Source organism: Pinus tabuliformis, chromosome Q (assembly GCF_031772625.1).
Source record: "Pinus tabuliformis cultivar Carrire ecotype Pingquan chromosome Q, CPIR1, whole genome shotgun sequence".
In the NCBI taxonomy this organism is placed as follows: domain Eukaryota; kingdom Viridiplantae; phylum Streptophyta; class Pinopsida; order Pinales; family Pinaceae; genus Pinus; species Pinus tabuliformis.
Window position 1 is genome coordinate 756,562,528 of NC_142296.1, and position 72,089 is coordinate 756,634,616.

Genomic DNA, 72,089 nt, shown 5'->3' on the forward strand with positions numbered 1-72,089 from the left:
AAATTCAAGCACTACTGGTGAAAATTGCGCAAAATTCACTGGGAGACCAAGATGGAGAATCCAGATCAACAGTGACTATTTGCAAGATCTAGCTCGGCTGGAGGGAAGATCTATGCAATTTATGGAGGGAAGCAGTGCGGGTAGTAGAGGGGCTTAGTAGTAGAAACTACGCAATTCCTATATGGAGCTGGCAGTGGGCTACGAGAGGCTTCCCAAGAAAAACTGTGCATTTTTTTCACGGAGCTAGATGCGTGCTCTGGGAGTGCTGGTGACAAAAGCTACACAATTGCTGGGAGGTTGACCGAATGAACACATATGCGTAGTTTATGACCTGAGCGGGATGCTGGGAAGCTGAGGGGCTTACTCATGAAATCTGCGTAGTTTTCTAGGTGAGCAACTGGCTGGCTGACTGGGTGGCTAGCCAGAAAAACTGTGCAATTTTTTTAGGGATATAAGGACAAGCACTGGATGTCTATTCGGCCTGTCTGCATAGTTTCCTCAGTCAGTGGAGCAAGGAATTTCTGCAACTTTTGCGCAATTTTTGAGGGGAGTGAGTCTCGGGGTCATTGCCCAGTAAAAATCTCTGGTTGACCCACAGGAGTTTTGGTTGATTATCTTGTGGGCAACACAGATTGAAATGGCTTATTGGACACTTCTGCATTGTTCTGGGTGACAGTTGGTTCGGTCAATTCCAGGATTGCGCAGTGCAGGATAACTAGGAGAGAACCTCAAGCTCTACACAATTCTAGGCAACCGTAAATGTTCAATGAGTGCTAACACTGTGCAATGCATCTCAGCGAAGGTTCGGTTGTTCGAGGTTGATATGGTAATCAAAATTTTAGCAAAATGACTAAGTGTGTGAGCAATTGAACTTGTGCATACATGACCTTGCGAACACACACTCAACATGACTTGATGACAAGATACCTCAAACCATCAAGACAACATATACTCAGTGTGACCAACCGACGGTGCAAGTGAAAAGCACGACACTTATGATAGATCATTGAACGGCCACAACAATGCTTGCCTGACAGTGCATACAACATCGTGTGTGAGTATGATAGGTGTTTACATAGCGAACACAACTCAAACACAACCTTCAACATCACCAGAACAAGGTCGCAAGCATGACATAGCAATCAACATGTGGAAGATGATAGTTGGTCGAACAAGTGAAAAAGAAGCAAGACATGTAGAAGAAACACATAAGATGACTTTTCATGTTTGCACACATGCATGTTACTGAGGACAGGGTGATATGACAATGAAAAGAAATCCTGCAAACTCAACTAAGAAGTGTACTTCAAAATATGTTCCGTACTTACCATAATTACCCTCAAGATGATCATGCATCTCAAAAAGTTTGCATGTGGTCATGATCTTTTCCATTACTCGGTTCCTTGGTCCTTCTCCTCAGCTCATTGGAAGCAATTTCAGCATGTCACTTTTTCCTGTAGTCACTGAGAGGTAGCTCTATGCAATTTTGACGAACAATGACTATTGCTAAAATGAGGCATTGGGCGGCCCGTCTGTGTAGTTTTTGCATGCAAGACAGATAAGACAACTTAAACAACACTGCACAGTTTTGAGGCTCAAAGAACTTCTGCGGGACAGGGGTCCTCAGAGGACACCTCTGTGCAATTTCTGAGTGAAAGCAATTGGAATGCTCTGCGCATTTCTTGAGAGTAGTTCTGGCTGGGGCCTCTCCAGGGTTTCAGCAGGCAAGGGAGGTTGGTGTCTCTATGCACTGCAGGGTTTCAGTAGGCAAGGGAGGTTGGTGTCCCTATGCATTGCAAGGTTTCAGCAGGCAAGGGAGGAAGCTTGATGGTTGCAGAAACAAAGCGCATCATTCCAAGAAGCTAGATAAGTTAGGTTGCTTGGGAAAATGGTTAAGTGTGTGATGAGTGAATCATATGTAAACATTGATGGGACTCAACTGTGATCACACATGGACACTTAGTGACACAACATAAACCATCCAGAATACATAAGACATATTTTTCTTGTTGCAACAACCTTCGTGACGTGAGTGCTTGTGGTGAGTGTGAAACATGTCTATGTGATGACAACCACTAATACACACACAATTACCTTGAAGCAAGCAACATTCCCTTTGCATGAAAAACAACAACCTCTATGCCAAAATATGACACACGCTGCAAGAAGATGAGAACACAGACAACTCTTAAGATCAAGTAGGGGAGCTTGAAATCATCAGCTTAGCAACAAGCAACCAAGGATAATCAATCACATGATCTAAGGTAGGCTGCGAAATTTTCATGCGAGCCAAAATTTTGGAGGGTGGTTGTTGACGCTACAAAAGTACACTACCAAAGGAATTGGTACCGTAACCTTTAAGAGGAAGTTGGGTTCCCATCTTCATCTAAAAGATGTCATGTATGTACCTGAGCTAAAGAAGAAACTGATCTCTGTAGTTATATTGGAGAAGCGTGGCTATGATGTTTTTATTAAGGGGAAAGCCTTTCTGAGACATGTAGAGACTAGGCAAGTGAAACAAATTAGATTTTTTTTGAAGAACCTACACAAAATTGAGGTGGATTATTGTGTTTCACTGAGTAGCAAGGCAGGATCAGTGCAGAGTCGAGATGTTGGATAACTCTAGCACAGGTGCATGGGACACTTACACCATGTCGCCTTAAAGATCATGTATCATATTACCATCGGTCTCCCAAAATGTACCCTTCATGAGCATGATGTCTAAAAGGAATGCACATTATGGAAATATGTCAAATCCACCTTCTAGGGCTGAGATAGCAAAGTTGGAGCAATCTTGGAGGGACTCCACTATGATGCATGTGGACCATTTTCTACAACCTCTATAGCAAAACACAAGTATTATGTGATTTTTCTTGATGACTTTTCTAGAAAATTTTGGATCTTCTTCATGTGGAAGAAAGATGAAGTTTTCTCAAAATTTGTTGAATTCAAAGCATTGGTTGAAAAGGAGACTGGTAAGAAATTGAAATCCCTGAGAAGTAATAATGGAGGAGAATATGTATCTAACACCATTAAGGATTTTTGTGCCAAAGAGGGTATTAGAAGAGAATTAATAGCACCCCATAACCCACAACAAAATCTGGTGGCTAAGAGGAAGAACATAAGAATAGTGGGAGCAACAAGAGTCATGTTGGATAATCATGGGTTTCTGTTGCATCTATAGGAAAAAGCTTGGAACACCGCAGTCTATTTGCAGAACAAGAGCCCTCATAGAATACTTGAAATGATCACAGCCAAAGAAGCCTTATCTAGGAGGAAGCTAGATGTATATCATTTTCAAATTTTTGGAGCTAATATGGATTTTCATGTCTCCAAGTATATCAAGAAGAAACTTGAGCCTACAACTGATATGGGAATATTTGTAGGATACATAGAGACACCACATAATTACCGAGTGTATTTTCCCTCACTAAGGGTGAAAATAGTGAGGAGAGATGTCAAATTCATTAGTACAAGGCTATGAGGGTATATCTAGTGCGAGAGATGAGTATCCCATAGGAGGAGAAACTTTTAGTTCCAAAGGAGGAGCCTCGGATAGAGCATCAAGAGTTTGTGGAGTGGCCACATGCAAAGGAGAAAACATGAGGCTGAGTGGAGGTACCCACTCAACCACTATCTTCCAGAGAGGGGAGGAAGAGAACCATAGAAGTTGAAATATTGGTATAGGATACATGGAAGCATCTACGAGCTCCTTCATCTTAGTGCAAGCAGAGGAGGTCACCAAATAGGTACACTAGGTATATGGCTCTCATGATATAGATCATTTAGTCAGATCCTTATTCATTTGAGGAAGCAATTTCTCAACTAGTGTGGGTTGATGCCATATTGGAGGAGTATAACTCCATCATGAATAGTGGATAACAATCCAGTGGTTGGTTCCAGATGAATTTACAAAGTGAAGGATGCAGGTGATGGGGGCATAGAGAAGTACAAGGTCAAATTTGTGGCCAAAGGTTTGTCTTATGTAGAGGGAGTGGACTATGAGGAAACATGTGCACCAATGAAAAATATTCCTTAGTCAGATCCATTCTAGCATTGCTTGGACAGATGGGGTTAAATATACATCAAATGGATGTGAATACCACCTTCCTCAATGGTGTTGTTGAGGAAGAAATTTACATAGAGAATCCAGAGGGATTTGAGACATATAATATGGATACACATGTGTAGACTCAGAAGAGCCTTGTATGGTCTCAAACAGGTGCCTCGACCATGGTACACTTGGATTGATACATATCTCACTGGATTAGGCGTCACCAAAATTGAAGAAGATTCCAACCTTTATCACAATGCGGTAGATGGAAAGTTTCTTATCTTAGTTTTTTATGTTGATGACTTGATACTTATAGGAGATAACAAGTTGATCCACTCTTACAAAGAGGACCTTGTGATAGAATTTGAGATGAAAAACATGGGATTGATTCATTACTTCCTTGGGTTAGAATTATGTCAGGGTGATGGTGGTTTTTTTGTGAGTCGGGGGAAGTATGCATCTGAAATACTTTAGAGATTTTACATGGAGAACTTCAAGCCTATGGACACCCCTATAACGAGAAACTCAAGGAAGAAGATTGTTTCTTCGAGAGAGGCAATAGATGCCACCATTTACAGACAACTTGTGGGATCCTTGATGTATCTAGTGAACACAAGGCCCAACATATGCTATGTAGTTAATCAGTTGATTCAAACCATGGTGAATCCTACCAAGCTATATTGGAAGGCAACAAGGCATGTGTTGAGGTACCTTAGAGGCACAATTGAGTATAGGTTATGATACAAGAGGACAGACAAAGTGAATCTCCAAGGCTTCATTGGTGCATATTGGGCAAGGAGTTCGTCAAATAGGAAAATTACTTAAGATAATATCTTCAGTGTTGGGTCTCCAACTATTTCCTAGTATAGTAGGAAGCAGGGGTTTGTGGCACTCAACTAAGTAGAGGTCAAATACATGGTTGCAATTCAAGCAGAATGTGAGGCCATATGGATGAGGAAAATAATTTTGTGTCTTTTCAGTCAAGAGATGGATCCGATAGTGATTTATTTTGATAATCAAAGATGTATGAAGCTCTCTGAGAATCTAGTATTTCATGACATGTCCAAGCACATTGATATCAGTTACCATCACTTGCAGGGTTGTGTGCAAAGGAGAATTATGATGCCAATACATTCCAAATGAGGAGTAGGATGCAGATATATTAACAAAGGCATTATCAAGAGGAAAATTTAAATTCCACAATTGCAGGATAGGGGTGGTGCAAAATCCCTTTCTTGCTAAGAGGGAGTGTTAGAAAGTGTAAGAAGAAAGGCTAAATTTGACTGGTGCCTTAGTCAAATTTCATAATTCGATTTTCCACATTAGCAAGATGACTCAAATGGTAGTTAAATTGCGTGACATGGCCCTTTGTCTACTAGATTACTCAATATTTTCTATTTATAAGCTAGAAGCAAAGTTGTGCATGTAGTGATTGCTAAAATTTAGCAATATAGTTCAGTTATTTTTAGTTTCACTCAGTTAATAGAGCTCAAGTACCTAGTTCAGTCAGTTGAGTAGTAGAACTTTTGTTAACTCAATGATCTCTTATTTAAACTAGTCAATCAGATAAAAATAACCTAGACATGCATGGAATTTGAATTGCCTAGGTGGAGTGGAGGAAAAGGCACATTGTAATTATCAATTATATACTAGTTGAGTGTAAATAGATTGGCATTGATAAGGTGAATTATTCCTTGGGAATTGTGCAAGTAATAGGAGAAAATCCTATAGATTATGAGCTAATTTCCTCCATGATTGCACATGGAAATAGGATTAATTTAGGGCCTTGAATTGGCTAAGTTTTGGCCAAAGAAAGACAGTCAGTAGGAGAACAGGTTTATAGTGCAAGGTGTGCTTCATATTCAAAACAAGACATTGTAATAGTTTCCCATTCTCATATGATTAATGAAAAGAAACAGGGGGGGTTTTCCCAGTTGGTTTTCCTTGTCGATCATTGTGCTCTTGTTTTGTTTTAATGGTTGCATGTCATGCATGTGTTTCTAAATTGTGATTTCCATTCAGCAGAATAGTAGAGGAAATTTGTAATCTCTTGTTTTCAATTAGAATACATTAGTAGTAGAAAATTTCTATTAATTTCTACATTGTATCATAGTAGAAATAAAACTAGAAACCAGTTTATAGAGCCTCTCCTTCAAAGATTTTGATTTGCAGATTCAATGAAGCAGTTTTTCTTATATGTGGGGAAATTTCTTTCAATGGAATGAGATTGGAGTATGCCCTTGAGGGAACCTCGAATTTCATAGCTTGGAAGGATATGATGGAAGTAGTGCTCGATGATAATGGCATGTTGGAGTACACCAAAACTAACATTCCAAATCCATTAGTATCGGATGCACAGCAGTTAGCCCAATGGAAGAAGGATATCGCAAAAGCCAATAGGATCATACTGGAGGGTGTGAGAGACCACATAGTCTCGAATTTACATGGAAAAGAGACTCCCTTTTCTATGTGCAAGATCCTCACTGAGTTATTAGAAAATGGTAGTGATGATAGGAAATTAGCATTGAGGGACAATCTCGAAAACATTTGCATGCACAAAGGAAAAACCATTCCACATTACCTCTCCAGGTTCACTCAGTGTTGAGAGGAGCTTGGAGGAGTTGGAAAAAATATTCCCTCTTTGGAACTAGTGAGCCTAGCTCTCCTAGGCCTCCCAAAATCCTAGCACAACTACCAAGACTTTGTAAATGGAAGGGACAAATTTCCAAGTTGGGAGAAACTATGTTACGATATAGTGCACAAAGAAATTTGACGGAACACTAAAGATGGAGTAATATCCACATATGAGGAGGAAGATAATTTTTCCTTGGTTGGGAAGGGCAAGAAAGTCAAGGGAAATAAGGCCCAAAGAAAACCAGAGACCAGCCATAACAATGGAAAGAAGAAGGACTTAAGCAAGATAAAATGTTTTCACTGTCATGAATTTGGGCACTATGCAACAAAGTGCCTGCATGTTATCACTCAGGTTGTCCCTTAGCTCCTTGAGGGATACGGCCAAGGTAACCACAAACCAATCTTTGGATTGCAGGTGCTAGTCCACCAACAGTCAGAGAGGGCTCTCTCTTTAGGATTTAGCTTTTGTTGATGATGATTTTAGGCTAGTTATTGAGTACAAGGGGTTTTGTTTTAGTTTTGGTGGGATGCATGATGCTTTCAAGTAAAGAGGCAGGGATAGCCTGAAATTTTTAGAACCATTGGGCATGGAGTGAAGGAGTAGGACTGCTGGTGCGTTTGCTTGGTAACAAGAGGGATGTGGAGCAAGCTAGCTGCACATGAAACAATCATTCAAGCTAAAGGATGGAGTGAAGGCTAAGAATGAGAGGCAGTTAAGAATCTCTCGTTCAGCTTAGCAGAGGGAAGGTGAATGAGCTCTATCTAGGAGCAGTAAAGAATCCCTAGATAAATATCAAACATGAGTGAATTAGGGGAAATATGAGCCACAGGGAATTCAAATTCATTTCTAATTCAGATGAAAACATATAGAAACAACAGAAATTGAGCATAGAGGGCAATTAAACCAATTCTAAACTATTCATTCTTTCTACTATTTTGGATGGTATATCAATGGAAAAACAAAGGTAAGAAACACTTATTGAGTCATGTTGCAGCACAAGAATTCCACATTTAATTCTTCAAAACATTCATACACAGCACACAGTCATTCCTCCAAGCTTTCAGCGGTCTTTGATTAAGTAAAACATCAGGTATATAGAGCGAGTCTCTCTTGGAGCTATACAACCAACCAACCCTTTAAACAGTGAATTAGGGTGGTTTTTATAAGTAAAATATCTATAAAGATCAGATCTCAGATAGATCTGCTGTAATAAGTATCTTTAACCTAATACATTTATGAAATAAATGCGGGAAAATATCCTTGAGCTGCGCTGGGGCAGCTGTACCAAAAGGAGTTTAATGTGTTGTCTTTATGGCTCTGTGCTGATCACTTAGCCATAACTGTGCTTTGGGTTTTGATCCATGCTCTTGAGTGGTTCTGAGGAGCATTAACTGTGATGGGAGAGCCTTGATTGGCCTTTACTGCTTTCTTTGACTTTGTTGGAGGTCATTCAATGTCCACCTGCATTGGGAATAAAGGTTTTCATTTAAAACATTCGACTGATACTCTTTGCCGCTTCCTTGATAGGCTTTGGCACTGAATGTGCGCCTTTCTCACTTCTGATACTCTTTAAATTGTTGCATCGACCTTTCATGGCTACTGTTCGGCCCTCTGTTTGCTTTTAAAACTGTGTTTGCCCCTTTCTGAATGCTGCGCAAAGAAATTCATGTCATTCTGCGCCTTTCGGGCCTGCTGAAGCCGAGCCATGAAAAGGATTTCCATTTTGGCCTATTTCCCATAGCATGAAAAACTACCTCAGATTTTGATTCCGGGCTTCCTAGGCTGCGACTTGCGCCTTTCGCGCTTTTTGACGGTGACGTCAAAATGATGTCAGCAGTGGGTCCCAGTACGGCGGTGACGTGGCAAGGTGATGTCAGCAGTACGGCAGGTGACGTGGCAGTACGGTGGAGGAGGTGACATGGCAGTGATATGGAAAGGACACAGCGGCAGGAGGCCGATGCGGCATGGTGACGTCAGCATGACGTGACGCTAATGCAAGAGGGGGGGAAGGCGGTATCCGGTTTCGGGCGCATCGCTTTTGTGCGCAGGTGGTTTCGGAGGAGGGGGCTCTGCCACAGCCGAGAGGGTGACGCGTGGCGAGAGTACGATGGGAAAACCGCCCATATCCCGGGCGTTAACCCTCGGCACATCAGCGTATGGGAAGACCCGCCCACCGTTGGTCTGTGGCGCGCCAGATTTGACGGCCGACGGGAGAGACAAGTCGACGGAGGGTTAAAAACAGGGCCCGCACATATTTTATTATGTGTTTTATTCATACGGGGGGGGGGGGAAACTTTAGGAGAATGGGTTTTTGGGTTAATGCGGCATGGGTGTGATTTGAACCAACTTTATCACAAAATATGAATGCGGATGGGTTAAATATAGGTCCCAGATGGACTTAATATTTCCCCAGACTTGATAAATGTGGCTAAAAAATGCCAAGGGGTGGGAATATGTAAGTAGGGGAGTTATTAGCACATTTTTAGTAGGGGAAGGGGAGATAGATAGGGAGCTACATAGTAAAATTAGCAGTTAATATGACAAGTGATCAAAAAGCGCTAAGTATGTGAATATTAGGCTATTTATGGGGAAAAATGATTCATAGAGGAAGTATGAACATTCCTTGAGCAAAACAGATCTTTACCAAGGCAAATGATATGGAAAATTATGAAAGTAAGAGGTATCAAGTAGATCTTGACCCCTTCAGGGAAGTTAGTGAGTGATTTGGGAAATGAGAAGAAGGGGGAGTTAGACATGCCTCACTTGAGCTCCTCTGAATGGAAAACTACATCATAACTATGATTTGTGAAGATATAACACCTGCAAACATGAAATGGATTACAGAGCATGATTCTGCAACCACAAAAGTACCTACCCAGCCTACTTACCTAGCATTTTATCTTCTTTTTGCATAGGTACACTTGGACTTGCAGACCCAGACTATCCTTTTCTCTTTTTGTTGTCCCTCTATCTAAGTCTACACTTATTTCTTCCAAGGGCCCAGATTAAGCAGTTAGGCTCCTTTGTTTCTCTACCTATATATAAATCTGCCAAGATTGAACTGTTTGGACAGATAATGACTCTCTATATTCTAAAACAAGAAATTGAAACCTAGGGAAGCCAAGATTAGGCTGTTTGGACTTCCTTTAACAGAAACTTCTTCGAAAATGGATAACTCATCAAAATTGGGATACAGTAGTGGCATTTAGACTGGCACACTTTCATGGCCTCTTCTTTGGCCTCTTTTCAGGAAATACGGAGCATTGCAGCATGCAAAGTATGACATATTTGGCATGTAAAAATGTCAATCATGAAAGATGAACAACTGTTGCAACAGGAGGCTAACAGTGGCTCCACTTGGGGATGGCTTGTCCTTGTGAAAAGCCAAGAACAACAGGTCAGATTGCCTTGATCTTCTATTGTTGATGTGGACTGAAGAATTTCCTTGTGCCGGCTGCTAAAAATGTGAAACTCTGAAATAGGAGCAGCCATCTCCTTCATTAAAATATTGTGAAATACATAGCATTGCCTACTTTCTTCTGCGTGCTTGCTATTATATACCATATTTCTTGAGAAATGCCTTTGAAATAGAACCAAACATGGATCCAAACTGATGTATTTGCCTTAGCTTCTGGTCTAGAAACAGTTGGTGATGTGAAACTAAACAATGCTCCTCTCTTATTGATACTTTTTTATTGGATACTGCAAACTGCAACCAGTTTCCTTTTATCATGAATTGCTGTGATATGACAGTGCTACTCCTGTTGTTTTGCTGAGACTAATGCAGAGATAGAGCCTTAAGAATGGAGTACTTGCACTGGCTGTGTCTTAGCAAACTTTGTTGCTGCTCCCTTAACACTCAGACAGCTAAAAAAAATAAAACAAAGTGCTAATATATACAAATATTAATGTACAAAGAGATATGTACAGAGCTGCATTGTACCCCTTAATAGGGATCATGGTAATGTTTTAGCATTCAACCGTTAACAGGGCCTTCTTCAACAGTGCTGCCCTCTACAGACTTGAGGAAATATGTGTTATTTCCTTGAACAACAGAAATAACAAATGGTCCTTTCCATAAAAAATCAAATTTTGCATGTTTGCCCTTGTCTTCTCTTTGTGAGTCCCACCTTAGAACTTTGTTTCCAATGTAGAAATCCTCAGCCTTAGCTCTTTTATCAAACATATTTCTGAGTTTCTCTTGCAAAATTTGAGCTCTGTTATAAACTTGCTCTCTGGTTTGCTGAAGATGAATGGTCTGATTGATTCTTCTTTGAATATCATTTGGTTCTGCTTGGATCTCTTGCAACATTTTCATGATAGGAGTGCCCAAGGAGGATGGAAACGTGGCCTCCATGCCATACACCAGCTCATAAGGGCTCATCCCAATGGATTTTTTTGTTGAAAGTATGTCTGCCCATAGGGCATTTGTGAGCTTTTTATGCCAGTTCTTCTTGTTTTCTTCTAAGACCTTCTTGATAATATTAATCAGGCTCTTGTTAGATGACTCGGCCAAGCCATTACCTTGGGGGTAATAGGCTGTGGAGTGGCCCAAGGTAATGTGAAATTTATGGCAAAAACTGATCATCTTTTTGGATTTGAAAGCAGCGGCGTTGTTAGTGATGATCTTCTCAGGGCAACCAAATCTAGAAAGGATATTGCACTCAAGGAACTGGATAATGATGGAGTCATTGGCCTGTCTGCATGGGATGGCTTCAATCCATTTAGTGAAATAGTCGGTGGCTGTTAAAATCCACTTGTTCTGGCCTGAGGAAGAGGGGTGGATCTTTCCAATGAAATCAATACCCCATTGTTGAAAAGGTTTCTCGGTTGAGATGGGCTTAAGGGGCAAGGGTAACAGCTTTCTTTTGCCCTCAAATATTTGGCATTTATGACATGAGATAGCAAACTTCTTTATATCTACAAATAGAGAGGGCCAATAGAAACCAGCCCTTAAAATTTTATCGGCAGTGGACTTCCAATATAGATGTCCTCCACAATCCCCTGCATGGAATTCTTTCATGACATTGTTAGTTTCATTCATGGTTAAACAATTAAGCAATATACCTTCATGATTTTTCCAAAATAAAGCACCATCTATGACACAAAACTTTGAAGCCTTCATTTTTAAAAAAAATTTCTTGGTTCTGGACAATCCTGGGGGAGCAAATAGGTTTAACAATACAAAGCATATATCAGCATACCATGGGGGATGCAAAAAGGTTTCACTGATCTGTGGAGTCGCCAGCTCCTGTTCATTATCCAGTTGGTTGATTTCTAAGGCTTGAAAGTTTGTTTCAGACATCAGTTTGGCTAAACCTTGTCCCTTCATGAGCTTGGTTGGTTTAATTTCTATGTCATACTCAAGGATGTTAGCAATCCATTTGCCTCTTTTGCCTTCTAGCCCCTCTTGGGTTAATATTTCTTTTACAACAGCATTTGGGGCATAGGCAATCACATGTGAATACAAAATGTAAATTCGGAAATCTTTGATTGCTTTAACAAGGGCATAGGCCTGCTTCTCCATGACTTGGTATTTCAAAGGTGCATCTCTTAAGGCTCGGCTGAAAAATGCAATTGGCTTTCCAGCTCCCTGATCATCCTTTTGCAAAAGGACAGCAGCTATGGTGTGCTCAGATGCAAATGAAAATATGATGAAATCTTTGTCAAATTGCGTACTAGTGAGGACAGGGGCTTGGGTTAAGGCAGTTTTGATACTCTCGAAGGCTTGCTTGGTCTCAAGAGACCAATTTACCTTAGCATCCTTTTTTAACATGTTGCTTAACAGTCTTATGAGCTCGGCTAGGTTTGGAATAAATCTTCTTAAGAAGTTGATTTTTCCAAGGAATGCTTGCAATTCTTTTATGCTTCTTGGATATGGGATTTGGAGGATGGCTTGGATCCTTTCCGGATCTATTCTAATATCGTCTTTTGAGATGATATGGCCAAGGAGTTTGCTTTCTTCAAGGCCAAAGAGGGATTTCTTGGGGTTCAAGGAAATGCCATATTTCCTACATGTCATGAATATTTGCCTCAAATGTTTTAGGTGCTCTTGATCGGATTTGGAGAAAGGGGTTAAGTCATCAAGGTAGACAACTAGGAAATCATGTATTTCCTTGGCAAATGCAATATCCATTGCCCTTTGAAAGGTAGCACCAGCATTTTTAAGTCCAAAAGGCATCTTCACATACTTAAATGTTCCCCACGGTGTGGTAAAGGCTATCTTGTCTTGGTCATCCGGGTGAACCAGTATTTGATTAAAACCTGAAAAGCCATATAGCAAAGAGATTCTAGATGACCCCACTACTCTTTGTAGGATGTGGTCCATTTTTGGCAAGGAGTAGTGGTCTTTTAGGGAGACTTGGTTTAGATTTCTTAGGTCTACACATAGCCTAATCTCACCTGTCTTTTTTCTTGTGGGAACAAGATTGGATACCCATTCAAAGAATCTGATGGGTGCTATGATACTTGCTTCAAACATCCTTTTCACTTCCTTTTCAATTAAGGGAAGGAGTACGGGATTGATTCTTCTAAGTTTCTGTTTGAAGGGATTTTGGTTTGGTTTTAAGGGAATGGTGTGTTGGATCATTGAGGTGTCATAGGACTTCAAGTCCTCATAACTCCAAGCAAATACATCTTGGAATTCTTTGAACAAATCAATATATTTGGGTTTTTGATCAGGTGGTAAAGTTTGAGATATTTTGATCATTTTGGGCTTGTCTGCTATCCCAATGTTGTGTTCTTCTACAACAGTGTTTAGGGGCTGTATTTTTGGCTTTTTGGGAACATCATTTGCATCAAACATATCTTCTAATGGAGTGAGGCCAGCAAGGAGGAAGTTATCTTTCAAATCAACGATCTCGGCCTCCGTTTCTACTATATCCTCCAAATGCATCTGTTTCAGCTCTTCTATGTTTGCATTGTCAAAAATAGTTGGGTTTAGGATTTGCTTGGCTGTTACAGTGGTTACAGCCTGCTGATTTTCATTTGTTTGCTGTTGTTCATCCATCATAGCATCCATGTCAATGTTAATATTTGAAATCTCATGCTCAAGAGTGAGGAAGTTGTTAATCTGGGCATCACTTTCAAACACTTGCCAATCTTTAACATTATTTGGGATAGCAGGCCTATGTTTTATCTCAGCAATAAAATGGTGATTTGGCTCAAAGGGAAGCTTGCATGTACTAGCAAAAGTGGCTAGGCTGTGTGCATGAATGTTATGATCTCTTGAAATCTTGGCAAGCTTGGATTCAGTGAATGCATTGAGTATACTAATAGCAGCAGTCCTATAGGCCCTCATTCTATTGTCATTGGTAACAAAGTTGTCTTTCATTTGTTGTATGATTAAATCAGAGTCACCTAGAATAGACACTTTTGCAGCTCCTAGAGCTTTGAGCAGTTTAAGGCCTAAAAGGAGAGCCTCATACTCTGCCATGTTATTGGTGCATTTGAAATTTAATCTGTAGGCATGACCTTCTGCATTATTGTTATGTGTATTGTGAATCCAAACACCTGCCCCTGCTCCTAACTTGTTAACAGAGCCATCAAACTCTAAGTACCATGTGATTTCTTGCTTGTGGTTAGTATCAAGAATTTCAGTCACTTTAGGATTGGGCAGATTTGAAATTTTTGTTTGGGGAGGTTTTTCTTGTATGCTGGTTGCCTTGATTGTTTTGACAGTTTCATCAGTATGGGAAACCAATTCTTCATCGGTGTGTGTGTTCAGTTCTAAAGCCAAGGGCTTGTCATCAGTGAGAGTATTTGTTTCATCATTAAGTAGAATTAAAGAACCCATATCAGAATGGATTGAGTGTATAGGAAAATTTTGGGGCTTATCCTCACTAGTTACCACATACTTCATCAGTGTTTCTCTATATAGCATCTTTGGTTGCCCAAAGACAGATATAGTGGCATAAGAGAGGTCTAATTGGAGGGATCCTTGGAGTTTTTCTCCCCAAGATCTTGATAATAGCATGCCATACTTTGGTGGAATGTCAGCAACCACCACATCCATGAGGATAGTCTTGTTGGGATATTGGACTAAGGAGACACACAAGTCTTTGATAAGGCCTAAACACTTGACTTGACTTGAGTCAAAGGAGAATAGATCTTTGTAGGGTCTTGTGACGTCAAGGTTGAGTTTTTCCATTACAGCTTTGGGCATAAGGTTGTGTGAGGCACCTGAGTCAAACATAGCATTGTGCAAGACTTTGTCATGTATGTGTAAACTGACATAAAAAGGTAGAACAGATCCATAAGTTGATTTTCCATTAACTTCAGGACCGAACAGTAGTTCAGGCTGATCATCAAGAACATTCACATCATCCTTAACCTCTGGCATTTGAAGTGATCTTTGAATTTGTTGCCTATACACTTCATGTTTGGCAAGTTCAGATAAGGGGATGGAAATCTTTAGTTTACCTATTTCTGACTCTAAGTCAAACGATTTTTTAGATTTGGTTTTAGTATTTTGGGAGGAAGGCTTCCCTTTTTCTATTGGAGTATCAGCAGTTTGGTCTTGTTTTTCAGCATTAAGGGAAGTAATTGCTTGCAGTTTTTCAGTTTTAGGAGGGCTTTTTGGAACGCTGTTCAAATTCTCTTTGGAGGAAGAAGGTGGCAGAGGCTGATCATTAGAAGATTGCATTTCTGTTATGTCCTCTATGGTGACATCCTTTGGATTAGGGACTTTTTTACCAGCAGTTTCCATGAAGGCAACCTTTTCTTTAATCTTCTTCGGCTGCTTGGTATCATTTGCCTTAACCTTTTCAGGCACATCTATGGTTCTTGTCCTCAGCTTATATTGTTTGTGGACATCATACACAGCAGTATCATAGCCTTGTTTAAAATCAAAAGATTCACCAGACTTAGTCTGAAATTGACTAAGGTCATGTTCATCTTGGTCTTGTTGAGTTAGGAAAAATTTTTGCTCGGTCTTCAAATCCACCAAGTTCATGTGACTATCTTCCATCTGTTCACTAGATGTAGATGCTTCAGCGTAATTTTCGTGAAAAGGAGGCCTTACATCATGGTCTAGGCTAGACCTACCAGCATTTGTATTCTGAGTTTTTCGGAAATTTGGGTTCCTTATGGTATTGGGTTGTTGTCCTTCCCATGATGATTTCCTCTCAACACTCTCTACTCTGTCTCCTAGCCTATGCATGCCAGTGACAATAGCATCCAACTTTTGGTCTAAGGCTGAGGGTTCCTCTTTAAAGGTGGTTCTTCTCTCAGTTCTAGCTCTGTTTCTTTTATCAATTAGATTTGCCTCTACGCTAACAGCAACAATTTGCATGTCTGCAAGGGTTTGAGGGGCTCTTTCCCTTAACTGATAAGCCATGTCAGTGTCAAAACCATTAGGGAATTTATACAAAGCAAGATCAGGTGGAGGTCTCAAGTTCTGTGGTATTGCATTATAAATATTATTAAATCTTGCACAATAGTCCAAGACAGATTCTTGTGGGCCTCTTTTGATGGTGTCATATTCAGATAATATGTGCAAGGGGTCTTTCTTTTTCTGTTGATAAATGACTGGTATAAGGCTTCTGGGTCTGCTATGGAATTGGCTGTGAGTGCTCTAAACCAATTTCTAACATCACCTGTCAAACTTTGGACGAAAATATTCATTCTGACACTATCGTCATCTATCTCGTAGTTCTCAAAATAGTCTTGCATCTTCTTTGTATGCTGAAGGGCTGTGCAAGAACCAGTTCCATCAAAGTATGTGATTTTAGTTTGATAATCCTGAGGCATAGCCCCTAGATTAGCAGGTAACTGCAGGGGTGCATATCTATTAGCCATGTTTACGGGGATAAGTGGAACAATAAGAACAACTGGAACAGTTGTAACAACAGCGGTCAAGGGAGTATGTGCAGTAAATGGAGGTGTGGGAGGAGTTCTTTGAGAGGTGGATGATGAACAAGGGGAAGTGGGGGTTGAACGAAATAAAACCTTGACAGGGGTTGGAACACAGCTTCGCTGAACTGTTTCAGGGCTAAAGTCAACAAAATCTTCTCTTTGCTCTAGCTTCCTGAGGTTCCTTGGGATTAAATTGGGATTTTCAAGAATAGCTGGGGGGTTTGGGTCTGGATTTGACCTTGTATACCGTGAATTCATTTTGGGAGCCGGATTCTGAACTTGTTTTAGTATTTTCTGTGAATGCTTTTTTAGAATTAGCAAGGAACTGATCAAATTTTGGAATAGCTATCTATAACTTAAAACTAGCACGAAGTTTGACTAAAGAAAAATTTGCTTACTCCTATAAATGCAAAGCAAGAACAGTTTCAAAGGCTTCCTGGCTGACATTCAGGCTTCATCTGTAGTTTTAAGGAATATGCAGCAATTGGAAAATTCATTTTTTTTCCCCAGTGGAGCTTTCCAACTTGATTTGTGAGATTTAACCGAGGATGGTCCCCAGTGGAGTCGCCATTATGTTATCACTCAGGTTGTCCCTTAGCTCCTTGAGGGATACAGCCGAGGTAACCTCAAACCAATCTTTGGACTGCAGGTGCTAGCCCACCAATAGTCAGAGAGGGCTCTCTCTTTAGGATTTAGCTTTTGTTGATGATGATTTTAGGCTAGTTATTGAGTACAAGGGGTTTTGTTTTAGTTTTGGTGGGATGGATGATGCTTTCAAGTAAAGAGGTAGGGATAGCCTGAAATTTTTAGAACCATTGGGTGTGGAGTCAAGGAGTATCACTGCTGGTGCGTTTTCTTGGTCACAAGAGGGAATGTGGAGCAAGCTAGCTGCACATGAAACAATCATTCAAGCTAAAGAATGGAGTGAAGGCTAGGAATGAGAGGCAGTTAAGAATCTCTCGTTCAGCTTAGCAGAGGGAAGGTGAATGAGCTCTATCTAGGAGTACTAAAGAATCCATAGATAACTGTCAAACATGAGTGAATTAGGGGAAATATGAGCCACAGGGAATTCATATTCATTTCTAATTCAGATGAAAACATATAGAAACAGCAGAAATTGAGCATAGAGGGCAACTAAACCAATTCTAAACTATTCATTCTTTCTGCTATTTTGGATGGTATATAAATGGAAAAACAAAGGTAAGAAACACTTATTGAGTCATGTTGCAGCACAAGAATTCCACATTTAATTCTTCAAAACATTCATACACAGTACACAGTCATTCCTCCAAGCTTTTCAGCAGTCTTTGATTAAGTAAAACATCAAGTATACAGAGCAAATCTCTCTTGGAGCTATACAACCAACCAACCCTTTAAACAGTGAATTAGGGTGGTTTTTATAAGTAAAATATCTATAAAGATCAGATCTCAGACAGATCTACTGTAATAAGTATCTTTAACTTAATACGTGTCTGAAATAAATGCGGGAAAATATCCTCGAGCTGTGTTGGGTCAGTTGTACCAAAAGGAGTTTAATGTGTTGTCTTTATGGCTCTGTGCTGATCACATAGCCATAACTATGCTTTGGGTTTTGATCCATGCTCTTGAGTGATTCTGAGGAGCATTAACTGTGATGGGAGAGCCTTGATTGGCCTTTACTGCTTTCTTTGACTTTGTTGGAGGTCATTCAATGTCCACCTGCATTGGGAATAAAGGTTTTCATTTAAAACATTCGACTGATACTCTTTGCCGCTTCCTTGATAGGCTTTGGCACTGAATGTGCGCCTTTCTCACTTATGATACTCTTTAAATTGTTGCATCGACCTTTCATGGCTACTGTTCGGCCCTCTGTTTGCTTTTAAAATTGTGTTTGCCCCTTTCTAAATGTTGCGCAAAGAAATTCATGTCATTTTGCGCCTTTCGGGCCTGCTGAAGCCGAGCCACGAAAGGGATTTCCATTTTGGCCTATTTCCTGTAGCCATGCGCGATTAGCGCTAGGCGCTAATCGCGCATGAAAAACTGCGTCAGATTTTGATTCCGGGCTTCCTAGACTGCGATTTGCACCTTTCATGCTTTTTGACGGTGACGTCAGCATGACATCAGTGGTGGGTCCCAGTACGGCGGTGACGTGGCAGGGTGACGTCAGCAGTACGGCGGGTGACGTGGCAGTACGGTGGAGGAGGTGACATGGCAGTGATATGGCAAAGACACGGCGGCAGGAGGCTGACGCGGCATGGTGACGTCAGCATGACGTGGTGCTGATGCAGGAGGGGGGAAGGCGGTATCCGGTTTCGGGTGCACCGCTTTTGTGCGCAGGTGGTTTCGGAGGAGGGGGATCCGCCACAGCCGAGAGGGTGACGCGTGGCGGGAGTACGATGGGAAAACCGCCCATCTCCCGGGCGTTAACCCTCATCACATCGGCGTATGGGAAGACCCGCCCACCGTTGATCTGTGGCGCACCAGATCTGACGGCCGACGGGAGAGACAAGGCTACGGAGGTTTAAAAACGGGGCCCGTGCATATTTTATTATGTGTTTTATTCATACGGCGGGGGGGGAACTTTAGGAGAGTGGGTTTTTGGGTTAATGCGGCATGGGTGTGATTTGAACCAACTTTATCACAAAATATGAACGCGGATGGGTTAAATATAGGTCCCAGATGGACTTAATATTTCCCCAGACTTGATAAATGTGGCTAAAAAATGCCAAGGGGTGGGAATATGTACGTAGGGGAGTTATTAACACATTTTTAGTAGGGGAAGGGGAGATAGATAGGGAGCTACATAGTAAAATTAGTAGTTAATATGACAAGTGATCAGAAAGCGCTAAGTATGTGAATATTAGGCTATTTATGGGGAAAAATGATTCATAGAGGAAGTATGAACATGCCTTGAGCAAAGCAGATCTTTACCAAGGCAAATGATATGGAAAATGATGAAAGTAAGAGGTATCAAGCAGATCTTGACCCCTTCAAGGAAGTTAGTGAGTGATTTGGGAAATGAGAAGAAGGGGGAGTTAGACATGCCTCACTTGAGCTCCTCCGAATGGAAAACTGCATCATAACTGTGATCTGTGAAGATATAACACCTGAAAACATGAAATGGATTACAGAGCATGATTTTGCAACCACAAAAGTACCTACCCAGCCTACTTACCTAGAATTTTTCTTCTTTTTGCATAGGTGCACTTGGACTTGCAGACCCAGACTATCCTTTTCTCTTTTTGTTGTCCCTCTATCTAAGTCTACACTTATTTCTTCCAAGGGCCCAGATTAAGCAGTTGGGCTCCTTTGTTTCTCTATCTATATATAAATCTACCAAGATTGAACTGTTTGGACAGATAATGACTCTCTATATTCTAAAACAAGAAATTGAAACCTAGGGAAGCCAAGATTAGGCTGTTTGGACTTCCTTTAACAAAAATTTCTTCAAAAATGGATAACTCATCAAAATTGGGATACAGTAGTGGCATTTAGACTAGCACACTTTCATGGCCTCTTCTTTGGCCTCTTTTCAGGAAATATGGAGCATTGTAGCATGCAAAGTATGACATATTTGGCATGTAAAAATATCAATCATGAAAGATGAACACCTGTTGCAACAGGAGGCTAACACTGCACAAGAAGTCTAACAAGAAGCCTCCATGAGGAGCAAGTAGTTAAGCACTTTGCTCACAATCTCAATTAGATTTAGATGCCTCATTCCATATGACGGGACGCAAAGAATTCTTCAATAGCCAGAGGACAAGGATCTCTAGATGCATATAGAACTTGGGAGTTATGGGTGGTAAAGTACAAAAGAAATTGGTACCGTAACCTTTAAGAGGGAGTCAAGCTCCCATATTCATCTCAAATATGTCATGTATGTACCTGAGTTGAAGAAGAGCCTAATCTTTGTAGTTGTATTGGAAGATCATGGCTATGATGTTGTTTTCAATAAGGGGAAATCCTTTCTGAGACATGTAGCTACCGAGCAAGTGAAATAGATTAGAGTTTGTGTGAAGAACATATACAAACTTGAGGTGTAAGCTTGTGTTAAACTAAGTAGAAAGGCGAGAGAATTACAAAGTCGAGATGTTGGATAACTCTATCATAGGTGCATGGGACACTTCCACCATGGGGCCTTAAAGATCATGTAGCAGATTACCACCGGACTCCAAAAATGTACTCTTGACTAGCATGACGTATGCAAGGGATGCACTTTGTGGAAAAATGTCAAATCAACCTTCCATGGCCAAGATATCAAAGCTGGGGAAATATTGGAGCGAAGCCACTTTGATGTATGTGGACCATTTTCTACAGCCTCTACAACAAATCATGGGTATTATGTGATTTTTGGTCATGACTTTTCTAGAAAATGTTGGATCTTCTTCATGTGGAATAAGGATGAAATTTTCTCAAAAATGTTTGAATTCAAAACGTTGGTTGAGAAGGAGACTTGTAAGAAACTGAAATCCCTGAGAAGTGATAATGGAGGAGAATATATATCTAAAACCTTCAACGAATTTTGTGCCAAAGAGGGTATTAGAAGAGAACTGATAGCACCCCATAACCCACAACAAAATGGGGTGGTTGAGAGGAAGAACAAAAGTATAGTGGGAGTAGCAAGATCCATGTTGCATGATCAGGGGCCATCATTGCATCTACGGGTAGAAGCATGCAACACCACAGTTTATTTGTAGAACATGATCCCTCACAAAATACTTGGCATGATCACACTAGAAGAAGCCTTCTCTGGGAGGAAGTTCGATGTATTTCATTTTTGTATTTTTGGAGCAACTGTGTATTGTCATGTCTCCAAGGATAACAGGAAGAAACATGAACCTACAACTAAGAAGGGAATATTTGCAGGATACACAGAGACACCACATAATTACTAGGCATATTTTACACTCACTCATGGTGACAGTAGTTAGGAGAGATGTCAAATTTGATAATGAGAAGGATATGAGATGCTCTCTAAATATAGAGATGAGTATACCATAGGAGGAGGAAATTTTAGTTCCAAACAAGGAGCCTCATACAAAGCTTCAAGAGGCTGTGGAGAATCCACATGCAGAGGAGAAGACAAGAGGCTGAATGGAGGCTCCCACTCAACCAAAATATTCTAGAGAGGGGAGGAAGAGGACCAGATAACTCGATAGATTGGTACAAGATGCACATGGCATGTGGGAGCTCCTTCATCTCAGCTTAGGAAGATGAGGTCGGTAGACATGTACATTGGGTATATGGATATCATGACAAATCTCATTGAGTCATAGCCTTCTTCATTTGAGGAAGCATTTTCTCAACCAGTGTGAGTTGATGCCATGGTGGAGGAGTATGACTCCATCATGAAGAATAGTGTATGGGAGGTGGTGCCAAGACCAAGTAACAAGTCAGTGGTTGGTTCCAGATGGATTTACAAGTGAAGCATGTAGTTGATGGGATCATAAAGAGGTACAAGGCCAGATTTGTGGCCAAAGGTTTCTCTAAGGTAGAGGGAGTGGACTATGAGCAAAGATTTGCACCAATGGAAAATATTCCTCAATCAGTTCCATTCTAGCATTAGTTGTGCAGATCGGGTGGAAGATAGATCAAATGGATGTGAAGACCACCTTCCCTAATGGTGTTGTTAAGGAAGAAATTTACATAAAGCAACTAGAGGAATTTGAGACGTATGAGAGGGAGACACATGTGTGTGGACTCAGAAGAGCCCTGTATGGTCTCAAACAAGCGCCCAAAGCATGGTTCGCTCACATTGATACATACCCCAGTGGATTGGGCTTTACCAAAAGTGAAGCAGATGCCAACCTTTATCACAATGTGGTAGATGGCAAGTTGCTTATCTTGGTTTTGTATGTTGATGACTTGATACTTACAGGAGATGAACAGTTAATCCTATCTTGCAAATATAACCTTGGGATACAATTTGAGATGAAATACATGGGCTTAATGCATTACTTCCTTGGGTTAGAAGTATCATAGGTTGATGGTGAGTTTTTTGTGATTCGTGGGAAGTATGCCTCTAAAATACTTCAGATATTTTGCATGGAGAACTTCAAGCCTATGGACACACCTCTAGCTGCAAACTCGAGGAAAGAGAGTGCTTCTTCAGGAAAGGCAGTAGATGCATCTATAGACATATTGTGGGATCGTTTCATGTTTGGTGAACATAATACCCAACATATGCTATGTAGTTAATCAATTGAGTCAAGACATGGTGAAGCCTACCAAGCTATATTGGAATGAAGAAAATCATTTCTTGAGGTACCTCAGAGGCACAATCAAGTATGAGTATTTGAATAGGAGGATAGAGGGAGTGAAGCTCCAAGGCTTCACTTATGCATATTAAGAAGAGATTCCATCATACAAGAAAATTACTTTAGGTACTATCTTCACTGTTGGGTATGCAGTTATTTACTAGTATAGCAAGAAACAGAGGTTTGCAGCACTCAGCTCAGCAGAGGCTAAATACATGGTTGCAAGTCAAGCAGCATGTGACGTCATATGGATGAGGAAAATACTTGCTGGTATTTTTAATTAGCAGATGGATCCAACAATGATTTATTGTGATAATAAGAGTTGTATCAAACTCTGTGAGAATCCAGTATTTCTTGACAGGTCCAAGCACATTAATAGCAGGTACCATCACTTGTGGGATTGTGTGCAGTGGATAATTATAATGCTAGAGTACATTCCAACTAAGGAATAGGTCTCATATATCTTGACAAAGGCATTGTCAAGAGGCAAATTTTAATTCCACAGGTGCAGGATAGGGGTGGTGCAAAATCCATTTCTTGCTAAGAGGGAGTGTTAGAAAGTGTAGCAAGAAAGGTTAAATTTGACTTGTGCCTTAGTAAAATTTAGAAATTTGATTTTCCACCTCAGCAAGATGACTTGGATTATGACACTAGTGTATTGCCCCATTATTATTTTCATTATAGCCCCTTATTGTTATTGTTGTTCCCATGTTGTCCCCATATTTTTATTATTGTGCCCCATAGAAGCCCACTATTCTTATTGTTGTTCCCTTACAATATTATTGTTATGTTGGATCCAATTATATTGTGACCCCTTAGACTCCTATATACAGAAAGGAGGTTTTTTCATATGTATCATCCAAGAATTGTTCATTTGTGTAACTTAAATGAGGTTTTCCCTTCGAAGAGGCTAATTTTGAATTCGTTGACCTATCTCTTATTATATTTTGTGAGCTGGTTGCATAACATTTGGTATCAGAGCTTTGGATTCTAGGGTTTCTCTGCTTCAAATAAGCCATCATGGAATTTTCACTATAAATTTTTTTATATGAATTTTTAAAAGCTGAGATTAAACCCCATTTTAGCCTACATCGTGATTACCCTCATGTACGAATTTGAGATCTTTTCTCACTGAATTTTCAGATATATGATCCGAGGAAGTTAGGGTTTTTGTAGGCTCCATAATTCGATCTCAAATATGTGTCCTTGGGAAACTCATTATAACTTTCTCTCTGAGCATCAGATTCACATTTCGTAAACAGTGACAAAAATAGGTTGGACTATAGATTGGTGGGTATCATTTTCAGGGCCGAAGGTTGAAACAGTGACACGTGGCACTTCGTACAAGTTCGTTCTAATTAACTAGTCTATAATCAGGTCATCATTTGATATTGGGAATAAATATTTCTTTGAGAATCCAATATCAATCTGACTAGTGGGGTTGGAAAGAGGACACTGAGGGATACCACAGGATGAAATTTCAGGCCTTGGAGATCTGAAATTGTAGAGATACATCACATTCAATATCGATCTCCTACAAAGAGAAAAAAAAAAGTGTGTAGTTTGTTTCTAAATTTTCATAAGTTTTGTTTGAGAAAGGAGTTTGAAGTGATTCAAAGGTCATTATGAAGCATAATTATCATTAATTGATGACCCAAAGAAAGAAAATGGAAACACCTAGTATGCAAACCGAATTCTCTACTATGAAGAAGAGGAAGAAATGCAACATGATATATCAATATTACAAGACCAAGTGCAACAAATTTCGTGCTCGCAGAAAGTAACTTAAGCTAAAATGGATGGTTTAAAGAAGGGAATGGAAGCTAAGATGGATGGTATAGAATCAAAACTTAAAGGCAACGTGGAATATTTGAAGATAGATTTGAGAAAGTTGCTACAAGAAATGCTTCCTATTGACGAAAGGGTAGTAAAGGAAACTCATGATGAGAACAAAAGAAATGTTAATCATGATTTCATAGACTCTAACGATGGATTGATGACCCACCACGTTTTGTCAATAGATATGAGGAAGTTTTATGGCAAGGATCTCATAACATGGATACTACAGATGGAGCAATATTTCGATCTCCATAACGTGAAAAACACACAAGAGGTATGCATTGCAGCTTTATATTTGGAACCTAATTAGTTTGTATGATATCGATGGCTTTGCTCTCGTAAAAAATTTGTCACTTGGTCAATTTTTGCAAAGGAAATGATAGCACATTATGAGGATACAAAGAGGAACACCTTCTTTAGCCAATTGATAAACCCCAAACAAAAGGGTTCAATGGTGGAGCACATTGAGGACTTCCAAAAATTGAATATAAGGGTAAATGATATTCCGGAGGAACATAGACTTAATGTGTTCTTAGGGACTTTAAAGGATAACATCCAACATGATGTTCGCCTTTGGGAACCTGATTCATTGGAGAAGGCATTAAGTTTGGTAAGAAAAATTGAAAGCAAAATTATGGCAACAAGGAAGCCTACCACTTACAACTATAAAGATGGAAGTGTTGTTTCCCCCTAGCCTTCCACAACCTAAAAGGTTGACACGACAAAAATTGGAAGAAAAAAGAGCAAAAGGGCTTTGTTACAGTTGTGATATAAAATACACTAAAGGTCATAAGTGTGCTGAGAAGAAATTATTTTAGATAGATTGTGAAGAGGAGGAAGAAAATGAACAAGAAACATCAAAAGAAGAGGATATACACTAGGAACCAACCCTAGAGAAAGAATAAATGAATCTGGCCATATCTTGTAATGCATTGGTAGGAATTACCACTCCTCAAACTCTCGAGATAGAAGGACATATCAAGAAGAAAAAGGTAATAGAGTTGATTGATTCGGGTAGTGCCCATAATTTTAATCATTGTAAGATAGCCAAGGAATTGAATTGTGTCTTATATCCAACACCCGAGTGTCAAGTGATGGTTGCAAATGGAGGAGCCATAAATTTCTCTAGAAAATGCCATAATATCAAGCTATCCATGGGAGAATATGTATTGAATATTCCAATGCTTTCCATTCCAATTGGTGGTGTTGATGTTGTACTAGGAGTCCAATGGCTAAAATCTTTGGGTACGATAGCTTTTAATTTTCAAGAACTTCTCTTGAAAGTTTTTTGGGAAGGAAAGGAAGTTGAATTAAGGAGTATCGCAATGAAATCGGGAAAGATAATCATCTCTAATGACATGATAAATCTTCTAAAGAAATAATAGTGTGTCGTAATTACACAATTATGTTCACTAGAGGTTCCCACATCAAAATCATCTATTTCTCCAAATCTCCAAAAAGCCTTGTACAATCATTTCAAGGTATATGAGACTCCCAAATTCCTCCCACCTATTCTTGATCATGATCATGCTATTCATTTGATTCCAGGAAGTGTTCCTCCAAACATCAGGCCCTACAGATATTCTTATGCCCAAAATAGTGAAATTGAACGTATGGTTGCAGAAATGCTAGAGGCTTGTATAATTCAACCTAGTCAAAGTTCTTTCTCCACTCTAGTAGTATTGGTGCACAAGAAGGATGGATCATGGTGCATGTGTTTGGATTATAAGGAGCTCAACAAGCTCATTATTAAAGATAAATTTCCCATTCCTATCATTGATGAATTATTGGATGAATTACATGGAGCAATTTACTTCACCAAGTTGGAATTCGTTCAGGATATCATCAAATCAGAATGAAGATTGAAGACATTCTGAAAACAACATTTAGAACTCATGAGGGTCATTATGAATTTTTGCTCATGCCTTTTTGCCTTACCAATGCACTTTCTACATTTCAAGGTTTGATGAATTCCATTTCCAAACCCTTCCTTAGAAAATTTGTGTCAGTATTTTTTGATTATATACTAATCTACAACAAATCTTGGAAGGATCTTGTTCAACATGTTGACAGGGTGCTCAAACTATTGGAGGAGAAAAATTATATGCAAAAACCTCCAAATGTTTCTTTGGAGTACAGGAGGTGGAATATCTAGGTCATATTGTATCTCATGAAGGTGTTAAGGTAGAACCTAGCAAAATTAAATCCATTAAGGAATGGAAAATCCCCACATCCATAAAGCATCTGCGAGGATTTCTCGTGTTGATAGGGTATTATCGCAAGTTTGTTAAGAATTATGGGAGAATAGTAGCACCTCTAACAAGATTACTGAAGAAAGATGCATTTTCTTGGACTCCAAAAGCAACGAAGGCCTTTGAACATCTTAAAGGGGCAATGTGCCAAGCACCGGTCTTAGCTACACCAGATTTCACAAAAACCTTTATTGTGGAATGTGATGCCTCGGGAAATGGAATTGGTGTTGTTTTAATGCAAGAAGGAAGACTCATTGCTTTTGAAATTTGTCCAATCAAAGGAAAGTATTTACACAAAGCTATTTATGAGAAGGAAATGTTGGAAATAATACATGCACTTAAGAAATTGTGGCCTTACCTAATGGGAAGACACATCAAGGTGAAAACAGATCATGATAGTCTTAAATACATTTTAGAACAAAGATTATCTTTAGAAGAGCAGCAACAATGGGTCACAAAGATGTTGGGTTATGACTTTGAAATCATCTACAAAATGGGGAATGTTGTTGCAGATGCACTCTCAAGAAAGGATGAGGTTGTGAAATCATTTCTTTGTGCCATTTCTATCATCCAACCAGATTGGATAAATGAAGCAAGGGATGAATTGAAGAATGACGAAGAAATGTGGGCACTCATTCAAAATTTGTAGCAAGATCCCAGTACAGCTGATACATTTAGCTGGAAAAATGACTCATTATGGTAAAAAGATCGCTTATACCTCTGTAAGAATTCCCAACTCAAACAAAAGTTTCTTCTGGAATTGCACACCTCTCCATTAGGAGGGCACTCAGGAATTTTAAAAACTTACCACGGTGTTAAGAAGGAATTTTTTTGGGATGACCTTAAATTTGATATTCAAAAGTTTGTGGCAGAATTTTTAGTTTGCCAACAAAATAAAATTGAGACAATTAAGACCCTTGTTCTATTACAACCTTTATCCATTCCAAGTCAACATTGGGAGGAGGTTTTAATGGATTTATCACATGCTTACCCAAGTTCGAAGGAAAGAGTGTCATCATGGTGGTAGTGGATAGACTTACCAAGTATGCATAATTTTGTACATTATCTCATCCATTTAAATCTAGTACAGTTGCTACTGCATTTATGCAAGCAATTCAAAAGCTACATGGAAAACCAAATATTATTGTAACCGATAGAGATCCCATGTTCGATGGAATTTTTTGGACGAAATTATTTTCTTGTCTGGGTACTCAGTTAGCTCATAGCTCATCTTATCATCCTCAATCTAATGGGAAAACTGAGATAGTGAACAAATGTTTGAAAGGATATCTTCGTTTCTTTGTATCTAATAAACAGACACAATGGGTCAAGTGGTTTCCTCTGGCTAACTAGTGGTATAACACTTCCTTCCATGCTACAACAAAAATGACCCATTTATGGCACTTTATGGATATCATCCACCGTCCATCACATCATATTTAAGAGAAAATTCTAAGGTTCAAGCAGTGTAAGATCACATCGAGCATCAACAACAAGTTCTCCAACTCTTAAATGATAACCTCACTTTGGTGCAAAATAGAATGAAACAATAATTAGATCAACATTGCAGTGAAAGAAGTTTTGATGTAGGTGACTGGGTATTTCTACGACTACAATCGTACAAACAAGTGTCCCTCAAAAAAGCTGAGAAGGATAATAAATTATCACCAAATTATTATGATCCATACAAGGTGTTGTAAAAGATTAGTACTATGGCACACAAATTGAAGCTTCCTACATCTTCCCGAGTGCACCTAGTTTTCCATGTTTCATGCTTAAATAAGATTATAGATGACAAGCTCCCAGTTCAAACAATATTGCCAGAACTTGACAAGGAAGGAAAATCATATTGGAACCTAAAGCAGCCATAGAAACAAGAACTCGACAGCTACGAAATCGATCAATTTCAGAGTATCTCATCAAGTGGAAGAACTTACTCGTTGAAGATTCCACATGGGAGGATGAGAATTTTATACAAAAGCATATAGAACTACTCAAGCGTTGAGGACAACACTTTTTTGGAGGAAAGGGGCATGTTAGGTCCCTATAATACTAGTGTAATCCCCCATTATTATTATCATTTTTGCCTCTTATTGTAATTTTTGTGCCCATGTTGTCCCCATATTGTTATTATTATGCCCCATAGAAGCCCACTATTCTTATTGTTGTGCCCTTATAATATTATTGTTATGTCGGCTCCAATTATATTGTGAACCCTTAGACTCCTATTTATAGAAAGGATGTTTAATCATTTGTATCATCCAAGAATTGTTCATTTGTGTAATGTAAAGGAGGTTTCCCCCTCGAAGAGGCTAATTTTGAAGTCGCTAATGTATCTCTTATTCTATTTTGTGAGATGGTTGCATAACATGGATGGTAGTTAAATTGTGTGACATGGCCCTTTGTCTACTATTTTACTCCATAAATTCGATTTATAGGCTAGAAACGGAGTTGTGCATATAGTGACTGCTAAAATTTAGAAATCTAGTTCAATTATTTTCAGTTTGACTCAATTAACTAAGCTCAAGTCCCTAGTTGAGTCAATTAAAGGTCAGTTGAATAGTAGAATTGGTTTTAACTCAGTGATCTCTCAGTTAAACTAGTCAATCAGCTAAAAATATCCCGTACATGCATGGAATTCTAATTTCCTAGCTAGAGTGGAGGAAAAGGCACATTGTAATTATCAATTGTATACTAGTTAAATGTACAAAGCTTGCCATTGAGAAGGTTAATAGTTCTTTAGGAATTGTTCAAGAAAATAGGGGAAAATTCCTATCTTTTAGGAGCTAATTTTCTCCACAATTGCACAAGGAAATAGGATCAAGTTGGGGCCTTGAATTGGCTAATTGTTGGCCAGAGCAGGACAATCAGTAGGAGAACAAGTTTAAAGTGTAGGGTGTGCTTCAGACTCGAAGAAAGACATTGTAATAGTTTCTCATTCTCATGTGATTAATGAAAAGAAGCAGAGGGGTTTTTCCCAGTTGGGTTCCCCTGTAAATAATTGTGCTCTTTTGGTGTTTTAATGGTTGCACATCATTTCATGTGTTTCTATAATATGATTTCCATTCTGCAGAATAGTAGAGGAAATTTGTAATCTCTTGCTTTCAATTTGAACACATTAGTAGTAGAAAATTTCTATTAATTTCTATGTGGTATCAGAGCAGAAATCACCTAGAAACTAGTGTATAAAGCATCTCCTTCAGAGATTTAGATTTGTAGTTTTAGTGAAGTAGTTTTTCTTCCGTGCAAGAAAACATCTTTCAATAGATTGAGATTGGAGTATGCCCTTGAGAGAACATAAAATTTCAAAGCTTGGAAGGACAAGATGGAAGCAATGATTAATGGTAATGGTGTGTTGTAGTACACCAAAACAGACATTCCAAAGACAGGAGTGTCAGATGAAAAATCATTATCCTAGTGGAATAAGGATACTGTAAAAGCTAGGAGGATAATCCTGGAAGGTGTGAGAGACCTCATAGTCTTGAATTTACATGGCAAAGAGACTCCCTTTTCTATATGGAAGTCCCTCACTGAGCTATTCACAAATGGTAGTGATGCTATGAAATTGGCATTAAGGGACAAGCTCACAAACATCTTCATGCATAAAGGAGAAACCATTCCACTTTACCTCTCCAAGTTCACTCAGTTTCAAGATGAGTTTGGAGGAGTTGGAGAAAATATTCCCTCTTCAAAACTAGCGAGACTAGATCTCCCAAGCCTTCCAGAATCCTAACACAGCTATAAGGACTCTGTAAATTGAAGTGACAAATTACCAAATTGAGAGAGACTCTGGTTCGATCTAGTGCAAGAAGAAATTTGGCTTAACACTAGAGATCGAGTAACATCCAAATCTGAGGAGGAAGAGTATTTCACCTTAATTGAGAAGGTAAAGAAAGGAAAGGGAAAGAAGGCCCAAAGCAAACCAAAAAATAGCTAGAACGATGGCAAGGAGAAGTACTTAAGCAAAACAAAATGTTTTCATTCCCATGAATTCATACACTATACAAAAAAGTGTTCTCACAAGAATCCTCCAGGAGGAGCAGGAGGTGAAGCACTTCCCTCACAATTTGAATTAGAATTTGCCTTGATTGCATGCATGGGGAGAACTATAATGGGGATTTTTTGGTATCTGGATTCAGGTGCATCGTTCCATATGACGGGATGCAAAGAATTCTCCAGTAGCCTGGAGGATAAGGAACTCAAGATGCACATAGAACTTGGGGATAATGGGTGGTACAGTACCAAAGGAATTGGTACCATAACCTTAAAGAGGGAGTCAAACTCCCATATTCATGTAAAATATGTCATATATGTACCTGGGTTGAAGAAGAACATGATCTTTGTAACTGTATTGGAGGATCGTGGCTATGATGTTGTCTTCAGTAAGGGGAAAGCCTTTTTGTGACACATAGATACCAAGTAAGTGAACAGATTGGATTTTGTGTGAAGAACCTATACAAACATGAGGTGGAAGCTTGCATTACATTGAATATCAAGGTAGGAGAAGTGCATATTCGAGATGTTGGAGAACTTTGGCACAAGCGCATGGGACACTTACACCATGGGGCCTTAAAGATCATGCATCAGTACCACGGGTCTCTCGAAATGTACCTTTCACCAATATGATGTATTCACGAGATGAACATTGGGGAAATATGTCAAATCCACCTTCCAAGGCCGAGATAACAAAGCTAGAGAAATCTTAAAGTGAGTCTACTTTGATGTATGTGGACCATTTTCTACATCCTCTACAGCAAAACACAAGTATTATGTGATTTTTTTTATGACTTTTCTAGAAAATGTTGGATCTTGTTCATGCGGAAGAAGGATGAAGTTTTCTCGAAATTTGTTGAATTCAAAGCATTGGTTGAAAAAGGGACTGGTAAGAAACTGAAAGCCCTAAGAAGTGATAATGGACGAGAATATGTATCTAACACCTTCAAGGACTTTTGTGCCAAAGCGAGTGCTAGAAGAGAAATGATAACACCCCATAACCCACAGAAAAATGGGGTGGCTGGGAGGAAGAACAAAATCATAGTGGGAGCCGCAAGAGCCATGTTGCATGTAACAACCTTGGGTTAAAAATCCATGTAATAAAGTTAATAAAGGAAAAAATAATACCAAGGCCATGGGACACGTATTCGAAGCTGAATGTTGCAAAAAATATATAGTGATGGGACTCACTTGTGATTAATTAATGGTTATTGAAATTGGAAAAGGCAATGGAAAAGGTTTTCGAAAGGCATGAGGAATTTATTAGAATTTTATTTATGAAAATAATGGAAATTAGGAGAAAATGGAGGTGAAAGGTCACAGGTTTCATGTGAGGATGAAAATGAAGGAAAATGAAGGAAATAGAGGCCTCAATGATGTTAGCACTTCGTAATTCCTCTAGGTTGAGGAGAGGAACCCAAAGGTAACCACAAACCACTTAAAAGCTGGAATCTAGCCCTTATAGCTTTAGAGAAGGCTCTCCCTGTCCAAATGTTTAGTCTCTTAGATCTTCAGCTAGTATGATGCTCAGAGGAAAATAGGTTTTAACAATTTGTTGGTAGGGTAGAGGAAAAATCGATTAAGCAATACGGTCATATAAAGTTGATTCTTTTCCAGTGAGAGGATGAAGGTATGAGGGATCTTTTGACAGGGGAAAGATAGGTAGTCCTACTAGTGTTTTCAATTTAATTATTTGTAGAAGGGTGAATAGAAGAATGGTGGAAATGACATATAGAGCATCAAACTATGCAATGAATTCTAAATTCCATTTAAGAAGGAAACATAAAATGTTTAGCAATCTATATGAGAGCACTTTTAAAGCGAATTCTAAGATAAATCCTTGTTTAGCCAAACATGAAGACATACATTCAAAGAATGGAAGTGACAAAAGATAAAATTACAACATAATAAAAACACATCACCATCAAGAGATGACATAGGAATCCCTGTAAAGTCACACCTATGTCTTTTCATTCACTGGAAAATATTGGAAATACAATGCACACAGTGTTTCTTCTTCAAAACCCTGAACAACCAACCTTTTGAAAATTGAAATAAATGAAATATATGCAATTAGATCATCCCTAGAATTAGGGGGTCCAATTCAACCATTTTCCCAAAGTTAGAATCAATTACATTAAATTTGGAACTGCCTGTTAGGAATAGGGACCAAATTTCTAGAAAATAGGGGTCAAAGATTAGATCACATCTCTTTCTTCATGATATTTGTTAAAAAAACGAAAGGAGGTTTTTGTTGATGAAATATTTCTTAAGATAAAAATCTCTCAGTTTTCGAAAATCCTTCTCCAACTCCTTGTTATAAGCACACAAAGATCATGACTAAAAAAGGAAATGACGAAATATGAAAAATAGGTTGTAAAGATTCATTTGAATCTTCCAATCTATGAAACCTATTACAAAAACTAAAGGAGGTTATTATAATTTATCTCGTGTTTGAAAAAAATGTGTTTCACTTTTTCAAAATTCAGATTGATTAGTTCAAAAACTGATTTTGAAGTGAAACTGTCCAAAAATGCAGTTATTGTCCAAAAGTGCAACAACTCCCTGTGGTAAAAGCACAATGCCAAAGTGCAATGACTGATATTTTTTGAATATCTCCTAAACGGTGAACCATATTGAGCTTAATTTTTTTCAGCAAGTTAATATCATCATAATTCTATTAATCAAGGTCATCATTGATGTCAATATGGCATGGGCCGAGATGGAAAATATTCTTGAGATTCCTAATGAACATCATGAAACCCTAGAATGTGATGATAAGTTTGAAGACCATAGATGCCTATTCCAGATGATGATGGCATAAGGTATATCTTGAACAAACTCCTGTTTGATAAGGATGTCATCAATGAAGATGTCAAGCTATTAATATGTCAAGCCACTAATGAAGTCTTTGAACCAACTGTGATGTTGCCAAGTATCAATCATGTGCCTTGATTGATGATCGAGACCTTAAGTTCCAATGATGTATCTAATATACAAGCCCTTCATGACATATGGAGGACTAGACTTGATAAAGTCTTGATAGCATCGTTGGAAGAGTGTTTTTGAGCTCTCCTAATGGGAAATTGATGCTACACCATGAAAAGTGGATAACGTTGCTGGATACACTCATGATGACATTATTGGATACATTCATGCTTGATACACTCATGATGACATTATTGGATACGCTCATGATGAAACTCATACTAACAATAGAGAATCCATGTTGTCCCAAACAATTTATGCACAAAAATTAAGGACATTCACAAAAAAAAATAGTTTTCACCACCTTAGAGGCATCCTTCCAAAATGATTCCTATACCATCTTTTAGAGTATATTTTTTCCTTTCCAATGAGCCCTTACTTGCCCCAAAACCCCAAATAGTTTATGAGATATTAAATTTTTAAGTCAAGAAAATTATATTTAGTTGCAAGCTGACCTACACTTGGTCCTACAAGTCGGCCTCACTCGAAGTAGATGTGTCCCTTCATTTCAAAGTTGAATTCATATAAATAGAAGCTCGGACTATCATTTTTACTCATTGACTTTCGATGAATATTTCAGAGATAAGGCATAGAGAGGCAAAGAAGTAAACAAAAATTCTAGGAGGAAAAAAGGCATAACAAGTTGGACAATTTCTTAAGGTATTTATTATAGAATCTCAAATCACTAGTTGGAAAGGTCAAATTGTAGACCAAGGAACCTGTGACAAACCTCAAACCTGTGGGAGACCAGAACAATGGACAGTTGCCGTTGTTGAAGCTCAGAAAACCACCTATGGAGCTCATTTAACGCTCGGATACGTGGTAAATTAATTTGTGTGAAGGCTCGGTGTGGGAAGATTGAAGCTCAGACTTGAAGGTTATTGACTAGTGAAGAGAAAAGTCACATGTATACTTCGATCTAAACTTGTTTATGGGCTCAATGCAGTAATTATAACCTCATACTAGTTATAAACCATGTGGACATTCATCTAATAACCTCAGTACCTCGAACTATATCCCTGTGTTTTATTGAACAATGATCAGACTCGGAATTACAGATTTGAAAAGGCATCAAAACCATCATTTAAAGCAATTCTTTGAAGCATTTGATTAAACGTTATTGAAGCATTATTTTTTAAAGCAGCTTAATGAAGAAAATGTTGTGAAGAAATTTTTAGATTCTAGAAAGTACCTTAGGGTAGCATATTGAAGACACTTTGAGAGATTTTGAAGACATTTGGAAGACCTTGTGCAGAACTTGAGAAATTAATTGAAGACACCTTGATACATCACCAAGCATTGATTAAAGTCTTGGAGACACCCTTGGAGACATGATGATTTGTTGAAGCTCTCATGGAGTGACTTTGGAGATCTTTGTTCTGGGTAATATGAAGAGCAGTGGTGACACCTTCAAATAAGACAAGGTTGTCATTGATGATGTGACATGGAGACTAAGTGAAGTAATTGTTGAAGATTGACAAGGCTCGTTGAAGAAGACATTAGGAGCCATGAAGTATAACCAAACATATCTTGATGAAGTAAATCTAAGGGTTGGAGCCCAAGAGGCTAGAGCCTCGTAGAAGATAAGGTTGGTGCCTTGGAAGATAGGGTTGGAGCCCTAAAGGATAGGAGTCCTCAAGAAACCAAGTCGGAGCCTAAACCAGAAATAAGGTTGGAGCACTAGATTTTGGTGCCTTGAAAAGGTTGGAGCCTTGGAAAGTCCACATTGGTGCTTGTCATATTACATGTTGGAGTTTAGGAGATTGAATATTGGTGTCTTCATCTATGGTTGGAGCCCTACACATATATTATGCTTGATTATTGTAAAGAAGAAATTAATAAAAGTATTTATTCTATAATTTCTCTTTTTGTGTTCTAAATATAATTGATCTAACAGGTAAAAATAAAAATTGAAAAGAAATATTGATTCACCCCCCCCCCCAAGTATTTCCAACAATTGGTATCAGAGCCAGTACCTTCACTCAAAGCCTATCATCTTGAAGGTTGATCCTTAGAACACAAATGGCAGAGCCAAGGAAGAAAGCCTCCAATCCTCCTAAAGATATTTATTCCTCAACCATGAAAACTGAAGACAATCAAATTGAGAAAGTTCAAGTGCTCAATGGAAACTTTGACATATGGAAGGTAAGAATGAGAAAATTCTTAATGGCTCAAGGTGTTTGAGTATGGAAATTAGTGATTATTGATAGCATGATGGACAATGAATCCAAGGAGTACAATACAAGAGCAATGAAGAGAATTTTGAATGGGCTACCAAATTCTATAAAGGCCAATTTGGAAAAATGTTCGCCAGTGAAAGATATATGGGACAAACTTCATGACCTTCACTCAAAAGGAGCATTGACCATGAGCTCTAGTCAAGAAAATTATGGAAAGCAAGAAGGAAATCTAGAACCCATTAAGGAAGATGAAAATAAGAGTGATGACATCAAGGCCATAGAGGACCTAGAAGATGAAGAAAATAAAGAAGACTTTGAAGAAGATCTCCTAACCAAACTTAAAGCTTCCATAGAAGATATTAACAGTTTGAAAAAGGAAAACGAGAAACTTAAGAAGAAAGCACAAGATGGTGACCAAGACAAGATAAGGAAGAATTTGACCTTTCTAAGCTTCAAGTACAAGAAAGAGATGAGGAGCTCACCAAAATTAAGGAGGAATTTCATCAAAACAAAATAAACCATCATGAAGAATTCATATCCATGACAAATCAATTGGATAAGAAAAAGAAGAGGGAAGAAACTTTGTCAAGCCACCTTGAACAAAGACTCAAGAGCTTGAACAAACTTGAAGCAGAGATTGGTCAATAAAAGAAAGAGGTCTCCTCCCTTATATCTCAACTCGAAGAAGCAAGGAAGAAAGCACAAGGAGTTGAGAAGGTAATGGAAGCTTTGGCATTCATAGAAGGACAAGTTGATGAAGCAAAAAAGGAGAGAAACACCATGACATGCCAACTAGAAGAAAAGGATGATGACATCATCAAGTTATGATCAGAAATCACTTCTCTTAAGGCATATTCATACGAAGCAACCAAGATGAAGGAAGAAATGGAGATCAGTTTATCAAATAAGGATGAAGAATGCAAGAAAATGAAGGAAGAAATTGTCTTTCTTGAAAAGGAATTTGACTTGCTAAATAAGAACTTGAAAATTTCTCAACCCCTAGATGACATCCTAAGTCATCAAAGATCTCCACTTGATAAATCAAGTATTGGCTATGCAAGTGAATCCTCAAGCAAGAATTATAATGCTTCAAACAACAAGGATGTGAGGAAGCCAAAAATAAAAGTTGATTCTCTCAGTTCCAACAAAGGCAAGGAGAAGAGTCAAGACAAATATGGAATAAATCATACTCCAAGGAGACTTGTAGATGGTGTCAAGAATACAAAAGGCAATGAATATCATCAAAGAATCCCAAGGTGAAAGACTTCAGAAGTACATCAAGGAAATATTCATCTCCCAGTTACCAAAGTATATTTCATGGTTATTTCTATTCTTGTACAAACTTTGGGCACATGGAAAAAGATTGTAGGGCATATCACAAAGACAAATATAATGGTCCCCATCAATCTCCTAGAAGCAATTTTGCGATAATAAGTCATGCTTCCTCATTCATGAACAAGATGGAGTGCTTCAATTTCCATAAAATTGGACATATGGCTCATGATTGTAACTTGACTTGGGTCCCTAAACAAGCTAAAACTATGACAACCAAGCCAAAGAAGAAAGTTACACAAGTATGGAGAAAGAAGAAAATTGGATCTGAAAGTCTCTTGAACACTCCATCCCAACACACATGTTGTTGATTTGAAGAAGACATCCTTGGCAGATGTAATATTCCAAGTGTTTGATGATGAGATTCTGCCAAAAAGAGGCCATGCTTACAATTAGGGGGAACTTATTATTCTTAAACATTCTTGCAAAAGCTATTCATGTATGGGCCCTTGAAATCCTTTATGAGCCACACATGGACAATCATATTTTGATAGATCATCTCTCGGAAGAAACTCCATTGAAGAACATGATCCCTTACTCATTTGATGGACTATTGTTGAGGATCTCTTCAATTTGATAACCAAGCAAGTAATCTTTCTTGAGGTAGAGGAGTTTATGCAGATTGGGGGGTTTGGTTCATCACATGTAGACATGTCTATCATGGACCTCATTTCCAGAAGAAAGAGCACCATGATAGGGGGAGTAACATACCTATGAAGAACTACTATTGATGAAGAAAAGAAGCAGCTTGACAGTGGGAGTACTTGGGCACCCCGTTTTCCCTTGATGTCAAAGGGGGAGAGAATGTTGGAAGGGAAAGAATATTTCCATCAATGAAAAATGGGGAGATTGTTAATCAAGGTTGTCACTAATGTCAATATGGAATTTTCCTAGATGGAAAATATTCTTTAGATGCCTAATGAACATCATGAAACCCTATAATGTGATGATAAGTTTGAAGACAATAGATGCATGTTCTAGATAATGATTTCATAAGGTATATGTTGAACAAACTCTTGTATGATAAGGATGCCATCAATGAAGATGTCAAGCCACTAATGAAGTCCTTGAACTAACTACGATGTTGCCAAGTGTCAATCATGTGCCTTGATTGATGATCGAGACCTTAAGGTCCAATGATGTATCTAATATACAAGCCCTTGATGACATATGGAGGACTATACTTGATAAAGTCTTGATAACATCGTTGGAAGACTGTTTTTGAGCTCTCCTAATGGGAAATTGATGCTACACTATGACATATGGATAACATTGTTGGATACACTCATGATGATATTGTTGGATACACTCATTCTTGATACACTCATGATGACATTATTGGATACACTCATGATGACACTCATAATAAAAATGGAGAAGCCATGCTGTCACAAACAATTTATGCAAAAAAATTAAGGACAGACACAAAGAAAAATAGTTCTTACCACCTTAGAGGCATCCTTCCAAAATGATTCCTATACCATATTTTAGGGTGTATTTTTCCTTTCCAATAATCCCTTACTTGCCTTGAAACTCCAAATAGCTTGTCAGATATTCGATTTTTAAGTCAAGAAAATTATATTTAGCAGCAAGCCGACCTACACAACGTCATACAAGTCCACCTCACTTCAAATAGACATGTCCCTTCATTTCAAATTCGAATTCATATAAATAGAAGCTTGGACTATCATTTTTACTCACTGATTTTTGGTGAAGATTTCAAAGATAAAACACAGAACAGCAAAAAAGTAAACATAAAGCCAAGGATGATAAAAAGACATAATAGGTTGGGCAATTTCTTAAGGTATTTATTACAGAATCTTGGATCACTAGTTGGAAGGGTCAAATTGTAGACCAGAGGACCTATGACAAACCTTGGACCCGTGGGAGACCAGAACCATGGATAGTTACCACTATTGAAGCTTGGATAGCCACCTATGGGAGCTCATTTAAGGGTTTAATCCGTGGTAAATTAATTTGTGTGAAGGCTCAGTGTGGGAAGATTGAAGCTCAGACCTGAAGGTTGTTGACTAATGAAGAGAACAGTCACATTCATACTTTGATCTAAACTTGTTTAAGGGCTCAATGCAATAATTATAACCTCATACTAGTTATAAACCCTATGGAAAATCATCTAATAACCTCAGTACCTCGGACTATATCCCTATGGTTTATTGAATAGTGAACAGGCTCAGAATTATAGATTTGCAAAGCCATCAAAACCATCATTTAGAGAAATCTTTGAAGCATTTGATTAAATATTATTGAAGCATTATTTGTTGAAGCAACTTAATGAAGGAAATGTTGTGAAGAACTTTTCAGATTTTAGAAAGTACCTGTCCAGCCTATTGAAGACACTTTGATAGATTTCAAAGACATTTGGAAGACCTTGTGTAGAACTTGATCAATTGATTGAAGACACCTTGAGATATCACCAAGCATTGATTGAAGTATTGGAGAAACCCTTGGAGACATGATACTTTGTGGAAGATCCCATGGAGTAACTTTGGAGATCTTTGTTTTGGGTAATATCAAGAGCAGTGGTGACACCTTCAAAGAAGACAAGGTTGTCACTGATGACGTGACTTGGAGACTAAGTGAAGGCATTGCTGAAGATTGACAAGGCTTGTTGAAGAAGACATTGGGAGTCATGAAGTATAACAAAACATATCTTGATGAAGTAAAACTAAGGGTTGGAGCCCAAGAGGTTGGAGCCTCATAGAAGACAAGTCTGGTGCCTTGGAAGATATGGTTGGAGCCCTAGAGGATAGGAATCCTCAAGAAACAAGGTCGGAGCCTGAACCAGAAATAGGGTTGGAGCACTAGAGGTTGGAGCCTCGAAACTGACATGGTTGGAGCCTTGGAAAGTCCAAGTCAGTGCTTGGCATATTACAGGTTGGAGCCTGGGAGATTGAATATTATTTTCTTCATCTAGGGTTGGAGCCCTACACATATATTGTACTTGATTATTGCAAAGAAGAAATTAATAAAAGTATTTATTCTATCATTTTTCATGTTGTGTTCTAAATGTAAGTGATCTAACTGGTAAAAATAAAAATTGAAAAGAAATATTTATTCATCCCCCCTCTCAGTATTTCCAACAAATTCTTCTCCACAAAAAAATTGGTCTGAATCCCACACATGGATTTCGAGAAAATCCAAAAATGGATATATGTGTCAGTGTCTTGTTGCTCTAAAACCATGAAGCATTTTGACCTGAAATTGAGTGAATTTATTCATATCATCTTCATGCATATCATTTATATATTTCATGGAAAATGGGCATAAGTTTTAAGATATATGGTGAAAATATGTTTGCATCATTAGTGTAGCAAGAAGGCATGGCAACTCCAAAGTTTTATGCTTATGGTCATCCTATGAACTTCTAAAAGTAATCAGAAAGTGGGAAATGACTCACAAAACATTGAAAAACCTATCAGAAGAATTCTACTCCAACCACATACCTCCATACTTCAAAATTACTCCTCACAACAAAAGCGGAGTGCATTTGCACACCAAACCTTCATCTAAATGATTTGATCAGATATTGAACCTCTGACTGATAAAAATGGTTTATTGGTGATGCTGAAAACCTCCAAAACTTTCTTTGAACTTCTATGCATGAAATGGTGCAAAAAAATTTGATATTCTACCGCATTTTAATGATTTTGACAATAATGCAACAAGGAAACACAACGACTTAGAGATTATGAGGGTTACAAGCTCTAAATGGAAGAAGGAATGTTTCTCTGATATTTTTGAATGTTAAAACAAGCATTTTAACTCCCAAGGTAACAAAACCCGACTTTGAAGAGTAGTGATTTTGATTTTTAAACTTAATCATGAAAGCACAACAATTTTCAGAAGCCCGACTCATACCTCATAATCGTTGTACTGATGATGATGTCATGGCACAATATGTTTTGACACCCTAACTAATCGTCCTAACCCCACTAACTTGTTCCAATGATGAGAATACAAGACACTCTATGACATCACTCATGATCTTGTAAGAGAAATTACCCTAGACTCACTTAACTCAATCTTTAGGGAATCAATGACTATCTTGGTATTATCACTCACACACTCTAACATAATTACATCAATAATGAAATCTTCAATTTTTGAAAAGACCAATAGATTGATCTCTAAGATATCATATCAAAACCCTTTACATATTTACCAAAATCATAAAAAGACTAAGCTTTCTTTTGACTACTATAACATAGGACCCTAACATAGGCGCTATTGGGGATGGCATCCTCCTTGTGAGGTGCTAGGAACACCATATATTAGTAGCATGATCCATTGGGTTGCTCCCAACTTGAAAACTACAACGTTCTCTACATTGTGAACTTCTCCAACTACTAACTAAATCCATTTTACTGCACATGAACCTGATCTGAAAATAATCACACTACAACCTCATATTGAAGCTGCAAATTGAAGACTAACCTAGAAAAACTACTTAAAAAACTTAAAATCAAAATAAGACAAGTGCTTGCACAACAAGCTTATCGATCACACCATTTCCTACTTTAATCTGCGGAAATGACTGCAATATCAACTAATAACAAAATTCCAATGAAACTAGTCAAGAAAATGGCTACTTGACTTAAGCTTGCATTCAACTTCTCCAGGAAGAAACCTAAACTCATAATATGGAAAGTCAAACTTCCCACTGAAAACCTCTTCATGATCCATAAATACAACAACATTCTTATGTTCTAAATACTGCAACAACCTTCCAAAAGGGTTATAGAAATCATCAAGGGAATACTTATCTGTTTTTTTATCATCAAGCAAGGATTGTTTTTCATGATTTTCTACTAGTTGCTTTGTTTCTAATTCAACAGTCTTAAGACCATCCTTGAATGAGAAAGGATCCAGTTGTTCATCTCTCCCATCATGCATCTCAGGGAGAGGCTATGTATATTCTCGAATAATAGCCATAACATGTGTTTGAGGATCATCTAAACACAATATTTCATGTACTTCAACAAATGTATCACCCTGATCTTCAAAGGAATAAAAAAGAGCATCTACTTCATCATTTTCTTCCTATATTTTAGACTCAAAAGTACCATATACAGTTGTGTTGTTTTCTTGAAATTCTATGTCATTTGTCGATTTATTGTATGACTATTTTGGGCATACAACTTTAGAAATTTGCCTTTGATAAACCTCTTCGTGATGAGCTAAAAGATAAAAGAAATTATTTTTTCAACTCAAAAATAATCTCATTTTGGTTGTCCAAAGGACCTAGACAACATTTTCTTTTTCATATCTTCTTTTAAGCTCTAAATCACAGTTGTCATATGCAAGTATCAACTCTTCATTAAATCTAATATGATTGTTTACTTGAGCATATGACTCAGGAAAAGATTGGAGAATTCCAAAATCTGATGACTTATCCAAATCACTATTTTTATTCTTTAAAGCTTCTCAGGACTATAAAATTTCATCATCATTCTCAAGGACAAAAGTAAGAATTTGAACATTAAAATTCTAATCTATAATCAAAGGAGAAATTGTATTCTTCTGCAGAGCATCCTGAGTGTCATGGCATCTAGTTTCTACTATTGTGATTTCCTGATGAGAAGATAGTTCATACAGGGTTTCCTTGATTTCATTATCCATAAAATCCTCATCATCAATACCAATTCCCAAGTGTTGCATAACACAGACAAAATCTCCACAGAAGGTTTCCACCAACACTATAGAAGAGTAACTATATTTATAGTTCTTACATAACGTTGTGTAGAATTTTTTTAAGGGAATAAACACTAACAGGGGACAATCCTTCATACCAATACCATGCATCTTCTTCTAAGGTTTTCATAAACATCTTCATCAAAAATTCCTCATTAAAATCAACTCTTAACCTATGTATGTGAATATAAAATTTGACCAAATGAAAGGCAGCATCATCTCCTTTTTAATCTCTAAATTTTGGAAAATAGGTTTTCCAATCTACATGAGGCATGCGATTTGGAAAACCTAGAATATGCATACAATTTAAACGAGCATACCTTGTAGATATAAAACTCAACTTGGGCCAGTAGAGTTTCCAATAAAACCTTGAATTTTGGATCCTGCTACTAGTGGAGTCTTTGGATCAGGTTAAAACTTGATTGGAGTTGTCAGTTGAATGGTACAGCCTTCATGTGTTTGGCTTATGTTCACCATCAGAAGTCAAATCTGATCTTTAGGATTCTTTCCCGGGGAAGATGGAACCTTTCGGTCCCCAGTAACAATGCCATTATGTTAGCACTTAGTAATTCCTCCAGGCTTAGGAGAGGAACCCAAAGGTAAACACAAACCATTTAGAATCTGGAATATAACCCTTCAAGATTCAAAGAGGGATCTATTTGTCCAAATGTTCAGTTACTTAGATATTAGGATAGGTATGATGCTCAGAGGGAAATAGGTTTTAACAATTTGCTGGTAGGGTAGAGGGAAAATCCATTTGGAAATACGGTCATATAAGTTTTGTCCTTTTCCAGTGAGAGGATGAAGGTATGAGGGATATTTTGAAAGGGACAAGATATGTGGTCTTGTTGGTGTTTTCAATTTAATTAGTTGTAGAAGGGTGAGTATAAGAATGGTGGAAATGACATAGAAAGCATCAAAATGTGGGATGAATTCAAAATGTCATTTAAAAAGAAAACATAAATTGTTTAGCAAACTATGTAAGAGCAATTTTAAAGCGAATTATGAGATAAATCCTTGTTTAGCAAAACTTGAAGACATACATTCAAATCATGGAAGTGACAAGAGACAAAATTATAGCATAATAAAAACACATCACCATCAGGATCTAACACGGGAATCCTTGTAAAATCACACCTATGTCTTTTCATTCACTAGAAAATATCAGAAATACAATGCACACAATGTTTCCTTTTCAAAACCCTGACCAAGCAACCTTTTGGACACTGAAATTTATGAAATATATACAATTATCTCATCCCTAGACTCAGGGGGTTGATCTCAACCATTTTACCAAAGAAAGAATTAGTTACATTAAATTTGGAACTGCTTGCTAAGAATAAAGACTGAATTTCTGGAAAATATGGGTGAAATATTTTATCACATCTCTTGATTCATGATAGATATTAAAAAACCGAAGGAAGCTTTTGTTAATAAATGTTTTCTTGAGAGAAAACTCTCTAATGTTTCGAAAATTCATCTCCATCTAGTCAGAATCCACACCCAAAGATCATGACTAAAACCGGAAATGACGAAATCTAAAAAATAGTTTGTTAATATTCATTCAAATCTTCCAATCTATGACACTTGTTACAAAAATGAAGGAGGTTATTATAATATATCTCTTTTTGATAAAAAAGTTTTTCACATTTTCAAAATTCATATCCATTAGGTCAGAAACCGATTTTGAAGTGAAATTGTCCAAAAGCGCAGCAATTATCCAAAAGCGCAGCAACTCCCCTGCAGTAAAAACACAACAATTGATATTTTTCGAATATCTCCTAAACGGTGAACCAGATTGACATATTCTTTCTCAGCAAGTTAATATCATCATAGTTTTCTTCCACAAAAAAATTTGGCTAAATCCGCCTCATGGATTTCGAGAAAATCAAAAAATGGTTGTAGATGACAATGTCTCATTTCTCGAAAACCATGAAGCATTTTGAACTGAAATTGAGTGAATTTGTTCATATCATCCTCATGCATCTCCTAATAACATTTCATGGCAAACAGATATAGGTTTTAAGAGATATGGTGAAAAATATGTTTGCAACATTAACGCAGTGACTCCAAAGTTCTTATGCTTCCGGTCATCCTCTAACTTCTGAAAGTACTGGGTAGGTGGAAAATGACTCACACAACATTTTAAACATGTCATAATACTTATACTCCAAACGCATGCCTCCATACTTTAAAATTACTCCTCATAGCAACAGCGCAACACATTTGCACATTGAATCTTCATTTGAATGATTTGATCAGATACTGAACCTCTGATTGAGAAAAAGGTTTATAGGTGATGCTCACAACCTCCAAAGCATTGTTTGAACCTCCATGCATGAAATAGTGGCAAAATCTTTGATGTGCTACCATATTTTAATGCTTTTTACACTAGTGTAGTAAGGAAACGCAACGACTTAGAGGTTATGAGGGTTGCAAACTCTCGATGGAAGAAGGAATGGCTCTCTGGTTTTTTTTTTTTAATGTTAAAACAAGCCTTTGAATTCCCAAGGTGACAAAACCTGACTTTCAAGGGTAGTGACTGCAATTTTGAAACTTAATCATGAAAGCGCAGTAGCTGTCAGAAGTGTAGCAGTTGTCAGATGTGTAGCTCATACTTCATAATCATTGTATTGATGATGATGTCATGGCATAATATGTTTTGAGACCCTAACATACTATCCTGACCCCACTAACTTTTACCAATGATGAGGAGACAAGACACTCTATTACATCACTCATGATCTTGTAAGAGACATGACCCTAGACTCATTTAACTCAATCTTTAAGGAACCAATGACTATCTTAGTATTATCGCTCACACACTCTAACATAATTACATAAATAATGAAATCTTCCATTTTTTACAAACACCAAAAGCTATATCTCTAAGAGTTCATAGCAAAACCCTTTACATATTTACCAAAGTCATAAAAAAACTAAGCTTATTTTTTACTACTATAACATAGGACCCTAACATAGGTGCCATTGTGGATGGCATCCTCCCTCTAAGGTGCCAAGAACACCATATACTAATAGCCTGATCAATTAGGATGCTCCCAACTTTAAAATTGCAACTTGTTTTGCCTTATGACCCTCTCCAACTGTTAACTGAAACCAATTTAATACTGCACATGAACCTGATCTGAAAATAATCACACTGCAACCCCATATTGAAGCTGCGAAATGAATGTTGACTTAGACAAAATGTTTGAGAAACTGAAATTCAAACTAAGATAAGTGCTTGCTTAACAATCTTATTGATCACACCATTTCCTACTTTAATCTGCTGAAATGACTGCAATATCAAGTGATAACAAATTTCCAATGCAACTAGTCAACCAAATGGCTACTTGAGTGAAGCTTGCATTCAACTTCTCCAGGATGAAAAATAAGCTCAAAGAATGACAAGTCAAACTCCCCGCTAAAAACCTCTTCATGATCCATAAATACAAAAAGTGTTCTTATGTTCTAAAGACTGCAACAACATTCCAAAAGAGTCATAGAAATCGTAAAAGGAATACTTATGTGTTTGTTGATCATCGAATAAGGATTAGTTTTCATGATTTTCTACTAGCTGCTTTGTTTATGACTCAACATTCTTAAGACCATCCTCGAATGAGAAATGAGCCAATTGTTCATCTCTCCCATCATTCATCTCAGGGAGAAGCTTTGTATATTCTCGAATAATAGCCATAGCATGTGTTTGAAGATCATCTAAACACGAAATTTCATGTACTTCAACAAAAGTATCACCCTGATCTTCAAAGGAATCAAAAAGAGAAACTACTTCCTCATTGTCTTCCTGTATTTCATACTGAAAAGTATCATATAGAGTTGTGTTGTTTTCTTGAAATTCTATGTCATCTTTCGATTTACTGTCTGAACTTTTTGGGCATACAACTTCAGAAATTTTCCTTTCATAAACCTCTTCTTGATGAGATAAAAGATAAAAACATTCTTTTTTCAACTCGTAAGTAATATCATTTTGGTTTTCGAAAGGACCTATAACAACATTTCATTTTTCATATCTTCTTTTAAGCTCTAAATCATAGTTTTCATATGCATGTATCAGCTTTTCATTGAATCTAATCTAATTGTTAACTTGAGAAGATGACTACGAAAAAGATTGGAGAATTCTTGATCCCAAAAAATATTTTCCTTGTGATGCATTAAAGAATTACATATTAATCTTGCATTTAACCATGAAATCACAAGTGCATAAAGAAGAGGAAGAGAAGAAGAGCAAGTCACACATAGAAGACACAGGATCGATACCGGAGTTCTTCCAGGTTTCACTACGTCTCAAGGCCCTGCTTGAATTAGTGGGGAGGCCCTGTTTTCATTAGATGGCAAAATAATGAAAGTACATCAAAAGTCAAAATGACGACCTTATACCTTCAAAATTGAAGAAGCCCGAAAATTGCAATGCTCTGATGGAGAAACGAATAGCATCGTTGAGTTTGTGACATTGAGAAATGTTGAAACCATATAAAATTTATTGAAAACTGACAAAATGAAAATTTGGTCCCCTAGAGAAATTGCTCAGATCATGGTTCCAGGCCCCTCTCTGCACTGCTCATGGTTCCACCTGCATAGAAATGTGTGCCCTCTCCTACCTGTCCTTGGGCGCTCAAATGAATGAAGGTTTAAATATAAATTGGCAGGCAGATAGTCCAAAGAAGGACCATTGGGCACATTGGTAAACTTGACATTTGGTTGAGGAGGGGTCGGGGATCAAATCCCGTCCCTCCCGAATTAACATGCATGTGATTTATTTTTGTTTGGCCATTGGGTAGCGGGACCACCCCACTATATTTATGTGCTTCGATTATTGTGGGTGAGGGGGTTTCGTCGAGGGTCATGGCCCGTCGACCCATAATTAAAATTTTGTTGTTGGTTGTTGGGGCGTGGCAGGGTTGTGGCTCGCCACCCCAAAGATATATTTTTTTTGTTTTTTAAATAAAACCATGGTCATTTTGAAAATTTGGAAAATTGACCGAAGGATTCAATTTAAGTATGCCACAAATTCGCCTGAAATCTGGCCCAGGTTGGCCGGATTTTGTCCAAATTACTGCCTCCTTAAGCTTGCCCAATCACCCAAGTCAACCCTGAACTTTCACTGCTCCTAACTTTCACATACAGACTTGGTTTGACAAATCGTTCACACCACCACAATCATGATGACGAGATCTTCAACATGAACCTAGTTTGAGCACAATCTGAACACTTTGATTTTTTTACCCTTTTTAAGTCCTTGTGACTCCTGCCTGTGTCTGGAGCCACCTGGATCAATCCTCCTCACTAAGTAGCTTTTGGTCCTCCAAAAGCATTTACACTTAGCACTTTGCACTCATGCACACCACACATGACTCAACAACCCTTCCTTGCCAAGAGTTTATAGCACACACTCATTGGACAAGGATTACATAAAAGGTAATCAATACCTCAACTACTAATAAGGAAAGGCCAAAGTATCATCGTTGCGTTTTGAAGTGATGGGAAAATCACCATCACTTTGACATTTACTTGCAACGTATGATTTATAATGGTGGCCCTAACAAGCTACTACCTCTAAAAAAACCAACTTAATAAAGCGGACCACCGTGAATGGGGTGGATTCATTTTTTTAACATGTTCACCTTTCACCTCTTCTAGTGATGTTTCCAGAGCATGAAGCATCAGACATGTGGCTTGTTGGTGTCCCTCTTTGTTGTAATGACTACAACGATTATTTTTCCTCCAAACTTTCGGGGCTGCCTTAGGGTGCTTTCCCCTGGTGTTCCTCCAATAAGTGTTCATGGAGCCCTCACTATCGGTGCACGATGAGGAAGGAATTTCATCGTCTGTCACTGGTTGGTTACTAGCTGTATTAGAGCTTTCTCCCATTTCCTTTATGGCATATCCGAGTCCTGCACGATGTGGCATTTCCTTGACTTCAATGGGATTTATGATGCCTTGGCCTTTGATGGTGAGGCCCTTTCTCTGATACCCCATCTTCTTCAATAGTTTGGATCCAATCCCGATAATATGTTTTTCAAAGGCAGTGAATTCATCATCATGAAAATCATATGAAATTAGAGAATCGCTTTTTACCTCCAGATAGCGATGTTGTAGCTTTTCCAAGGCCTCATCCTTGGCTTGCAACTGGTGTAGTAATCTTTTTTTTTCTTCCCTTGCCCCTTGTAGAAGCCTCCTTAGCTCAGCATTCTCTGCTTGGATGCAGTGCTTGATCTCCTCAAGTTCTTAGAGTCCTGTTGCGGGGAGTGCCCCTTTCGTTATGTCTATTGAAATCCTTGATTCATTGCCGGAATCATACCCCAAATCTATGGGTCCTCCTGCCACGATCCCAAGGGCTGCAAACATAATTTCATTGCCGGAATCCGACCCCAAGTCAATGGGCCTAGCTCATGCAAATATTGTAGATGTGACATTCTCATCTTCCTCTGACACGGAATCTTGGTTTTGCTGCACAATGGTGATGGCCTTCTGCTCCCTTTTTTGTCATTCCTTTCAGGTCTCAGCTCAGGGTACAGCTTCCAGCAATTTTCTTCGTCATGCCCCTCTTTCTCACAATTTGTACAAGAGGGCTTTTCTCCCCTTCTCTTGGTTGTTGCGGTTCTCTTTGGGTGGTCATCTCATCCATGTGTTCCCCCGTTTTCTAGATGAATGGCCTTTACACTGGCCAAGTCAATGGTAGCAGGTTCAAATAATAATAATGAATGTCTAATGTAACTATGTAATGATCCAATATACTTAGTTACTAGTTCAGGTGAGTCAAGTGCAATGCCCAAACTAAGTGCTTGTTTTCTAAACTCCTAGGTAAAGCTTTGAACATCCTGACCTCTACCTTGCCTTAAGTATTGCCAATCCATTAAGGCTTTTTGCTTATAACCCAAGGGATAAAATTGTTCTTTTAATGCAGAAATGAAACTAGGCCATGAGGAAAGAAGATTACCCACACTCTTACTGCTTCGCAATTTTCTCTCCCACCAGACGAGAGCGGTGCCACTCAGTCAAAGAGAGGCCAAATGAATCTTTGTCTCGTCCTCTTCGATTTGTTGAATCCTACATTAGAAATCAATCTTCCCAATCCAGTTATTAATCTTTTCTGCATTACTTTCACTGTTATACATGGGAAGATCAAATTTGACATCTAATTTAAAGAAAGGTTTCTTAGATGCACCCTTGAATTTCGATGATGATGGTGATGAGAGGAATAAGAACTTTCACTCGTGGAAGGAGAAGGAGGGGGTTCTTCTCCACCATTTCCATGCACTGAACCTTGTTCTTCTGCCTTTTTCCCTTCTGATTTCTCCAGCCTTGAAAGCAACTAACCGACATTTTCTGCCATTGTATAGAAGGTTTTGCAGAAATTGAGCTCCTCTTCATAACGAGCCTCTTCATTTATCATGCTCCTCCTTCGATGTGCACACCCCTCTTCGGGATCGAAAGACTTTAGTTTCCCTTCGCCTCTTCGAATCCTATTTCTTGTTATCATACAAACATGCAATTCACATCTACAAAGACCAACTCTGATACCACTTGATCCCAAAAAATCTTTTCCTTGTGATGCATTAAAGAATTACATATTAAGCATGCATTTAACCATGAAATTACAAGTGCATAAAGAAGAGGAAGAGAAGAATAGCAAGTCACATTGTCATGCGGAAAGAGTCGATAGTGTGGACACAACCGACCTCCCTAGAAGCAAAAGCTTTCTAGTGACAAACAAGACAAATAAACACTACCTTTCTCTAAACATGCATTGAGAATACAAGTAATCAGGTGATTTTAACATACCTTTAGTCCAACGCTTTGTAGTAGCCCAGCCTCGCCGATCCGGATGAGCTCCTCCTTCTCTTCGAAACCTGCATTCACTAACAAGCCAAAAGATTAAATAGCACCTGATAAACTTATAAAACAATACATATCCATCATACAGACCAAGGAGTATATGAAACAAATCATGAATAACAATCTGTTGAGAAAAATGAGTTCATTTGCATTAAGTGGAAACAAAAGGAACCATTACAACCTGAGCCTTGGTGTTGTGCAAGTCCCTCCTAGGGTCCAGCAAGAGTTTTCCTTTACTTTGACCAACTCACCCACTCTCAAATAAGGCTAGGAAAGGATGGGAATCTCTCCTCTCAAGCTTTACAAGGGAGTCCTAATTCCAGCAGCATCTACCCTTAGGAATGTTCAGCTTTCAACCTCCCCTCCCTTTGGCCCAATGCCTGTATTTATAGTGCTCTAGAGGAAGTTATTCAGGTCCACCATCAATGGGATAAGCCCCTCTTTGGATGGGATAGCTCCCCTCTTGATGGGATAAGTTCCTCTTTGGTAAGGATACATGAACCATCTGGAGGCGCTTCATACACGTCAAACAAGCTTCTAGAATGCTCTAGAAATGACCACAAGTAACTTTTTTGGAGTGAAACTTGCGCCTTTTGACCTTTACAGGAGTACGCACCCATTGCTTTACAGACAGAGCGTACAAGTACGCAGGTATTGTGAACTTGGGGTGCGTACACGCAGGTAAGGCTAAGAGAAACTGCGTACCCAGAGATATATAGATTTTTGATGACTTTCTCTCTTTCTTGGAGTTTGACATGGAGAGCAGAGGTATGAGGCTTGCCAAGGAGGATAGTATGGTAGTTGATGGAGCCATACTAACTGTAAATAGTCATGGTGACAAATTTTAGTGTAACAGATTGCCCCCTAAAGTGCGAAGCCTGTAGTAGATTAGGGTTTCATTTCATCTAGGAAGGGTGAAGTACTTTATCATTTCAAGGATTATCTTGTGGAGAGCCCAATCGGAACCTGCAAGTATTCAACACAAAATACATATATATGATCATATCATTGCTGAGGTAGGCATTCCCATACTCAGATTGAAAACTTTAACTAACTAACTACTGCTCTGATACAGGAATGATTTTGCAATACATCATAATTATAGACTTGTGTAGACACAGTATGGACGCAGCCATCTGTTTATGATTAGTCTACTGTATAATGAATACAAAACTCCTCGCAGCCTGGATGGTGGAAACTAGATCCACGGTCTTCATTTCTACTTCCCGAACAGGTACGATTCTATCCATGCGAATAAATGAGTTGATGTCAAACATGGTAGAAACCACTTGATTACCAGTCAATGATGTAAACTGTTAACAAGCGTGAGAGAGACCACCAGTGATGTCAATGGTTCTCAAAGTACCCAGTACAATCCATGAAATGTGAATGAATGAGTTGATGTCGAACATTTCACGGAATCCTTCGATCGAAAGTCAATGATGTAAACCGTCGTCAAAGGTGAGAAACCTGCCATTGATGCATGCAAATTTCAAGGTACTGACGATTTCTAGGTCATCTTTCTAGATAATGTGCTGATTTCGATAGAAAGCGACCCGTTGCAGGCAAGCCCACAACACGAAATCATAGATCAAGTTGAAGAAATGTAGCTGTAAGGACTGACTCAGGGATGGTCAAGATGGATGACGGGTATTTTGCAGATGAATGGTTTATTTGCAGAGACCTCTTGAACACATAATGACACAACAGATGGCTTGGTGACATTTGACCCAAAGTTAATACCCGGCTGAAGACTTTCAATGTGGTTTGATCAACTGTGAGGCAAAGGATTTCCCAACCCAGGTGAATGCAAAGTGTCGTGTTCAAGAGTGGTGATAAGGCTTCTTCTGAGACAAAGGATAACAAATAGGCTCATTTTTCTCTCTTTTCCCCCACCATTTCTGGCAAGTACCTCTTTATTTTTTACAAGCTTGAGGAGGATAACATATGCTTGATTATAAGCTCATCCTTCGGATGAGTCCAACTTAGTTTTGATTCGAACCCTAAGAAGGAGTGGTCCGTTCCTGTTTGTAATCGAACAGGTCCTTTACTGTGAAATTTTAACGAGTCCAGTATAGGAGAAACTCGGCGTTTTTCATTTTTAGAGAGTCTGAAAAAACTTAAGAAGACTCCAGGTTGAACTTTTTCGTAAAGTTGTGTCTCCCAAGCCCGAAAAAGTATAAAATAATACTTGAGAGAACCGCTTAGTCTTGCGACCAAGGAGTAATTTCATGATTAGTGCCTCTGACCTGAAAAGTAAAAAGCGATCAAGGACACGTCGTTTTATTTCCAGTCTCGAGTTTGAAACGACAAAAACCCGGCAATCTTTTCCTGTTTTTACGGTCAGAAAAGGGCTATAAGGGGACCGTCTTTTAATTCTGTTTTAACGAGTGTAAAAGAAACGCTCGGCAATCTTTTCATGTTTTAGGAGTCAGAAAAGGGCTTAAAAGATGACTCTGATGTTTTGGTTCGTGAAAAATGATAATTTTCCCTGAAGGTCCTTTTGTCCTGCACAAAAACGACACATTACTCATACCTGTTTAAGATAAGCAAAAATGCATTGAAAAATATCCTTCTATGGTGAAAAATAAACAAACTTAGCATTCATTTATCCAAAAAACCTATAAAAAGACCTTTTACCATGTCATTTTTACCATTTTACTGTTGAGGGAGAGAAAAGGGTTTTTGGCAAGAAACTTCCCATGGACTTTGCGGAGAATCCGACCGTCGGAATCGAGCGCCGTCTCTTTCAGGTATTTCACAACATCCTCCTCTTTGTTTTTGTCCGTTTAGAATTTCATTTTAGGCCCTAGTTTGATTTTTTTGGGGCTTTAGTGTTTCAAGATCCGCTTTTCGGGGTACGCAGGTGCCCCATGGGTGACCTATGTACCCCGACATTTTCTCCATTGGGAAAATGGCGGGTGTACGCAGTCTACCTTCAGAACAGTTGCGTACCCACGCTCTGTTTCTGAACGCGGAGTGCGTACTCCGCGCAAAGCATTTTTTAAACCCCCAAATCTCAAATTTGAACCATTAATTTTTTATTTAGTGAATTCTAATGGATGTTTTATGGTGTGTAGAGTGCTCACCATGCTTGATTGGCGCGAAAGAGAACACGAAGATGTCGATTTGGCCGCAATAGATCATCAACCTTCCATTGATGCTTTGAAGGCATGCGGTCTCTACAAATACTGGGCCATACCTGGCATGAGGGCCCAGGTGCGATTCCTAGAGTGGCTGGTTGAAAGGTGGAACGTTCAGGATCAATGTTTCTACATCGGAGGGCACCAGCTCGAGATAGAGCCCTCAGACATATATTTTCTCACTGGTTTGCCTAACAGGGGCGAGCAACTGACTCTGTCCGGGACTAAGCCGGGTGGCCAATCCCTTGCTAGTCTCTGGCTAGAGTGGTGCAATAATCAGCACCAAGAGAAAGGGATAGAAATGAAATACATATCCCTGCCTAAACTTATGGTAATTGCCTTTACAGTTACCAGACTCTGCGGCGCAGCCGCTTTGCATATTGCCACCGGGTCCCAAATGCGGATGGTGATTGATTGCTACCGAGGCACCATTTTCAACTGGTGCGACGCTGTGTTGGCCAATATGAAGGGCCAACTGACTAGAGCAAAGAACGGGCAATTAAAGACCTTTGGGTATGGGCCTTTAGTTGTGAGCTTTGCCCTAGAAAGGGTTCCGATGCTGATCCCACAACATCTTACTGTTGCAGTTGGGCCTCCTCAGGAGCCAAAGTTGATGCGATGGGTTGCGGTGATGGCCCGGCATCCTGATGAGGGAGTGGGAGTTGTCCGATTTCCTGCGGGTTACTTTCACTGGTTGGAGGACCAGGTCTTTGCGATCCAGGATTTTCCTTATGCCGGAGTAGATTTTCGCGGTGATCCAGACATGGTTCTTCCACAGGGAGAACAATGGGATGATAGAGGTATTTCATTTTTCACAAGTTTTTAAATTATTTACTTTTTTGTTTTTTATATCGTCTCAAAATTGATAGTGACAATTTTCAAAATGCAGATGTAGGTCCACAGCGTCCAGCCAATCTCCGGGCTTTCGAAAGAAGAGTACAAGTTGCACCAGCACCGGCCCCACAGGATGCGGCCGCAGAGACCTTAGCCAAGTTGGAACAGGACCTAGAGCGTCTTACGGCGGACATACCAGAGACGACTATAGATGATATTCCTATCCGACTTCAGCGCTATGTGGTTGCAGTCCCAGGACATTTTAGGAGGTTCCTGTGTAGGGTAGCGCGGGCAGTGGTGTCGTATAGAGAGCACCACCAGTGATTGGCTAGTCACTTTTTGTAGACACATGTGACATTTTGGTTTTTTGTACTTATCATTTTTGCCCATCATGAGGTGCTTTTCAACCTATGATCGAAGACGATGTATATTTTGACACACTCCTATCTATATATATCATTATTACCGGCTTATCTTGTTAAACATGTATGATGAAATGTTTTTAAATTTACATGTATGATTATCGCAAATGTCTGTCTAACATTCGAGAAGCAATTGCATCTGCTAATGTATTTAATGACCTTGGAATATGCTGATATTCAATGTAATCAAATTCACGTTCCAAGAGGCGCACTCTCAAAAATAACCTTAATAATACTAGATTTCTAATGGCATATACTCTATTAAGCTGTAATACAACGAGTTCAGAATCTAACCTCACTATCAAACTCCGAATCCCAAACGAAATAGATTCAGATAATAACTCAATCACTGCACTGTATTCCGCAATGTTGTTTATTGTTTGACCGAGGCTCACCCCATGCATAGAAACTAACTCGTCAGAGGGCGAATAGATAACCCAAGCTGCGGAAGAGATATTCCGTGTACTACGACAAGCACCATCAGCGAATCCAATGTATGTTTGGAGAGGTGTCGACATCTGCAATATCAAGAGTAAAACCAAGATAAGCCAGAATAACGACTAAAAACACACTCTCTAAGCTAAGCACACTGTCTATACTAACAAACACACCAGTTAGAAAGAAAAACTAACCTAACTAAATCTCCATACCCATCATTTAAGCATAATACCTCTTTAGGTAAAGTCCATTTCTGGGCTTACTCAAAGAGTCCCCATCAAAATCTACCAGCTCATAGGCCCCTTTTGCTAGCTTTCGCTTGACAATGTAGGGCCCATGCCACATAGGAATGAATTTGCCAGCACCTAATTTATCGTTAGCTTGATCATATAATAGCACTAGGTCTCCTTCCGAAAAATTACAAGGGATCACGTTGCGATCATACTGAGCTTTCATCCTTTTTGCGTGAGTCTCGATTGCCAATGCAGCGTCACGTCGAGTCTCATCTAATTTAGCTAAGTATAATAGACGCTTCTCCTCTTCGGAAGTAGCTGGAAGTAATTCGACAGCCATTTGAAGTGACGGGATTTCGCATTCAATGGGCAACACTGCTTCCAAACCATAAACTAGTTGGAAAGGAGTGAACCCTGTTGATGTTTTCACTGAGGTTCGGTACGCCCAAAGCGCGGAAAATAACATGTTGTGCCAATTCGACCGATGAATACCAATGATTCGTCGGATCATGATAACTAAAACTTTGTTGATAGACTCAACCAGGCCATTGGCTTGTGGATAATAAGGAGTTGAACTATCGTGACGCAAACCAAGCTGGCCTGTAAGTTCTGTCATCATAATGTTTCGAAAATGGCGCCCATGGTCAGTGATTATCACTTGTGTGACACCAAACCTAGCAATAATGTGATTGAATACGAAAATCGCAGCTGTCTTGCCGTCTGCCTCGAATGTAGGCATCGCCTTGGCCCACTTAGTAAAATAGTCAACCGCAAGGATGATATATGCATGCCCCCCGGCCGAGTGAGGGTTACAATTATAGGGTGGAGAGGAGCAGGTGGTGCGCGCATCTTGCGATCAAACACTTGACAGTTGTGGCATTTTCGGACCGCAATGATAGAATCTTTAAACATGGATGGCCAAAAGTAGCCAGCACGCAACACCTTCTGGCCTGTGGCATACCCAGACATATGACCGCCACACGCTCCAGAATGACAGTCATTCATAACCCTTTCTGCCTCTTCATGAGTTAAGCAACGATGAAAAACCAAGTCTGCCCCACGACGATAAAGAGTATCTCCAATAATTTTGTACTGTTGGGACTGGAATCGAATTTTTCGGCGTTCCAACTTTGAAAGTTCGGGCCGAAAAGATTGGGTTTGGAGATAGACAAGTATATCCCCATACCACGGATCTAAAGTGCTGATGAGAAACAGAGATTCGTCCGCAATGGGTTCCTCTGCCACAGTTTCTGTGTCAGCACGCGGGAAATCACACATCAATTCCGCAAAAACTAAAGATTTCTTAGACTTAGACTTTTCAAATTCCAAGTCGAACTCCTGCAGGATAACGATCCATTTAGAGTACTTGCCCCCTAGCAATTGTTTAGTCAAAATGTAAATCATAGGGTTGCAATCCGAAATGACTGTAGTTTTACGGAGAAGAATGTAGTGACGAAAACGTTGGACAGCTTGAACAGCTGCCAAGGCCAATTTCTCCACATGTGAATATTTGAGCTCAGTGGGATTTAACGTCCTACTAAGATAATATATCACATGTTCCGTTTCGAATTCATCTTCCTGTACTAAGACCATTCCAATGGTGGAATGAGCGGCGGCGAGGTACAAAAAGTAATCATGGTTGTAGTTGGGAAGATGCAACAACGGTGCATGGGTCAACGCGTGCTTTAGTGCATCAAAAGATTTCTGAGCTATCTCATCCCAAGAGAATTGAGCATTTTGTTTCAACAACCGGGTAAAACCCTTGGTAATCTCGGCGTAGTTAGGAATGAATCGGTGTAAAAAGTTTGCTTTCCCTTGCAAACTTTGGAGTTGGCGCAGACTCGAAGGAGGAGGCAATTTGATGATAGCTTCGACCTTCGAGGGATCGACGCGAATGCCGGCTTTTGAAACTACAAATCCCAGCAATCGTCCCACTTCTATGCAGAAGACACATTTGTGCGGGTTCAACCGTATATGATAATGCCTACACCTCATAAAAATTGCTCGTAAATGGACAAGGTGATCAGCTCGATGTAAGGAGTGAGAGGGTAAATCATCGAGATACGGTTGCACAATGTGCTTGATGTCATGAAATGCCTAAGACATCGCCCTTTGAAAAGTGGCTCCAGCATTCCTAAGCCCAAAAGGTAATTTGCAATAAGCAAATGTCCCCCATGGACAAATGAAAGCCGTTTTTGGTTGATTGGCAGGTAGAATATTGATTTGGTTGTAACCGGAAAAACCGTCCATAAAGGAAAATATTTCACTGCCGGCACAATCATCAATTATTTGATCGATATAGGGCATTGGATAGTTGTCCTTGGGACAAGCACGATTGATATCCCTATAGTCGATACATATTCTTATTGTTCCCTGCTTTTTGTTAACCGGAACAATATTCGATACCCAATCCGTTAACGGGATCGGATAAATGAAACCTGCTTTCAACAACTTCTCAACTTCTACTTTAATCGCAGCCGCTTTTCGTGGGTGAATCTGACGCAAACGTTTCCGGACGGGTTTAGCGTCCGGGTAAGTCTTGATTTCATGGACAACAATGGCGGGATCAATTCCTGGCATTTCTTCGTAAGACCAGGCAAACACGTCGCGGAATTCTTGAAATAGGGCCTTGTATGTTTGAATTTTGTCATCTGAACACGAGGCACCTATATGAATGTGTTCAACAATTCCGGACTTCACTGAAATGTCAAGGGGTATAGTACGAGAAACATTTCCCAAATTCAGCTCTGAATCAGGATGTTTCATTGGACTCTGAGCGTCTTTGACATATTCAGCTGTAAATATTGATGAGAAATCGTTTTCAAAACGATCATCCTCAGGTAAAAATGAAGATCTATGATGGAGATCTTCCCATGGTAAATCGTCTACACACAGGACTTCACAAAGTTGTTCGTCAGATGACACAACTTCGGGAAGCGTTATTAATTCCGAGGTTGACGCGAAAAGGGATTCCTCACGGACCACATTCATTTGGTCGATTTTGGTTGAACTTGGGTCGGAAAAGGACTGCACGGCTTCATAGGCAAATTTCATATGGACTCAAAGGCATTGCATCACCAAATGATTCTATCTCAGATTCAGAAGGAACGATCCAAGGATCGTCATAAATAATAGTGTCTGAAGTAATCATATGAATAGATGCAAACGAAGACACGGCGTTGATTGGAGGAAAAGGAAAAGTTCCCAGTAAACCGGCATCTTTAACTAATCCTACGCCAACATCCTTATAAGGGATAGTCGTTTTACCGACATGCTGGATACTCTCTGAAGAGGCTGGGTCGGATGAAAAATAAGCCAGCTGGTCTATGGTTACGATCTTGCCATTATGTGGAAACTTTATTACTCTTAAGACCGATGAAACGACCGCTGTCATAGCGTAAGACCAACTTCGACCCAAAAGAAGGTTGTAGTCCAGAGGGGCATCAACCACCTCCACATCTAGACTAACGGTTTTTCCTTCAACCCCTATAGGCAAATCCTGTAGAATGCCAAACGGATGGAACCCACGGCCATCAAAGGCCTTAAGAATTGTTGGGGATTGATTTAGTGAAGGAGAACCAAGCGATCTCCAACACTGTATCGACATAATACATGTGGAAGCTCCCTCATCAATTACAGTCCGATGAATAGGCCTGTTTTTTACTATCACTGGGATCTGGAAAGCCATCTGATGAGGCAAACGCGGTGTACTATTTTCTAGATCAAAGATTATTGGGTTCGGGTCCTGAACATCAATAGCTCCTATAGCCGACAAAAGTAATTTTCGCTGTGCTGGGCATGATTGCAGCACTTCTAAAGCCGACATTGCTGAAGGTGAAACAGCTAAATCTTCAACAATGTTGTAATTCTGGGCCGCTCTCACATGTGGATTGAAAGCAGACCTTCGAAGTACACCCTTGGCGGGCGGTTTTATTACTAAGTCAGGGTTAGGTTTCTCGATCTGTAGTGGATCGGAACCGGGAGTTGAGGTTGATGGATTTGAATGAGAAGATTCTGCTTCTTTCGATCCATCAACAGGACTTTTACTACCATAATCTTGCGATCGAGTCGCAATCCTTACATGAGACATCATCAATATGGGTTCTTCAGTGGCACTCGAGGAAGAACCTATCATCTTACTCTCCTACTTTGGAAATGGATCTTTCAAAACAGCAGGAGTTGAGGAACCCTTGACGATTTTCACAACCTCGGCCCGATGGGGGCAATCTCTTGTAAAATGATCCTCTTCACAAATTAGACAAGGATATCGAGGTTTGCGCTTTTAGTCATTGGTTTCCGACTTTTCTGTTTTCTCCTTTGGATTCTTGTCTGCTTTATTCTTATTCTTACCTTTCTTCTTCCCACCATTTTTTGATTTAGCCGTAGATGACTCTACAGCGTGAATATCGGCGGAAATTTTAGGAGAAGACTCTCCTGTCGGGGAATCTGGTAAGGTTATAATGGGCGAAGAATTCTTTGAAGATTTCTTCTTGCTTTTAGTATTTACCGAACCAATCATGCCATCAGCAGCATGAGATCCCGAAGGAGCAGCAGCGATTTGATTTGACTTTGGAAGATCTGGGATCTTTTCATGTAACGTACCTGACTGAGTGTAAACTAAGTCAAGGTACTGCGCTTGAGCAATTACTTGCTCCTCAGTAACTACTCCGGCCTTAGCTACATCTTCAGTAATCTTCGGTAATAATGATTTAACAAACCATTCAGCTAAGATTTGGTCCGGAATAAAAACTTTCACTAATCGCCGTCGACGTCTCCATTCATGGATATGATCGGAAATATAAGTGGACGTTGACTGTTTTAGTGAAGTTAGTAGCTCCGTACCATTATCATATCTGACCGGCAACTGAAAATGAGTTAGGAACGAGTTAGCTAACTGACTAAAATTGTAAAAAGAGGCCCACGGTAACTCAATGTACCACTTGGCCGCGAGACCAATGAGCGTACGCTGGAAGAGACGTAAGCGGATCGAATCATCCGAGATGGAATTTGAAGCACACCAGAGGTGGTAAGTCATCACATGATTGGACGGATCCTCTCCAGACTTACTTTCGAACTTGGGTATATCATTGGGCAACTTATTTGGCATTGGCGGCCAGAACGGAAGATAATTTATTGGATCGTTCGTTAGGCGCAACAAGTCTGGTAAATCTAAAGTTGCGATAAACGGTAACTGCCGATTAGGATCCCTAAAACTCTGGGTCACAAGACCAGTCCCAAGAGGAGGATATCCAGGATAACTTGGAATAGGAATCGCATTCGGGATATTGTATCCTCCTGGAAAACCAGGATTAACCGAACCGTACTGGGGTTGCTGAGGTTGTTGATAAGTGTATCTAGGATACGGTTGATACTGGTAAACCGGTTGTTGGACAGCAGGCCCGTATTAGTACTGTCCCTGGTACGGTTGATAAGTGAATCATGGTTGACTAGTGACAACCGTACTTAAACCAGGTTGTCCTATAGGCATCTGAACCGTAGTTTGAATCGTAGATCCAGAAAATGGTAAAGATGTCTGAGGAGTAGTTGCAGAGACAGTAGAAACCAGAGCTGTCGATACTCCAGAAGCAAGTGTGGTGGAAGGAGCAGATGTTGCGGTAGTTGCAGCAGTCATTTGAGATGGAGTACTAGGTGCAATTGGCGACTGAGTAACTACCAAAGGTACAGAAGTTTGAACATTAGACTGGACTGGTTGCTGGGATGGACCAGCAACTAAGGGTTGTCCAGCTTGAGATGACAATTGTACGCTTGGCTGCAATACTTGTTGAACTTGCGATGGATCCCACACTATGTTCATTCCGGGGTATTGACCCATGACAGGTTGAGGATATTGAGATCCATAACCGGATTGAGGGTAGGATTGATAACTGAAAGGTACATTTCCCGTACCTTGAACATAAGATTGACCTTGATGTGGTTGATAACCTTGACTCGAGTATTGACCTTGAGGTTGATACCCTTGAGGTAAACACTGATACTGGGGTTGACCTTGACCTTGAGGTTGATACCCTTGAGTTAAATATTGATACTGAGGTTGACCCTGGGGTACATATTGAGGCTGGGGTTGACCTTGAGGAATGTATTGTACTATGGGTACATACTGTCCTTGAGGTTGCCCCCCAAGCGTTAATTGAGGTTGCCCCCCAGGTGGTAATTGGCCACCTTGAGGTTGAGAACCGGGAACTGAACCTGACATCATGTAAATGTCTCCTACACCCAATGGTTTATTACCATTGTTTCCAGCTAATAACCCATGTTCAATGGGTTGAGGAGATGCTCCCGCAAAAGTAACAGAAAGTGACTGATACCCAGAGGGAACAGAAGGACCGCCATACAAGAAAGATTCAGGAGATTGAGTGAACACAGACGACTGACCAGACATATTTACAGGAGTACCTCCAGGTGGAAAAGGAGTACGAGGTGGAGAAAAACTTATCCCTGAGTTGTCTAAATAATTGGTTAACGAAAGGTACCAAGTAGTACTTCTAGGAGGACTGTAAAAGATGGATTCACGCTCCCTTAGATCAATAGTAGGTTGATCTTCAAGGATAGAAACGCCAAATTCTTCCTCTGGAGCAAGTTCTTCAATAGCTATCAAACCAGCAGGAAGATTTTCGGTGATAACTCTTTTTACCCTAGGTGAATCAGGTGCACTAGAAGTTGGAGTAACAGGTTCAGATACTTCAGGTTCTTCGCCTATATCACTAGTAGATGAAAAACTACCAGCAAGCTCGGAAACTGCAACTGCTTCGGGATTATAACCTGTTTCTAGACCTTGATAATCTGGATGGATTACCAACGACGATTCTCCTTCTTCAGGTGAACCTACTTTACTGTCACTAGGAGTTACAAGGACCTTCAAACCTTCGTAATGACTCGAGACCTCTTCAGGAGGTTCGCCCCGCAATCTACGGGACTTCCTCAACAAATCGGCCATGGTAACAATCTCAGGAGACTTGCCCCGAAGTCTACGGGACTGTCTCAGTAATTCAGCCACAGTTAAAAACTTTTAACTACTGCACACGCAAACAAAGTAAAATCTCAAAGCAAACCACCTAAAGTCTCTAAAGAACCAAACAAATTTGAATCACACGCCTAAAGAATCTAGGGCGTCAAACCATACACAAACAATAGCCTTTCGGACCGAAAACACTAGTTGGAGATGAAACCCAACATCGCCGAATTCAGTACAGAAGTGGTGGGCGGAACAGTTACCCCGGCAACCTGCTTAATGAATAGACCGGCACAAGTTCCTCCACTTTAACCGTCTCGAGTGAAGTGAACCCCCCGGAAAATCCAAGTGAGTCTAGCCGACGTCTGCTCCAGGTACAGTGGGATCTTCCCTCCACCGTCACCTCGGTAGAATCCTAAATATAATGGTCACTAAGGTTACCAACAACAACAAATGCACCTGAGGGAACAGTCTATGACCCGATAGCACGCAAGGGCAGAGTAACAAGCTCAATCCCCTTGCCGGCTCCTTGACAATAATCCAAGGTTTACCGACAAGTGACCCCAGGCTCCTCGACAATAATCCGAGGTTTACCGTTTGTAGTACGTGCGTATCTGGCGTCTTTCCCAATGAAGGAGGATTGATCCCCTCACTGGTTCGGACATGGTCTCGTGCTTCTCCTTTAAGAGGAGCTTTCCCAGAGTACAAATGAAACAGTTGGATTTATCCTACCACAAGATGAGCTACTTGTTTGGTTTTGTTGTCTTGGAGAGTTAATTACTCTCCTACTCCAAGACACTAGCCTGATCTATATTGGTGTTTCAGAGCCCTAGTAAATAAAAAGTTACTAAATTGATTTTACTTTAAGCGTTAATTTTATGGCTTTTCTTTAAGACAAAAGGTAGTGGAGATGAAACTGATGGTGTGTAGACTCGACCGAAATCCACTAAAAAGATGCACTTAGGATGATTTATACTAATTTTTCCTTTTTCAATGAATTCCCTAGCTAAGGGAGTTGGAGAATGCAAAATTGATATAAAGACAACTTTCTTGGCAATGAAAATCAAAGAAAACAAACTCTTTATCTTTTCAAAACATACAATACATGACCACTAATCACTTCATGAAAATTCCTTTCCTTTCAAAGACTCAAATGCTACCCAAGCAAACTTTCCTTCAAAAGATATTTTTGTATTTTTTCCTAATTAATAAAGCATGTAAAAACTTACTTTAACAAAAATCAAAGTTAAAAAAGCTATGGCAATCAAATCAACTCAATTTCACTCAAAAGCAAAACTAAGATAAATCAATCTAAATGTAAATCTAACGAGGCAAAAGCTTACTAAAGATGATTCCTGGATGTTTTACTCAGTCAAAATGTAACTAAGGACTAGTTAATGCAGAACCAAAAACCAGTCAAAAACAAAAATCAAAATCTTTCGTTCTTTTTCTCAAGAATAAAATTCAAAGTCCAATCAACAAAATTTTTCGAGATTCGCAAAGAGAAGACACAAAGGTAGGTTTCTCACAAGGGTGGATTCTATGAAAGGCCCGACTCCTAAGAGGACTGAACAAAACCAGGGAGATCCAAAGTTTGACAACCTCTAATGCCAAAGTCACTACAGGACCAGTTAAAAATCAAACCCTAAGGCAAAACCTCTATGAATTTCACTAAAACTCTCGACACTAACGAAACAAGCTTAGGTGAAGATTTATGGCAGAAAACTAGTGGATCTGGGCAGAAGAAACAAATTAAAAACAAAATCTAAAAGGCAAAAAGAAGAAAATTGAAATTGTCTTAATTTTGACAGGGTACGCAGGTGACCTGTTTTCACAGGTGCGGGTACGCTCTGTGCACAAAGCGACAGTGCGTACAAGTACGCAATGTGCTCAACGCAGAGGCTGCGTACTTCTAGCAAAACAAAGAAAAACTAAAATCTAATTTAACCCTAAGCTAGCCCACCCAAATACACAGTCAGACAGCCAAAAACCAGAAAACAAACGACTTTTCTCAGATCAAAATTTCATACAAAGGAAAAAATCATTCACATCAATGGAGTCCCCAGCGGAGTCGCCATTTTGTCATGCGGAAAGAGTCGATAGTGCGGACACAACCGACCTCCCTAGAAGCAAAAGCTTTCTAGTGACAAACAAGACAAATAAACACTACCTTTCTCTAAACATACATTGAGAATACAAGTAATCAGGTGATTTTAACATACCTTTAGTCCAACGCTTTGTAGTAGCCCAGCCTCGCCGATCCGGATGAGCTCCTCCTTCTCTTCGAAACCTGCATTCACTAACAAGCCAAAAGATTAAATAGCACCTGATAAACTTATAAAACAATACATATCCATCATACAGACCAAGGAGTATATGAAACAAATCATGAATAACAATCTGTTGAGAAAAATGAGTTCATTTGCATTAAGTGGAAACAAAAGGAACCATTACAACCTGAGCCTTGGTGTTGTGCAAGTCCCTCCTAGGGTCCAGCAAGAGTTTTCATTTACTTTGACCAGCTCACCCACTCTCAAATAAGGCTAGGAAAGGATGGGAATCTCTCCTCTCAAGCTTTACAAGGGAGTCCTAATTCCAACAGCATCTACCCTTAGGAATGTTTAGCTTTCAACCTCCCCTCCCTTTGGCCCAATGCCTGTATTTATAGTGCTCTAGAGGAAGTTATTCAGGTCCACCATCAATGGGATAAACCCCTCTTTGGATGGGATAGCTCCCCTCTTGATGGGATAAGTTCCTCTTTGGTAGGGATACATGAACCATCTGGAGGCACTTCATACACGTCAAACAAGCTTCTAGAATGCTCTAGAAATGACCACAAGTAACTTTTTTGGAGTGAAACTTGCGCCTTTTGACCTTTACAGGAGTATGCACCCATTGCTTTACAGACAGAGCATACAAGTACGCAGGTATTGTGAACTTGGAGTGCGTACACGCAAGTAAGGCTAAGAGAAACTGCGTACCCAGAGATATATAGATTTTTTATGACTTTCTCTCTTTCTTGGAGTTTGACATGGAGAGCATAGGTATGAGGCTTGCCAAGGAGGATAGTATGACAGTTGATGGAGCCATACTAACTGTAAATAGTCATGGTGACAAATTTTAGTGTAACACACACATAGAAGACACAAGATTGATATCGGAGTTCGTCCAGGAGGGACTACGTCTCTGGGCCCTACTTGAATTAGTGGGGAGGCCCTGCTTTCATTAGATGGAAAAATAATGAAAGTACATCAAAAGTCAAAATGATGACCTTATACCTTCCAAATTGAAGAAGCCTGAGAATTGCAACTCTCTGATGGAGAAAGGGACAACATCGTTGAGTTCGTGACATCGACAAATGCTGAAACCATATAAAATTTGTCAAAAACTGACAAAATGAAAATTTGGCCCCCTGGAGAAATTGCTCAGATCATGATTCTGGCACCCTCTCTGCACTGCTCATGGTTCCACCTACATAGAAATGCGTGCCCCCTCCTACTTTCCCTTGGGCACTCAAATGAATGAAGGTTTAAATATAAATTGGCGGGTGGATAGTCCAAGGAAGGACCATTGGGCACATTGGTAAACTTAGCATTTGGTTGAGGAGGGGTCGAGGGATCAAATCCCGCCCCTCCCGAATTAACATGCATGTGATTTATTTTTGTTTGGCCATTGGGCAGCGGGTCCACTATTTTTGTGGCTTGCGCCCCATTTCCCGTCGGAGGTTATGTTCAAAGGGGAGGTGGAGAGGGTGGTGGGGTTGATAGCCTGCGCCCCCACCATTAATACGTTGCAAAAGTGAGGGCTCTGGGGTGGCGGGGTCATGGCCACCCACCCCACTATATTTATGTGCTTCAGTTATGGTGGGTGAGGGGGGGTCGATGGGGATCATGGACCGTTGGCCCATAGTTAAAATTTTGTTGTTGTTTGAATATATTTTTTTTGTTTTTTAAATAAAACCATGGTCATTTTGAAAATTCGGAAAATTGGCCGAAGGAGTCAATTTAAGTAGGCCACCAATTCGCCTAGAATCTAGCCTAGGTTGGCCAGATTTTGTCCAAATTGATGCCTCCTTAAGCCTGCCAAGTCACCCAAGTCAACCTTGAACTTTGATTTCTCCTAACTTTCGCATACGAACTCGGTTTGACAAACTGATTACACCACCATGATCACGAAAACAAGATATTTAACTTGATCCTAGTTCAAGAACAATCCAAACACTTTGATTTTTGACCCTTTCTGAGTCCTAGGGACTCCTGCCTATTTCTGGAGCCACTTGGAAAATTCCAAAATCTAATGACTTATCCAAATCATTGTTTTGATTCTTTAAAGCTTCTGAGGACTATAGAGTTCCATCATCATTCTCAAGGACAAAATTATGAATTTGAACATTAAAATTTTTATCTATAACCAAAGGAGAAATTGTATTATGTTGCAGATTGTTTTGAGTGTCATGGCATCTAGCTTCTACTATTTTTCTTTCCCGATGAGAAGATAGTTCGGACAAGGTTTCCTTGATTACATTATCCATCAAATCCTCATCATCAATATCAATTCCCAAATGTTGCATAAGACAGTCAAAATCTCCATAGAAGGTTTCCACGAGCACTATAGCAGAGTAATTGTCTTTTTAGTTCTTACAGAACACTGTGTAGAAATATTTAAGGGAATAAATGCTAGCAATAGACAATCCTTCATACCATGACCATGCATCTTTTTCTAAGGTATCCATAAACATCTTCAATGAAAATAACTCTTAACGTATGTATGTGCATATGAAATTTGACCAAATGAAAAGCAGAATCATCTCCTTTTTAATCTCAAAATTTTGGTAGATAATTTTTCCAATCTACATGAGGCATGCGATTTAGAAAACCTAGAATATGCGTACGATTTAAAGCATCATACCTTACATATGTAGAACTCATCTTGAGCCAGTAGAGCTTCCAGTAAAACCCTGATTTCTAGATCCTGCTGCCAGTGGAGCCTATGGATCAAGTTGAAACTTGATTGGAATCATCAGGTGAATGGTACAGCTTTCATGTGTTTTCCTTTTGTTCACCATTAGAAGTCAAATCTGATCTTTAGGATTCTTCCCTAAGTAAGATGGAACCTTTTGCTCCCCAGCAACGAGCCACTTTGTTAGCACTTCATAATTCCTCCAAGCCGGGGAGAGGAACCCAAAGGTAACCACAAACTACTTAGAAGGTGGAACTAACCCTTCAAGCTTCAAATACGGCTATCTTTGTCCAATTTTTCAATCACTTATATCTTAGGCTAGGTATGATGCTCAAATGGAAATAGGTTTTAACAATTTGTTGGTAGGGTAGAGGGAAAATCCATTGGGAAATATGGTCATATAAAGTTGATTCTTTTCTAATGAGAAGATGAAGGTATGAGGGATCTTTTGACAGGGGCAAGGTCGGTAGTCCTGCTAGTGTTTTGATTTTAATTCATTATATAAGGGTGAGTAGAATAATGGTTGAAATGAAATAAAGAGAATCAAAATGTGGGATGAATTCAAAATGTCATTTAAGAAGAAAATATATATTGTTTAGCAAACTATATCATAGCACTTTTAAAGTGAATTATGAAATAAATCCTTGTTTAGAAAAACATGAAGACATACATTCAAATCATGGAAGTGACAAGAGACAAAATTACAACATAATAAAAATGCATCACCATCAGGAGCTAACACAAAAATCCTTGTAAAGTCACACCTGTATCTTTTCATTCACTAGAGAATATCAGAAATACAATGCACACAGTGTTTCTTGTTCAAAACCCTGACTAACCAACCTTTATCACACTGAAATTTATAAAATATATATAGTTATCTCATCCCTGGACTTAGGGGGTCGAGCTTAACCATTTTCCCAAAGATAGAATTAGTTACATTAAATTTGGAAATGCCTGCTAGGAATAGGGACCGAATTTCTGGATAATAGGGGTGAAATATTTGATCACATCTCTTGATTCATGGAATATGTTATAAAACCGAAGGATGTTTTTGTTGATAAACTTGTTCTTGAGTGAAACCTCTCTGAGTTTTCAAAAATTCTTCTCCATCTCCTCATAATATGCACCCAAATATCATGGCTAAAACCTGAAATGACAAAATCTGAAAAATAGGTTGTAATGTTTCATTCAAATATTCCAATCTATGACACCTGTTATAAAACTAAAGGAGGTTATTATAACTTATCTCGTGTCAGACAAAAACCTTTTTCACTTTTTAAAAATTCATATACATTAGGTCATAAACCGATTTTAAAGTGAAATTGTCCAAAAGTGCAACAATTATCCAAAAGCGTAGCAACTCCCCTATAGAAAAAGCACAATGACTGGTATTTTTTAAATAACTCCTAAATGATGAACCAAATTAATAGATTTATTTTTAGCAAGTTAATATCATCATAATTTTTCTCCACAAAAATTTGGGTTGAATCTGACTCATGGATTTCGAGAAAATCCAAAAATGGTTGTAGATGAAAATGTCTCGTTTCTCAAAAACTGTGAAGCATTTTGAACTGAAATTGAGTGAATTTATTTATCTCATCCTCATGCATCTCCTATACACATTTCATGGAAAACGGGTATAGGTTTTAAGAGACATGGTGAAAATACGTTTGCAACATTAGCGCAACGACTCCAGATTTCTTATGCTTCCGATCATCCTCTAAACTTTTGAAAGTATTGGGCAGGTGGAAAATGACTCACACAACATTGTAAACATGTCATAAGACTTATACTCCAAACACATACCTCCATACTTTAAAATTACTCCTTGCAGCAAAAGTGCAGCGCATTTACGCAATGAACCTTCATTTGAATGATTTGATCAGATACTAAAGCTTTGACTGGGAAAAATGGTTTATAGGTGATGCTGACAACCTCCAAAACGTTCTTTGAACATCCATGCATGAAATAGTGCCAAAAACATTCATCGGCTACCACATTTTAATTATTTTTACAATAGTGCGGCAAGGAAACACATAAAATTAGAGGTTATGAGGGTTATAAGCCCTCGATGGAAGAAGGAATGGCTCTCTGATATTTTTGAATGTTAAAACAAGCCTTTGAACTCCCAAGGTGACAAAATACGACTTTCAAGGGCAGTGATTATGATTTTTAAACTTAATCATGAAAGCACAACAATTTTCAGAAGCAAGACTCATACCTCATAACCATTGTACTGATGATGATGTCATGGCACAATATGTTTTAACACCCTAACTAACCATCCTGACCCCACTAACTTGTTCCAATGATGAGAATACAAGACACTTTATGACATCACTGATGATGTTGTAAGAGACATCACCCTATACTCACTTAACTCAATCTGTAGGGAATCAATGACTATCTTGGTATTATCACTCACACACTCTAACATAATTACATCAATAATGAAATCTTCCATATTTTACAAAGACCAAAATCTTGATCTCTAAGATATCATGGCAAAACTCTTTACACATTTACCAAAATCATAAAAAAAAACTAAGCTTGCTTTTGAATACTATAACATAGGACCCTAACATAGGTGCCATTGTGGATGGCATCCTCCCTTTGAGGTGCCAAGAACACTGTATACTAGTAGCCTGATCCATTGGGATGCTCCCAACTTGAAAATTGGAACCTTCTCTGCCCTGACCTTTTCCAACTGCTAATTGAAACCAATTTAATACTGCACACGAGGTTGATCTGAAAATAATCACACTACAAATCCATACTGAAGCTGAAAATTGAAGATTGACTTAGACAAATTGTTTGAAAAACTGAAATCAAACTAATAAAAGTGTTTTCCCAATAATCTTATTGATCACAACATTTCCTACTTTAATCTGCTGAAATGACTACAATATAAAGTGATAAAAAATTTCCATTGCAACTAGTCAACCAAATGGCTACTTGACTGAAGCTTGCATTCAACTTCTCCCGGAAGAAAAATAAAATCGGAAAATGGAAAGTCAAACTTCCCACTAAAAACCTCTTCATGATCCATAAATGCAACAACAATCTTATGTTCTAAAGACTGCAACAACCATCCAAAAGGGTCATAGAAATCATGCAGGGAATACTTATCTATTTGTTGATCATTGAGTAAGGATTGTTTTTCATGATTTTCTACTCGTTGCTTTGTTTCTGATTCAACAATCTTAAGACCATCCTTGAATGAGAAAGGAGCCAATTTTTCATCTCTCCCATCATGCATATGAGGGAGAAGCTTTGTATATTCTCGAATAATAGCCATAGCATGTGTTTGAGGATTATTTAAACACAATATTTCATGTACTTCAACAAAAGTATCAGCCTAATCTTCAAAGGAATAAAAAATAACAAATACTTCCTCGTTCTCTTCCTGTATTTCAGACTGAAAAGTATCATATACAGTTGTATTTTTTTCTTGAAATTTTATGTTCTCTATCAATTTACTATCTAAACTTTTTGGGCATACAACTTTCGAAATATGCCTTTCATAAACCTCTTGTTAATGAGCTAAAATATCAAAAAAAAAATTCCACTCAAAAATCATCTCATTTTGGCTATCCAAAGGACCTATAACAACATTTTATTTTTCATGTCTTCGTTTAAGCTCTAAATCACAATTGTCATATGCAGGTATCAACTCTTCATTGAATCTAATTTGATTGTTTACTTGAGAAGATGACTCGGGAAAAGATTGGAGAATTCCAAAATCTAATGACTTATCCAAATCACTGTTTTGATTCTTTAAATCTCTGAGGACTATAGAATTTCATCATCATTCTCAAGGACAAAAGTATGATTTTGAACATTGAAATTTTTATCTATAATCAGAGGAGAAATTGTATTTTGTTGAAGATTGTTCTGAGTGTCATGGAATTTAGCCTCTACTATCGTTCTTTCCTAATGGGAAGATAGTTCAGACATGGCTTCCTTTATTTCATTATCCATAAAATCCTCATCATCAACATCAATTCCCAAATGTTGCATAAGACAGTCAAAATCTCCACAAAAGGCTTCCATAGAAGATTAGTTGTCTTCATAGTTCTTATAGAACACTGTGTAGAAATATTTAATGGAATAAATGCTAGCAGGAGACAATCCTTCATACAAAAACAATG